General features: G+C 39.2%; 1 protein-coding gene across 3 annotated transcripts; it reads right to left on the bottom strand.

Annotated features, from left to right (window-relative positions):
• Positions 1-3,430: 3,430 nt before the first annotated feature.
• Positions 3,431-56,412, bottom strand: arhgef1a (Rho guanine nucleotide exchange factor (GEF) 1a). Of its 3 annotated transcripts, XM_042436224.1 has the most exons (24): positions 56,372-56,412; positions 56,177-56,231; positions 43,323-43,485; positions 35,341-35,408; positions 32,112-32,175; positions 31,670-31,802; positions 28,333-28,442; positions 27,450-27,593; positions 26,826-27,076; positions 25,735-25,860; positions 23,822-23,939; positions 21,913-21,989; positions 17,911-18,082; positions 16,804-16,880; positions 16,440-16,612; positions 13,283-13,350; positions 12,861-13,049; positions 11,543-11,629; positions 10,300-10,349; positions 8,397-8,432; positions 8,163-8,213; positions 6,794-7,117; positions 6,239-6,386; positions 3,431-5,131 (listed from the first exon to the last, which is right to left on the bottom strand). In XM_042436224.1, exons 2-24 carry the CDS (start codon positions 56,195-56,197, stop codon positions 5,103-5,105), a joined length of 2,679 nt encoding a protein of 892 aa, XP_042292158.1. In that variant the 5' UTR covers positions 56,198-56,231; positions 56,372-56,412; the 3' UTR covers positions 3,431-5,102. The 3 variants fall into 3 exon arrangements, with proteins under 3 accessions (XP_042292158.1, XP_042292157.1, XP_042292159.1); XM_042436223.1 differs by having other exon boundaries at positions 56,177-56,403; XM_042436225.1 differs by lacking the exons at positions 43,323-43,485; positions 56,177-56,231; positions 56,372-56,412 and adding an exon at positions 35,701-36,102.
• Positions 56,413-60,948: the final 4,536 nt, after the last annotated feature.

Below are 60,948 nucleotides of genomic sequence, written 5' to 3'. Positions count from 1 at the left end.
TTTGGATCCTGATGTTTCCTGCGAGACGAGAAAGCACAAAAACTCCGGGGAAGACGCCAAGTTAGTAACATGCATTAATGGTACATGAATGCATACAGATGTAGAGGAGGAGGAGGAGAGAGGAGCTCATTGCATCACAGGAAGTCCCCCAGCAGTCTTAGTTATGCCTATAGCAGCATAACTAAGGGCTGATCCAAAGCAAGCCTGGCTTTGATAAGCTTTATCAAAGAGGAAAGTTTTAAGTCTACTCTTAAAAGTAAAGAGGGTGTCTGCCCCCCGGAAAGGGAGCCTAGGGCTGTTTTTATTCTCCTCTATTAATGATAAGTAATAGGCGGCTCTGGCATTACAGAGGGCCTTCCTATATTAGGAAGGCCCTCTGTAGGCCCTCAGGTTAAGCGAGATTCTTCTAGCTCAGTGGAACGCCAGATCCTTTCAAATTTTCGTGATGTTTGCTTTAATTTGCAGGTTTGGGAGTTATACCATGGAGCTAACCTCTTATGTTTTATTATCTTCCTTTTTAAAGGGGTAATGGAGTCGAGTGTTATTCTCAATGAGCCTGCAGCACTATCAACAAGATTATCAATTTGGGAGGAACTAAAATTAGCATAAGAGTCCTCTGTAGTATTGAGACATGGCATTGAATTCAATACTGATGGAATTGCTTCCTTAAATTTAGCTACGGCACTATCAGATAGATATCTAGTGAAGACATTTTTGTCTAATGGTGTGTAATCCTGCAAAGCATGTTTGAGTGAAAACCATTGTGGAGATCCAGAGAAGAAAATCCAGCAATCCCCGTAGATGGCGAGCATCCCAGCCTGATCCTCTGGAACCTGGAATCGACAGTACACAACCCCTGAAACATCTGTCTGAACAGTCTGCCTTATAGTAGGATCATGGTACTGGTACTATAGAAGCTTGATGGGACAAGCATCCTAACAGATCGGACCGTCATCTGAACTAACACAGACCTAACTTGACCCCACTATCATCTGACCTTGACCAGCCTGAACCTGGTCTGATTTGACCATGACCTAACAAAAAGGATTTCACACTGTGAGGAAAATTCAACCGAAAGACAATACAGACTAACTATGATGATCGCCAAACAATCCAAAAATCCTTTGACACCACTAAGGCCAATTTCTCCCAGTTTAAAAGGCCCAGTTGCTTCTTTTCATTATTTTGTTAATGTAACACCAGCTGCATTGTTTTGGCATTCATAGTGCTCTCATTGTGCTGCAGGTGTGTTTAAGGTCGTTGCACTCAATACTTAAATAATCCTGATTCTAGAAAAAAGTGTACATATCCACGAGTGTCCTAAAATACACAGAAAATACACAATACATTTTGTATTACAATTTTTTAATGTAGTAATACATTTCACATGAATGACAAAAATGTATGCAAAAGCAAGTACAATCCTTGTTTCAGGTCAGGCCTTAAAGTGACAAATACAGTATCTGCTGAATATATAATACCTTATACTACTTACAGTATCTTATACATCTCATTATTACGTTGGCATCAAAGATTTTACTAATCTGATGACAGCTTTAGTAAAAGATATCAGAGATAAAAAATGAAATACATTCATATCAGTAAAATAAATGAACAGGTGGAGCAGTTTGTATGTGAAAATTTGTATTACAGAATATGCAAATCTACATCGAATACGCAATCATAGATAGATAGATAGACAGACAGATAGATAGATAGATAGATAGATAGAGAGAGAGAGACAGAGAGAGAGAGAGAGAGAGAGAGAGAGAGAGAGTTGTTCAGGATAAAAACACAATAAAGCTAAAAGCTTATTTCTATTGCAGTCGTTAATAAAGGGAAAGGATGGGTTGCCAGATATAGAAGTCAGGTAAAACAGGTTTAAAAACATGCAAGACAACCAAGCCAAACACATTTCAGATTGACTATTTGATAATAATTTCCTCACCAAACAGTATTGCTTCAGAGATCCCAGAATTTTGTTCCAAAGTACTGCAACACTGCATTAGAATGTATTTCTTCCCATGGAACTCCCATGAGAAGAGGGAATTTCAACTAAACACTGACTGTAACTTTAGAAGATACAACTTGATTTGCTCGCTGAGGTTGCTGAAGCACCATATTGACATCAGCTGAACTTTGGAATGCATATTTTCACAGAACCAGGGCTATAGATTTTGGCCCCCATTTCTTTCAGTGTAGTCCTGTCCTGAGAGAATACCTTCAGGTTCAATATGGAGAGTAAGAATTGTTACAGTGACTAAGACCCATTTCCACATACTAAATGGCACATCACTATCATATAAAGACAGATAAACTCTGAACCTATCCTTTAAGATGAGCACAGAGAAATATTCCTCGTTCAGCAGATGAATGTGGATTTTTTTCACCTGCTATTTGACTCGGCCTAAGTAACGGCCTAAATACACCAAGCACGGATGTGGCATCACACATGTGCTGCAACAGAATGCGTCTATTATAATCAACTGAAGCTGCTATACTGACCATCACACAGTTGATCTATTTTTTTTTCTCTGGGCGTGGCTATGCGGCCCTCCAACAGGTAAAAACTACAAAGGCTAGAACTGTGTAAAAAATTAGTACAATCTGTTTTAAAATGACTAAAATAAATACCTTATTGTAAAAGAGAGGGGATGCGACGCAGCAGTGGAAGAGTATTTTTTTGCACATTAAAATAAATCAAATCAATGTGTATATGTGGCTGTGACAGAGAGCGGATGCTTCGGATTAAACGTATTGAAACACAGAGATTCAACATATCTGTACGATGCACAATGCCAACATTTTATTCTGGCGACTAGGCTGTCTGTTTTTATGCCCCCAAACTGTGGGACACACCGACTCTGGATATTAGAGTGGCAATGGCAATATCGCTGTATGTTTAAGTTTTAAGTTTTATTGTTGTATTCTTTAGTCTTGCAAAGTTTTATTTATTGTCATCTATTTTGCTTTATTTATTTATTTATTCATTTATTTTTTGCATCGTTTTAATCCTGCTATTTGAAGCACTCTGGACTGCATGCTATGAAAGGTGCTGTAAATAAAGTTGAGTTGAGTTGAGAGTATCCATTAGGGATGTGCAGAGAGTCCAGTATTTGTATTTGTATCTGTATTTGTTGAGGCAGCAAAATTATTTGTATTTGTATTTGTATTCGAATAAAAGTGGAAAGAGGTTTACAAATCCTGTTTTTGCTTTTATTACACTTTTAATTTTAGAAAATTAAAGTGTTACAATAAGTGTTCATGAATAAACTACCTTACGAAGGAGGTCCCCAAACTGGGTCTCGAACTGAAGTCTCCCAGATCATAGACGACTGCGCTGACTACTGAGCTAAAACTTTACTCTTCACCTCATTGCAGACAGACCTCTAACTAACAAATATTTTTAAAAATATTTGTGTGTAACAAATATTCGTAAAAAACCCACTATTTGTGCTTTGCTGAATAATGTATTTGTATTCGGGCACACCCCTAGTGTCCATGATCCTGTAGTTGAAACAATCTTGTAAATGAATTCAGTACCAGTCAATATAGCCTACACTTCCAAACCCTGCATAACCAACTGCATTATCACTTGGCAAAACTCAATACACATGCAGTGAAGCTGACACAGTTGGTGTAGCAGGTGAAAAAAACCCACTCCGCCCTTCCTATGTGATGCTTGTGTCCATGCCTGGTGTATTTCAGCTGTTAAGGGAGAAGGTTGTCCTCAGTAGAATAACAAGCATTTGTCATTTCAATTCCCAAAAAGGACCTCTAGTGGCTGCATGAATTATGACTCTGTCAGGAACAAAAGAGGGAGCAGTGTGACTTTGGTACCCAATATCCACACTTAGAGTTTTGAGCACATAAGTACGTGTTAATGTGTCGACAGGTAGCAGGCAAGTGAGCCCCATTTCAGAATTATGCCAGCACTCAGTCCACTTAATCTGCACTTGATGCACATCTCTCTTGATACCACTTTGAAGTGCTATTCAGAGCCAAGCATATCCCACAATTCACCACTAAAAACATTCCAGCTGTTGGTGGTAATGCGCCTGTAAACTTGTTTTACTTGTTTGAAGAAGATGAAGAAGTTGCAGTTTGCATTCTGCACAGGTGAATATTATCATTCATGTCCAAATTCTAAGTTAGGGCAGAACCTCCACAGATGATTATCACTTAATATAAAAAAATCTATTCTTCTGGATGAGACTGATAAGAATAATATTGCATTTTTGACAATATTAGCTCCATTGTGACATGTACTATAAGCATCATAAAAAGCAGGATTTATTGCATGGCAGTTGTATTAGATTTCTTTAGATTGTGCTGGTTAACTATTTTTCTGGTATTTCAGTACAGGTTGCTGTATATGTGATCTTTCTGGTAATTCATATAAACACATACTTTTTTTCTCCTGATGTGGTTTGTTTGTAGGGCACATCATTTTTAGCTTTTAAAAATTCTCAAAGATAAATACACACATTTCAAAAGGAGCAGCACAATTTAAACCAAACTCACATCAAGGTTGTTGTTTGTCATACAGCAGGAAGACACTGTCCATCAACTCAGTTCACAGTAAAGCACTAGAGTCTGTTAAACGCCATTAAAACCTGTATATAAGCTACAAAGGTGCAAATTGTATTTTTAAAATCCAGTTTTCACCCAGCTTTTTTTGTATTGTTGATATTCTTCAATATATAAACTAAACACTGATACATTCCTTGATTTTTGTGGGGGATACAAATGCATATGTTGAAAAGAGTAGCAGCCCTAACCATCAGTCCTAATGGTCATTTAGTCAAATCTAAAGATTTAACAGAGTTACATATTTGCAATGTCCATCGGTTTTCCACAACCCTTTGGTCAAGTGACGGAAGTAAATCATAGAAATCCAAACAATCCAAAGCATAACTGAAAAATAAAACAACTAACCGTCACAAGCCATGTACTCAAAAGCAAAGCAGCTAAATAATATTCAGACTTGCAGAAAAGTTAGACATGCGCATTGTTGTGCTTTCTGGTATAGTGGTCTACTGTTGGAGTCAGTCAATTTGTATCATAATCAATTTGTATCATAATCAAAAACATGCCAAGGATCAGAACTCCTCTGGAATATCTTGAAGATCTGAAAAAGAGAGAACAAATCAAAAATCAGTCATCTCCTGAACCGTTCCCCTAAAACTACAAGAAAATGGCATTTCAGTAGCGTGATGTGAATATGTGTTGAGTAAGTACTGATATTTTCCAGCAATGTGTAAAACATCTCTTTCAGAAAATATCTCTCTGAAGTTTACTGTAAATTCTCAAAGGCCAGGGCCATAAAGTAAAATATTTCATATTATTTTATAAGTATATATTTTATAAATAAGCCTCCCTGCTTAACATCTCAACACACAATTTCCATGTTTAAATGTTGTCTTGATAAATTCTGTATTCTCTCTCTCTCTCTAAGTGTCTGTAAAAACGATTTATTATAATTATTAAGTTACTGTCATTGAAACCAACATCCTGTTCTGATGTTTCACATTAATAGCCTTCCAGTTGCATAATTCATCCTGCACCTCTTATCATCCTAATTTTAATGTAACACATCTGCAGGAAGTGTTTAGTCTGACTGATATATACTTTAAAATGGCACAGGACACGTAATTGGGGTTGAATTGTAAATAAAAACATTATTTGTGTTGATAAAAGAAGATGGATGTGGCAGTGGTGGCCAGTGTGACATGACTCTGTTGTTGTACTGATGAAATAACTGCTATGGAAATGTACTTTACCATGTTAGCTGTTAGAATACAGATTATTCCAGCACCCCTCCATGATTTTATCCAACCTTTATTTATTTGTCTTACACACATTTTTATTTGAGCCAATATTTGAATACTGGCTTTACATCACTTAGACCACTGGAGGTCAGCAAGAACAAGACTATCAGCTGCTGCTCAATGAATACAGTACCCAGAAGCACCACCAAATCCCCCAATCTCTTCCCAGCTTCACTGGATGATGAGGTATACTGAGATTAAAAAGTTTAAAAGTAAGTTGGACCAAAAAAAAAAAGAGATTTGGAGGCTGTTAGCATAATGTGACATAAAACACTGGACAAAGAACGCCTGTTTGCATCCAGTGTATTCTCCAATTAACTGCAAAGGAACCATTACCTCAGATACAGTATGATACCAAAATCATGCATGTTATATTCAGTCAGTGTGTGTTATGTCTGTTATCTGACCTTTGCCTGAGCTTTCAGATGCCGTCCCATCATCATCTGACATAATGTCTACTTCCAAATCACTGCTGTCCTGGAGGCCATCTGTTTGGTGGACAGGTTCCTGGCTGTCCCACTGGGCGTCATCTCCAGCTGAGACCTCTCTTCCTGACTGCAGCAATGCAGTAAAAACAAAAGAAGACACTGAGGAAACCCAGTGAACACTCCCACATGGGGCACCATATAGTATACTGTACACCTGCTGATTACTGATATATTTATCCTTCCATGGAAAAAACCTTATGTAAAAGGAGCACTCAGCGTATTTTACACATCAAAGTCAGTTTACTCGTCATGGTTGTATAATGTCTTGTTCTGGAGGAGTTTGTCTGACAGAATAACCCTGGTGAAGAGATGCTGCTGAGTTGCATTTTGTAGGATGTGTAGGATCCAGTATTTTTGGAACTTGACTGATAGTAGACTAGGATCCCTCAGCCTTGACCATTTGATTTTGACGATTTTTAAAAATCTGTCATTTAAGCTCCCTAACTATATGGAATTGCAGTGCATTGTTCTTACTTGAGATTCCTGCTCTCCCAGCTGCTGGGAGGCAGGTGAAGCCCCGCTGCAGACCTTCATGTGTCGGACCTGCCTCTCTAGCTTGGCCCGGGCCTTCTCGCTGTCCTTGAACCGACTCTCAGCATCCCGCAGCCTCAGCAGCTCCTCCTGCAGCAGGCTGTGTTGTCTCTGCAAAAGAGCTAACTCCCCAATGGTTGACCCCACACTGGCCTCCCGACTTCCATCTCGCCAGAGAGGACGCCTTACACCTCCTGTAGCTGGTGCTGAAGCATCCTGTGGTTGCAGCAGCAGCTCCAAGATGGAGTCTTGTTTGATGACAGCACCCTGCAGGAGATGATGGAGAATCCAGCTTCACTGTTCATGTTGTTAGTTATGTTCATTTACTGCTTTTCCTGAACAGTTCTGTGTCTGATCACTGTCAATTTGTAGTTAGTCATCTTTTTACTTCATGGCCTTGTACCTGTCACCATTATCATTTTGGCGGGTTGGTCTTAATTTTTTTAAGCCTTACTAAATAAAATCCTTGTGTGTCCAGCTGATGAGATTATTGACATTGCAACTGTTCAGCTAACATTGCATCTCTCTAACCTTCTGTTTGTATGTTGTGCACAAGCACATAAGAGTGAAAGCTGTGTCTCCCCCCCCCGTCTCTCTCTGGTTTTGATTTTACAGGTTGAAAACAGTGTGCTTATTCTGTCAAGAGTTACTTTAAATTATATGGTTCAGCAGACAGTTTTTTGGAGGAACTGGAGACCATCCAATGCCAAGAAGAGCATGCACTGAAGAGTTAAGATTTTCCAGTTGACTGGATGGTGAGCCAAGCTACAGAACCTGAAAGGGGGATTGATTATTTTATAATTGTGACAGCTAACAAAATCAGCATAAATACAGGTTAATGACTACAGCTGTGTAATCGACTATTTCGACATTCAAAATAAGTGATCGCATAGAAGTTGTCTTCTTAACTTTAAATCATGCTTAATATTTCCCGGACTTGTAGAACTATGTTGATCATGTTCTAATAGATCTTTGACAGACTGGTGTATGATTACAGATTATGTGTATGAGGACTGTTTATGAATACTTATCCACTGCGGTGGAAAAGTGGGACACTTTTAAGTTCTACCACTCTACTGGTATTACTGCAAGATCTTTTTCCTCTGTTGCATTACACCCCATCTTTGTAACAGTCACCTGCAATATTATTCTTTAAAATTTAATGATCGCGAGCAGTGTGAGCTTTCCTAGTAGTTGTTCTGTGATGGTTGTCTGTGAAGATTCTCAGTCATCTATGTCATGGTATATCTGCTATTTGCTGTTGTATATGAGAGTATATAAGAGTGTTAAAGATCAACATAAACCTACTCACCTGGAGTGCGTGGAGATAAACACTGAGATTCATCAGCCGCTGACAGATCTCCTGTCAAACACATGCAGCATATTCATTACTAGTGTCTTTTACACACAGACACACACATACACATGCATGCAGCACGCTATGTGGGTTGATATATGGGAGGGTCCTGTCACCCCCCCATACGCACGCACACATGCACACACAAACATACACTGATATCTGAGAAACCTTCATCGCCTTACTTACTGCAGATGGTGGCTTGTCTTCACTCCTCGAGCAATCCTTTAGAAGGTAAAAAAAAATCCACAAACACAGGAGAGTACTATTATTTTGGGAAGAGAATGATGATGCATTTGAACATACAGTAATACTGTAATACAGTCATTAGATATGGCAGTACATTAGTAAATCAGTTAAAATTCACATTCCTAAGAGGACATGATATGATTGTGAATGGTTAGAGCTGGTGATATTTGCTCCTTTCATCCCCTTTAAAAACTGTTTTGTAATAAAGTGGAGAGTTGGGACCAGGTTTTACTAAATAAAACTGGGAATTGAGATCCCAGTTATTTCTGGGAATTCTACGTTTTCCCCTGGAAAACCTGCAGGAACCTGGGATTTTTAGCATTTTTGTGCTTGGGTCTCTGTGGGACTTTGTTCTTTGGGGCGGCTGTGGCTCAGAGGTAGAGCAGGTTTGCCTACCTATATTAACTATATCCACACATTCAACACAGCTCTTCAGATATTTACTTCTGTCTGTAACATCATCAGCGATCAAGTCAAGTCACGTCAATTTTATTTATATAGCACCAAATCACAACAAGAGTTATCTCAGGGCACTTTGCACATAGAGCAGGTCTAGACTGTACTCTTTTATTTACATCCTTAATTAACATTCCCCTCATTATCAGCTAACAGTATGCTAGTCAACAACAACCAGCTAACGCCATGTAAAGCTAACTTGCATGTTGCTATCACCAGCAGCATGCTGCTCAATCCACCAAGCAATAGCCACACAAACATCCTCAGCTACCTCATCAGCAGGCAGCAAAACAAACTGTAGCAGAAGAAGGGAGAAAAAAAAGTTCAGAATAGCCCTTTACAACCTTGGAAAGTTGGTTAGAAGGAAGGTGGTGTTTTTTTTATTTTTTTATTTAACCTTTATTTTACCAGGCAAGATAGTAAGAACAGTTTCTTATTCACAATGACGGCCTGACATAGAAGTTCCTGATGTCCGAACAATGCGTAGGCACAAAAAACATACATCACTTCCCGCACATGAACTGGTATTTATTAACACAGAATATGCAGTGAGAATGTGTGCACCTCATGCGTTTTTCAGACCAGACATACACATGTGTCTCTAAAGTGATCGAAGGGTGATGTGATGAGGTGAAGATGAAATGTAAGCTGAGAGATGCAATCTTTTAGTAAAATATTGTTTGTTTAGGTTGATAACCAGCTGCACTGATTGTGTGATTTTTCTTTTTCTTTGTTGTATTTACATAGAGATTTGTAAAATGCCAATCTAAGGTACATTTATTAAGGTATCATTGATTAATTACTTTGTGGGATTAATTTTATCATTCTTTTAATTAACATAGGAGTCAACATTTAATGTTGTTGTTAATTGTTAATAGTTTATGGTAATATGATTTAATACTTACATAACCCTAAACTACAATAATGAAAGTTTTGGAATTAAATATTGACACAGGGCCATTTACAGTTTAAGCTAATAATACAGGACCTGCTTTTTTGATATTGTATTTCAGTTAGAACTTGCGAACATATTTGCAATTAATCAGATTACCAAAATCAATTGGCATGCAGTGAAACTGAAACTGAAACATGCTGGTGTTCTAAAAACAGTGAAAGGGTTTGTTATTGTAACAGTTGTAGCAGCAGGTTGGAAACTTTTAATGGTGCTAATTTGCCAAAATAAGTATGCTCTAAGATTACAGTCCCCAAAACTTAGAGGGTAGGTAAATACTTCTGGTCCCATGTAACCCATAGGATGTATTAAGGCAGGTAAGGAGATGCTGATAATTTATTCATTCTGGAAGAATGAGAAAGCATTCGACCTGAGACCCAGAGCCACCCCCAATAAACCCCAGCTACCACACTTCCACCTTAGCCATCAACTCACCTTTGCTGCAGGGGAATCATGTGCTCCATTGACTAAAAGATCCTGATCACCTGAGCAGAAACAAACACAGCAGTTACTCAGTGCTAGTCCTAAAAAAACAAAATAGTATTCATAATGGATAAAATATCTGACTGTTATTACAGCAAAAAAGAGGAGAAGGGGAGTTGTGGTTTAGGCTTCATTAAACTTGAATTTGAACTTGATGTTCAATGAAGTGTGAAATCACATTAGGCTGGTAACTGCACTCTTTGGGTCAGATACAGTCCAGGCAGCAAGTATTTGGACAGTTACACATTTTTTGTTCTTCAGGCTCTGTGTTTCAGCATTCAAATTGAAATAAAATAATAGATAGGTAAGCATATTGTCTCATTTCCGGTTACCAGTGTTTCTGTGTTACTGTGTTTAGTGTTTTTGCTGCTCTATCTCAACCCAGTTAATGTTGCTTAGAGTGCTTTGCTCCAGAGGAAAACATCAGGGAAACATCCGGACCTTAATACGATATTGAACAACTTCAACACTGCACTGTGGATCTTTCTATTAAATGCTGTCTGGACCACAAGCTTTCCTTGACCAGAGAGATTTTATCTGTGTGGTCATTTTTTCCCAAGTAATTGGGAAATCAAGGGGGTTTTGGTTGTTGTAAATTGTTTCTTCTAATGTTTGTTCCTCTTTTATAACACATTGATCTGAATTAATTCAAATGTGCTCTCCAGATAATTTGATGGTGTTGTATGACACACTGGATGTTGGTCTGTTTTATGCATCTTGTATGTTCTTCTAAATTAGCCTTTCTAAACGGAGCAGGTACCACTCCCCAGGGGGCAACAGAGAACATCGGGGGGCACTGGAAACAATATTTTTGGAAGGGGGGCATTGAGGTGTTCTTGGGAGACATTTTTGATTGTCTGTCTTTAATGCCAATTTAATCTTACATTCAAATGCACATTTTCACAATTTTATCAATTTTCCTATGTTTTCTCACAGCACTGTCAAGTCTATTTTCCTTTGTTTTTAATGATCAACATTAATACTCAGGGAAGACAATTAGCCTACATTTTAATTGATGGGGGACGGTAAGGGACCTGAAAAATGGATAGGGGGGCACTGACCCGAAAAAAGGTTGAGAACCACTGTTCTTAATGGTTGTTGATTGTTGATGGATTACTTTTGTGTTGCAATGATGCGCTCAGTAAAATCTAATCTTGTCTTGTCGTATGAGAGATTTGAGTCTTCAGTGACTTACTGGTTTCTACAGCCTCCATGTGGTTGTGATGGCAAGGAAGAGGGATTTCCACACTGCAGCCCAGAAGGAGCTCACTCAACCTGTCCACTGTGGAAACACACAACAGACACAACCTCACACACCTGTATAACTCACAAATTTAATCGTCTCTTTTGAATCAAATTTTAGTATAAATTAAGATATTATATTTATTCTTATTCATTGTTTTAAAGCTGGAGTGCAGGACTTTTGTCTCCCCCGTCTGGCAGTGAGAGTAAAGGGGGGCGCTAAGTCATTACCTGACACAGGCATGCAGCACGCTGTCATACACACCCCAAATGACAGGCACAGAGAGAGGGCCATTAAAAATGGATATATCTTGATATATTTTGATGGTCCACCGGCCCACTGGGATTTTTCCCAGTATGCTCGTACACCAGTGGCCATAACCTACTGATATATATCTATATATCTATATATCTATATCTCTATATCTCTATCTCTCTCTCTCTCTCTCTCTATATATATATATATATATATATATAGTGTCATTTACAGCCTTCACTCCATTCTGCCCTTGGGTTTATTTAAAGTGATAGTAACAATTCTCACAACTACATTTCAACCCTGTCTGCTATAAAAATACATTTATATACTACTAAAATGGCATATGCCATTTCCCGCACATAAAGACACTTTAGACAAATGTACATGCCTGTATTTCTAGAGCAACATTGCCAGATGTATAATAATTATCGTATTTATATGATTATTTTGCCCTCTGTATGATGTCTGATCAATAATGCTAAAAGTCCCATATAATACAATAATCTGATCATTTTGTGACACTTAGTACAGGGCAACCTGTACGTGCTACGGCTCACAAGTAGCATCAATTGCTGCCTTCCAGTGTTGTGGGAAATTAAAAACATCTACCGCACAGAGGAAGGACACAACAAACTGGACGGTAGCCTAGAGCAACATCTGTACATAAAACTGCCTAAACAGCTCCCAACAGGCATGTTATTTTCTCCAATATGCCTCCTTTGATAAGATAGACTTTATATATATCCATGAACGCAGCAGGTGTTGCAGCCAGCACAGGCAGCAGTAGCAGATTGTGTCTTCTGAAACACATTTAAGCTTATTTGTTCTCTTGGTTATCACTCGCGTATAATAATTTTCCTCAAAATACGATAATTTTAAGCCTCTGGTACAATACTCCAACACTTCCCATCTGGCAAAGCTGTTTTAGAGCCAGTTGTAGGTGATATGATGAGGTGGAGTCAAAAAAATAAAATGACAGTCAGAATATAAATAATAAAACAGTGTTATTTACCCTCAGCTGTGGCATCCAGTAGGAATTTCTCTGCACGGGGAGCTTGAGGTGTGTCTGCCCTGAACAAGTAACGAGTGATGGGAGGCTGTAGGCCCTCTTCACAACTTGTCACCTCTGCCAGCTCACAGAATAGAGTCACCCTCTCCTGCAGAAGCTCCAGCATTTCCCTGTCCTTCTGCTGGAGGTCAGCTGTATGTGAGAAATAACACAAATCACATGACAACAAAACCTGCCCACTCTTAATGTACTATCACATCTAATGAACACCCCACACCTATATACTGCCACCTCACATAGATACTGATTTGTTTAGTAATTAAAATAGGTTTGGTGTTGTGCTCACTAGCAGCTGTTTCCAGTTGGAAAAACAGAATCCAATAAAATGTTTGTTTGATTGTGTCATTAATGTATTGTCATCTGACCTTTGAGTCTTCTCAGGTGGGCCTTGTGTTCAGTCTCTATGAGGGGGAACTCCTCTCTTGATGGGCACCTGAACATACAAAAGCACAGAACACACAAATGCTGTTATCAGTGACATGAGGGACAAGGATGTTTGTGTGTGTGTGTGTGTATGTATTTTTTTAATAAAAAGATTTAAATTATTATTTTTTTTTTTAAAGTTTTTTACTTTATTTTATTTTCTAATCATTTGGGGTATAAAGATTTGCTGACACATATCGGACACTGATACGAGAGGCAGAGATACAGCAACACTGCTACACAGTCACATATGATGTCAGAGAGAATATAAAGCTATGCTTGCATCAATAATAAAATTAGACAGTTTAAGACCCCCATCCCCTTCTTGCTTCTACTTATCTCACCCTGACAAAAAGATGAAAAAAGATGAATCAGTTGTTAATGACAGTGCCCCAAAAGAAAATATCAATGTTGCAGTATCTCTGCCTCTGGTATCAAGTGACATTTTGTTAACTAGCTAACCAGCAAGAGCAGGGCAGGGAGCAGCACCTGGGGTTTCCACTGCTTTCTAAGGCCCAAAATACCCTCTGGTTACTGGTCTGGTGCGCTGGAGGAGAATACTGAGAATGGTGCGGAAAATTACTGGATTGATGTGGGTGAAAGGGAATCAGTGGACATTGCAAAAATTGTTGAAGAGCAATAGTAGTTTTGGAAATTTAAATTATTTGGTGCAATCAAATTTAGAAATACTGGGTGAAACTCAATGGAATTAATTGTCCAAATTGTAGGAAATCCTACAGGAGGAATCGGTCAAAAAAGGAAACTGAAAACAATTATGGAATATGAAATATTCCAGACAAAAGGCAAAAGGCAATCAGTTGTGCTTGTCCATCAATCTCGCACATCTCCTCGATCCAAGACTGAATGCCTTTCAGGCACTCAGGAGGGGGTCCAAAATTCATAGAATTGTGGGAATGATGCCTCAAACTGTCACATTTGCAACCCAGACAACCCAGTTGGTGATATTTGTCTAAATTCATATCAGGGGAGCCAAGGTGAGGGAGAACTTGAATGAATGCTATGGCATTAAGAATCCGGACAGTTTTTTTGGCTGTCTTTGTTTGCATCACATGTGTGGTGGAAAACTGCCTTTCCATGAATAGGCCAGTAATTGTGCAAAGATAACATTTTCCCAAGGGAACTGGGAAGGGGATGATCAGTGAGGTCACATTTTAATTTTCTGTGTGTGATGAGCGAAGGCCGCTAGGCCATGTGTATTGGGAGAAATGCGGAAGATACCAAGTACAACTGATACATGTTAGAGAAGTGTGAGACACCATTGTTTTCTGAGATGAGTCATGTTTGGATTATTACCAAAGTGTTAAGATCAAACAGGGTGGTGTTCAGCGAATAAGCCCCAGATTAAGAGAGGTTATGAGAGGTATATAATTTAATGTTTTATGATTTTTCATTAGGTTCTTTATCCCGGGATCAAGGCCTTGGTTTGCTTTGTATTGCTCTTTCTGCAGAGTAAACCTATTCACATTGAACTCTACCAGTTTCCAGTCTCCATTTCTTTGAGTCTTTCTCTTATAAGTTTTGAGTTTAATACTAAGTTGTGGGTGACCTGAAGATTTATTGGCAGGGGTTTATTTATTTTTTAAAAGAGCTATACTGGAAGGTTTGAATGATCTCTGTGCACAGGTAGTCTGTAAAGGTGGTACAATGTACCTTCGTACTTACTGTAACAACTCATATTCACCATAGAGAGGATGTGATACATCACTGAGGATTGCCTGTGCTTTCCTCACCATTCGGGACTCACCAAGAAGTGTCATACTGCGGTGATGCAATTTTACTAGACATATCAACTTGTTGATTACAGACAGTGACAAAATACCACAAATGAACAATAAAAGAGAATCAGTGTTTGTCTGTCCACTCCAAACTTTCCAAGATTACGCATAAAGTGCAATCCTTGTAATCTTGTCCCCTAAATCAGTGGTTCTCAAAGTGGGGTCTGCCCCTAGATAAATCTGACTGTACACCAAACTAAGCTGTTCCCTATATTTCTTCAGTATCCTGCCTGTTAATTTATCAGGCTAAGGTTAAACAGAGTTATGGTAGTAACTGAGGACTGTCTAAAAAGGCAGGATAAGACACTTGGTAACCAGTGAACTCTCTTGTGCACCATGTAATGCCTGAAAGTAAGCCTATTATGTCATCACCAGTTTCTGACCCTGCTCCATCTCCAAGCCAAAAGACCGAGGCTGATTGGCTTTATCGCATGATAGCTGTGCAAGAACAATGGCCACAACAGACTGGATTGTTTAGCAGGAGTGATGTGCATACTTGACAGGGCCAGAAGACTAAAGTCAGACCCCTCTGTGCCCTGAGACCTTTATAAAGATTTTGAACACACTACTTATACTACTTATAGTACTATATACTATTACTGCTGAACCCGCAGCTCAGCAGGAGGGAAACTAGTTGGCGTGTATGTGTTTGGGGCAATTGTTAGACCCGGGTGTGATCCCCCAGAGACTGAAGACGATCATGATTTTTATTTTTTTACATATATATATATATATATATATATATATATATATATATATATATATATATATATATATATATATATATATATATATATGTATACATACATATATATATGTATACATACACACACATATATATATATAGCTGCATGTATCACAGTGACATCTGATGCTGCACATTCCATTATGGAAATTCAGATAAGCTATTGTCATCTAAAAGTGGGAACAGGACAATTTTAATATATCAATAATTTCATTACATTTATAATGATGATTTATAGATTACAGTCTTAGCTATTCATTTATACTTAGTAAATAAATTGTGTCTTATTATTGATTTCATACTTTTAAATGTTGTATGTTGTAGGCCCAATCATTAAAAATAACTGTTCTTCTAACATATTGTTTACATTGAATAAATACTAACTATATCATTTTTTTAAGACCGTGGGACGTTTATGATTTGTGTGTATGCATGGTCTAAGGCAGTTCTAAATTTGTTCACAGTCAGTACTAATGCATTTACATGCTAGCAGGATTGAACATTTTCATTTCCAAAAGAAAAACAGTGTGTTTTGTATGTGTTGGTGCATTTTCCCACTTGCTGACGGCGTGCTGGATGTGGCGTATCCAGATGTTCTTGTCCTCCTTGGAGGCAGCGTGGAACTCATACATCTCAGGAGGGGTGGAGTCTCTGATGAGGAACATGCCTCGCTCCTGATTGGCTATATCCCTCACCATTAAGTTCTCAAGGGACAGCACTGGAGGTTTGTCCTGGATTGCACAACAGAGATGTTTGTAGAAAGAAATACAGAGAGAGAGGAAAGATGCTATGACAATAATATTGCAATGAAAGATGACAGCATGAAGAATTGTCTTTCTGGTCATCTGTGCAACAAATGATGCATTGGCAAAGTCAATTTTAGTGTCCTTTTGTAAGTGTGTGTGTGAGTACATTTTCTTACCAGACAAGGAAAGATGTACCTCTGGTCTTTCTCCTGCAGAAATACCAGGATGTCTGTCATCAGTAACACCTGTACATCTACACACACACACACACACATGCACACACACACACACACACACACACACACACAAAGATAGAAAATGTACAACCACACACCAAAGTCAAGTTGTTTTCCATCAAGTAAGTCAGTGAAAGGCTTATCAGTTCAAAATTTTCATATAAAAATCAATAACAGAAAATTGAAATTTGTCATTCATCAATATATAATTAACATTTTGGAATTGTTTTTTCATAATTTTATATCTGTATCTTATAACTGTTGGACTGAAACATGAAATTCACTTTGCCCATCTGTGTGGTGTTTTGGTGCCCAACGCAGAGCCTACAGTTCAAATGAAGTAATACAAAGCCAGTTATTGATGGAAACTGGGTCTTAGGGCCCTATTTTAATGGGTTTTCTTATTTATTTCATTTTTTATTCATCACAATTATTACACTTACATGGGATTTTCCCATAAATGTTAGGTTGTAGTGGAGATGCATTTCATCATGGGTTGGTTAAGCAGCGTCGCTAAAGTGGACCAACCTGGGCTAATGGAAAAACCCTATTACATATTGTAATCCTCTTTCTTCCAGTTGATTTTGGGAAGGTGAAACACAGTCTCCAGGATGACAATGTTCATAAGAGCTGCAAATTCATTTGTTGTTGTAACACACCTGGGATCACTCACATCCATGGATACATCTCGATTTTCCATGTTTTGCATCAACAGGTCCAACTCTTTGCAGCAAAAGCTTTCCTCCTTACTCAGGAGAGCAGTGACTGCAGGAACACCTGTTTCCCAAAGGTACACTGTACTTAACTGGTTCAGTTCTCTTTCTGCCTCTGCCTCCAGGTTGAATACATCAGGTTTAAGTAAACGGGAAGCATCCTTTAAGTTAACACGTTACCTATTGCAGTCTTTGCAGTAGCCAATTTGATTGTCAACTTAAAGCACTTTACTAAATGTGACGCACCAGATTGAGCCAACAATTCTGTGCAACACTATATACAGTAAGTTTGCTTACCTTACACACAGACTAATGTTTTCATAGTGTCATGTACCTTTGAGCCGGGATCCTGGTGTTTTCCAGAACAGGGTCCCTTCATGGACAAGGCTCCGGCGGAGCAATTCTCCTTGCCTGAAAAGTCTACCATCTCTTACTCTGGCCTCAGCCCGTGGATCCAACCTGGCCTGGATCTCCTGCAGCCGCTGCGTCTTCTCCAGTTCCTCCATCTGCCCACAGTATAAAAGTTATCTTCCATTTGGAGTCCAAACGAGGGTATTAATGAACATGAATTTATCTAACTGTGTAATTTAATTTGATTTTAATTGAATATAGTAGGAGACCTAACAAATAAACTGGCATGGAGTTGATCATTTTAAACCTAAAACTGCATGGAAATCATAATTGTAAGTTTAATATGACGGGATGACTTTTTACAATGATGACCTGATCCAATTCATTAAATTAGTACTGAGCTTAATAAAATGATTTGGTGTGGATCTGTCACATCTGGCCTCTAATTAGATACTGTTTTTTTTTTTTAAGTTTTTTTGGAGGACGTGTTTTGACCTTTGATCAGGCCACTTTGACTGTGTGTTTTAGGCAGAATGGAAACATGGGAAGAGATGGGAATGCACAGATTTTCCCAGCTGGAATTCAAGCAGGGATTGTGCAGTCATATGGTATGTGTCTCAGAGTACTAGGTTACCAGGACAACCTTAATTGCTGTTGCTTAGTCACTGTTGTTACATTACATTGCATTCATTTGTCAGATACTTTTGTTTCCAAAGTGGCTTAGTGTATTCAGTCTCTACAGGAACAAGAGGAGATGTCATCAAAGTGGAAGTGCATCACTCCCAAACTGTGTGTTCAGTGCTTTAGTACATGTGCTGAGAGGTTCACTTATTTATTTCATAAAATGTATTATGAATCATGAATTCTGTTTTAGGGACAGCAAGTCATATTCAGTGAAGTGAAATGTAAACAACCCTGTAATCATAGAGTGAGTATTTTTGCTATTAGCTAGATAATGAAGAAATCATTCTGAATATGTCACATAAATAAAAAACTTAAAGTCATGCCAGAGTGCTACTGAAGCAAAGAGTGGAAAAGTATTAAATGACTGATGAGGTCTATCTGACCCAAATGTTACATTTATAATCATGGAGCCAATTAACAGTGTGTGGATTATGTCTCTAATAAAAGACAATCTATTTTCTTATTTCCAGTTGTCACAGTTGTCTCATGTTATTCTGAGCTGAAGTGATGGAATCAGAGTGTAAAATCATCCACACTGTCAGCTGTCACTCTGGGGATAAAACCAACTTTGTACAATTAAAATGCAGCTAAAATCATAATTATTTGTTTAGTGTCATAAACAGCTCTGTAGCAGGTTAGCTCTTCAGCATAAGTTACCATGGCGATGTAAGAAGTGAACCACCGTCGTAACCCAGTGAATACCCAGAGTTACGCCTGATGTTACCTCGCTAACCCCAAATCCTGCCTCTGTTCTGAGCATGTGGATTACCTTTACAAAAAAACACAACAAAGACCGTTTTTATTGTGCAAACCGAGGAGTTTTGAGTTGTATCATACTGGTGTTCTGGTTTGAATACCTGACAAAAACAAGGCCAAACTCTCCAGATTAGTCAAATTTGGCAGTGCAATATCAGGCTGATTTCACACCTGGGTGTGAGTAGAGCATAGCATGGTGGGAACTAGAGTCCCTTTTGGACTCCTTTTGTTCAGCAGTGCTGTTTCTTTGTTGTCAGGTTGTAAAAGTCCCTACAGGTTTTCAGTCAGGCTTTATGACTATGTGCAGGCTTGCCTTTGATTCGTGCAGTGTACATGGACCCAAATTTTCCATTTTTTTCATGACTCTCTGCATGACTTTCAATCTAATGTATTTCAAATTTTGTCTATTTTTATTCTTCTGCGTTGGGTTTTTTAGGAGCCAACACCAAGACACATTTGTTGTATGCTTGCATTGGCTAATAAAACAGATTCTGATTGAATAGTGTGATGACCCTGGCTGCCGGGGTGTGCTGTCAGTTACCGTGTATCTTTGTCTGTTTTGAGGTGCTGCAGGAGCTGGATGCAGGAGGCTATCAACCAGCTTGGGAGCATCTGGGCCCAGTGCTCCGACAAGTCTCTAAAGACTGGGAATGAGAATGGGTTGGTCTTTTCAGCCCTAACCCCAACCCTAACCCTAAGCCTAAACCAAGCACTTCAAGCCTTCCTCCAAGCCTATAGTAATACCCTACATTGTCAGCAGTATTATAATCTCTGAAGGTGACTCATTTTTGTCACTATTTCCACCAAAAAAGAAAAACAAATAAACAAATTAACAGACAAAAAGCTTTGTTTTATATATTGGTCCTTCAAAGTGCTCTCTGACACTAGACCTGGGATGGCTTGTGTTCATGATATGAGAATATTAAAACTTTTTCATAGAGCTAAACCAAATACATCATTGGAAAGGTCTCAACCCAGAGAGTAACATATGTCAGTATGAAGATTCTACATGACTACTGCTTTGAAATACTGGCCTTTGAACCTTGACCTCATTGTATGTTTGAAGGCTTATAATTCAGCAACAAAAGGGACTGCAGACATGGGACCAACTGTTATAGAGAGCTCTTGACCTCAGCTATCATATGAGTACAGTCAACAACTGTTAGAAATGGGTAAAATATGGTTAAAATTAATTTTCACCCATTTAAAAATGAGATATTTAGAATGTGATTACACAAATGTGTTTACCATCCCCTTAGACCCCTCAGTGTACTCTCAATTCAGTATTTACAACTTCCTATTGTTAGGCTCCTCAGACTCCTCAACTCTGTCAGCCCTTCAGGCTGGAGCATCGGCTTCTGACTTATAATACTCAACATTATTAGACTGCTTTCTTTCTCCTATACTCCTATGAGAAATAATATCCATGCCTCCACCCAGTTACAGTACAATCCAGCACTCTTGCAAAGCAGCCACCTGACACTAAACTCCTATAACAACCTACATGAGTCTTGTTCTATCCTGTTTTAGTGTAAGACTGTTTTAATGCCTTTGTTCATCATCTGTGAAACTAGAGTCAGAGAATTAAATAGTATGCTAGGATTTTATAATTTAACTTATTAGTTCAACCACAGAGCGTCTCTCCTGCCCAGCTGAGTCAATCACATTGGACAGTAGAGGAGGTTGTACCAGCGTCTGGTTCAAAAGTAGTTTAGCCAACTTTGCTGCATTCAACACCAGAGCTGAGAGCGTCAGAGACAGAGCAGCAAACAGAGTCACTCTGCTCTGTGGTGTGCTGTCCTCTCTCTCTCTGTTTCCATAACTGCTATGTATTTAGGTAATATTGAGACAAGACTCTGTAAAAGTTTACAGCCTGTGATGATGTCACCTTGCATTACTTTATGTACAATTATGCAGCAAAAAAAAGGCTGTGATTCAACTGACAAAATGCACGTTGACTCACGAGCTTCTCAACTGATGATTCAAATCATCGAGGTTGCCCTAGTGGGAACAACCAAAGCCAGCAGCAACAACCCCTCCCACTATCCCCATAATCACACACACACATACATAAGCACATCCGGTCCTATTCATCCAGGGAGAGTAAGATTTAACATCCCAACCTTCAACCTCTCCACTCTCCAGAGTTATGACACCATTGTGACTGTTTTATGTGGGCAACAACACCAGTAGACCAGTATTTGGCTTGATGTTGCACATTGTAACAATAACAACAGTAACAATAAACCTGTACCATGCCCCAGATATATATACATATTATCTGTATTACTGTTGCTGCTGTAACACTTGAACTTCACCTTGGGGATCAAGTCTTATCTTAAAAAAACATTGACAAAATCATCTGTCAAGTAGCAAAGAATAATGCGGATCATATGGTGTGTGTTGTGTGTGGGGTGTGTTGTTGCATACAGTCAGACAGACAGTCAGGTAATCTTATAAAAACTTCACTAGAATCTTTTTGCATCTTATAATCACAGCCGTCTTTATAATTAAGGCTAAAAAAGAACTTAAAATAGGTTTGTACCTGTTGGTCTATTGAACTAAGAAGTTTTCTGACCATCAGAAGAGCCTGGGCCAATAAAGAGGCTTCTTCTTCATCATCTGAAAGGGAGAGAAAATAACATTATGGTTGATTATGTGGAAGTATGTATGAGATTAGATTTCCATGATAACTCATAACCTTAAAACTAAAACATGAAAAGTATTGAAGCTGTAAACTATGGCTTTAAACCTAAAAAACATGATTTAAATATTTGTGTGAAAAGGTTGCTCCTCTCTCTTTTCACTAAACCCTGATTCCCAACATTGCTAGTGTTTTTGTGTCAAATCACTAATTTCAGTCTAATGGTTATGTTAATTTATCAGTCATGTTGCACAAATGTAGTTCAGGTTTAAGTTGAGTATTTTGTGTTTTACAATGTTATATTTTGTTGAATCGCTTTATGATGAAAGTTTTATGATGGTAAAGCAGAACGTCTTTTTAATCAGTAATATTGAGAGGTATGCATCGTTAGCTGCACTAAGTAGTGAGTCACTTGGCATTGTCAATTTGCAGTAGGAAGCATAAAACTGTGCTGTAGTAAATTACATTCTGTATAATTTGGTGCACTCATAGCTGTGTGTGTAACCATAGGCAATTGTGATTGTCAGCAGTAACAGAAATCCTACATCAATGTTCTGTATGTTTTGATGGCTTGGTATCATTCTAGCTCACCCTATGGTAACCTGAGCAGATGGTACGTTACAGTTACGTGAGGCTGAGAAGGTAAAAGGCCAGTCACTGGTCAACTGAGATGAAGTAGGGAAGAGAGTAGGTGGCAGCTTGCTGTGATGCTGCAGATTTTAGTTGTTTGTTTGCTTTGGCTTAAGTTATTTCTATTGAATTTCCCAGGGTTCATTTATGTCTCTGTTATTTTTGTTAATGAAGATCACCTTTTGTGGGTGTACTCCGGCCTGCCGACCTGCTTTTTGGTAATATCCCTGTAAAAGTTTCCAAAGCCAAATACCATCTTCTGCCTTTATATGTGGTGGTGGCACTACAATTTCAAAATAATATAAAATAATAAATGATGATGAAATAATTGATTTACTGTTACTATGTTGAAAGTGTACTATTTTCAATATTACAAATCTGTGTCTTCCAAGTTTTGAAACTTGTTTTACAGACATTCAGTACCAGTAGTAGGTGTAGAAATATGTGCCAGTCACCTGTGGCAATCATCCAGACACAAGGTGAATAGCAATAAAGACCAGACCAGATTTGATTCTGGAAAGAGAGTGTTGAACCTCTGAAAAAAGTGATCTGCACCTCTGGAAGAAGTGTACTGAATGTCTGCAAAGCAAATTTCAAAGCTTTGAAGAGGCAGATTTGTTGCTCATATATAAACAGTCACCAAACCAAAAACTGCATTAAAATGTATAGTTAAATGAGTTTGTAAAGTGTTTATGATTACAGTTCTCCTTTGACACTTAATTTTGAGCTTCAGTGACTGGAACATCTGGCTCCATTTGAATGGACAAATCTCAATGACCATTCATAGGCCTAACAGCACAGTAAAAAAGGTTTGGATAGGGAAATAGTATATAAAGGTATAATGATCATTGTCATCTTGGCCAGTCATATCAGATATTACAAAAATTGTGCAAATCACAGTCCTGCAGGAGGAAAATGGCTTCTCCATATAGGAAAATGGAATAGTTGTCTGGATGGTGCAAAGTGCCAAGATTTGAATACTCCACAAATATGCTGCCAAAAGCTGTTGAATGCAAAATTGTGCATATACTGAATATCCTGTTATGTTTTCTGTACACAGGCCAATTGTTTCCTTGTTTTACTTTTTATTGTATTAGAAGAGAACTGTAAGAATGATCTGCATTTGCTTTTGTAAACAAAATTAGATTCATAATAAAGCTTTTTGACTTGGGTGATTCACCGGTGGTGTTGTCCAGAATGCGCTGAATAAGGACAGGATACTTGGAGATTCGCTGAGTCACCAACAAGATGCACTCCTGAACACCATGGCACCGTAGCCAGGGTCCTCGACTCACCTTCTGCCCAAAAAAAGAGAGAAACACACTGACAAAATGCTTTCATTGTGTTTGAAAGGCACCTTTGAGAGACTTTTTAAACCAGGTGAGGGCTAAAGGAGCGCAATTCCAGTGCCATATAATACATATAAAAATAAAAAATTAATCATAAAGAATACACTGAAAAATAATACGGTTCAAACTGTTCTCACTCATATAGTGAGAATGACAAATGACCTGGAAAAACCAGAAGCAAAGTAACAATACTGAGAGACACACATGTTGTAGGCTTGCCTATTCTGCTTCTATTCAAAATGTTACTTTGTGGGGTTTTGCGCATGGTGTCATGGATACTACTAGTTCTTAATATTACTTGCATACATTTTCCAGTTGTCATTTTTCAGGCCACTAATTTGTTCCTGTCCTGCAACATCCCTTGCAACGAACGGTAAGCTGGAGCTTCCCCTAACCTTTTCAGAACCAAACATGTCTTTGTTCTAGGTTCTGCCTAATGTTCCACTATGTTTTACAAACCAGAATGTCCTGGTGTTGCCTTTTCAGTGAAATATATCCAAAACAATCATTATCATTTTTATGTGCTGTGGCGAGTGCAGGTCACTGGTGTGTCAGACAACAATGGAACAAATGGTACTAAAATAGATTTCTTTTATGTTTACATGTGATGACATTATTGTTTAAAACAGTATTGTTAAATTATCATCCATTGACAAAATGGAACAGAGACAGAGCACAAGATTGGCACCTGAACAGTTCCCACCAACCCCACTGACCAGCTCTCCAGCTGCTGGTAGCATGTTGGATATTCTGAGTCAGAATATCACCAGTATTTAAAATACCATTAAAAAGTCTGGACACACTTTCTCATTCAAGGGAATGGTAAGGTGTGTCCAAACTTTTCACTGGTTCCATAGATGGGTTTATGAGTGATGTCTTCAGTGACATGCACGCACCCACAGGGGCAAGAAAACAAACCAGAATGACTGAGAGTTTATGAGAAGATCGATGTGTGAAGTTGTTTTTGTGCCTCAAACTCCACGAATCGCGGACGTAATGGGATAATGTTCATTATCCCAAGAAGGAAACCTCCCCTTTAATTGAGAGTGCAGAAGTAGCTGTTAACAAAGTAGCATTAACAATCCTAGATTTCATGGAGGTGGTGGATGATTTTATGCTGAAGCTGCACTGAACGCTTGTTTTAAGGCTGTGTGTTCATGGCAGTTTAATGAAGAGTGCAAACATTTGTCAGACTAAAGCTTTTATCAATGCTTTAGAGATCAGATTGTCAGGCTGTGATCAGTGCCTTGGTGATCAGTTTGACAGGTGTTAAGAGTTTGAGTGTGTGATTCGTTGACAGCTGTGTAGACTGATGGCTTTGGATGGAAAAATTCTTTTTCTGAGAAAAAAAAAATCTAGGTTTGCAGTCTCCTTTCATGATCCTGTGCGGTTGATCAATGAAACTAATTCTCTATTGACATAGTTTCCTATGTATGAATTTTCATACATTATTGAATTTATTAACCAGAATGAAGCGTCTGTGCTTTTAAGGTGTGCAACAGCCAGCCTGAATTTCATGCTAATGTTACCACTGCTACTAGCTGTTTCTCACTGGAATGTGTGTCATGTTAGCGAGCCAGAGCTGACACATGTCTATCAAAGGGGGCGTGAGGTATAGTAAATAAAAGCTAAAGGTGCAGTGTGTAGAATTTAGTGGCATCTAGCGGGGAAGTGATTTGGCAGAAATGGGGAGGGGGAGGGGAAGTGTATTCAATTGGTTGTATTTTAATTGCATCTGTCTCACCCGTATGAAGCACTGGAACCTCTTGTCTCTGGCCAGCAGTTCCTTGTACAATTTGACAGCCTTCAAGTGGCGGCTACAGAACTCAGCGTAGGTCTTTCGCATGTCATCTGCACACTGACCTGAGAACTGGCAGAACACATAAACACACAGATTATTTGGTCTGTGTGTGAAATGTGAGTGAAAAAGAACTCAGGATTTAATGTAAGGGAAAGCCTTTGTCATCAGAAAAAGAGGCACTGTTCAGACCTGGTATCTGTTATCTAAATGTGGGTTGTCACAATATCTAATATTTGCTATATGATTATTGAATGAATAACAATTTCACAAAAATAATCATAACAATTCAGATGCTAAAATCATTATTTTATTTTTAAATCATTTTTATGGTTATTTTAGCATTTAATTGCAATTATAAAATGGCGATATAAAACAATTATGATAAAATGATATAAATAAATCCAAACTTTTGACACTGATGTTTTCTGAACATGATTTTAATCCATGTTGGACTAGTATTGGAGACAGCTGGCACAGGTTAACCTCTGGATGTCACTGTTAGACTCTAGTCTCCAGTGTAGTTTTACACTTCTGCTGAGTCATAGAATTACATAAATAAAGTTACATTTACAGCTCTACATGGTCCTATCTGTTTGGCAGCACCTGGAAGTTGCTCAACATCCTCCTGATCAGATTCTTAATATATATTATCAATCCATCTATAATGTTGTCATCCAGTTTTCTATGCTGTATTTCTGTAATTTTGCTATCTGGTCTATTCTGTACACACATCTATTGCATTTCTGCCTGTACTGGAAGAGGGATCCCTCTTCTGTTGCTCTTCTATATTTCCTTGTTAAGGGGTGGGAAGGAGGCATTTTTCCTTACCTGAATTGGGGATGTTGTATTGCTGTACAGATTTTAAAGCCCCTTGAAGCAAATTTGTGATTTGGACTATACAAATAAAATCACCTTGACTTAATATTTTAGTTCCAGTTCTGTGCCACTGTGCCAGTCTAAATGGGGTAACTCTTGGTGGTGTGGTATGGTATGTGTTTTCTGTATGTCTGTATGTGAGAATGCATGGCAGTCACCTGCTCGAGTAGTATGTCCCCCAGATGGTGAATGGTGAAGTTGCAACTAGATTCAGACTGTAGGCTGTTGTTGCGGCGCAGGAGAAGTTGTGTCAGGAAATGGGAATGTATGCTGGTCAGCTGGTCCAGGCAGGGTAACATGGTATGCACAATGCTGGGGTCCAGCTGAAGCTCCTCCAGCATGCCCTGCTGGAATATCCGTTCCATGATGCGCAGGGTTCGCATGTGGTGCACCTCTGTCTGAATCAGCTCTGAGAGGGACACATAACCACATCACACACACACACACACACACACACACACACACACACACACACACACACACACACACACACACACACACACACACACATCATAATCACAGAATAGACAGCAGCTGTCATACTGTACATGCAAGAAAGGAATTGCCTAAACTGGACATCTGACATGTTTTGTTAAAAAAAATTGTAATGATAGTATGTCCAGCTTCAGTAAATAGTATCTATGTAGTATTTTAATATATTGTATATTTTAATGGATTTACTGTTCTGATGTAATGCTCAGCAATACATCAAGTGTCTGTACTATGGGAGAAAAGTAAAGGTCAATAAGCTACTGCTAAAAAATGAATGATGTTCTTGTCACCATAGATGACATCCTGCCTCTTGATTATGTTTTTGCTCTGTGACTGCAAGTAATTGCTGTCCACGGCCATGCTCCATGAGTCAGCCTTAAAGTCCTGGCCCTCGAGCTCCATCTCCTCCAGCACTGAAGTGTAGTAAATATCTCCTAAACAAGAGAAAACCATCAGCATACAAAACCTACAAAGGTGTGAGTATTTATCTCATGCATTTGTTAAGATAGCTGGTTGTAAAAATAATTAGAGCCAACTGAAATCACAATTTAGTATGCAGCCAAAATCATGTTAAAGTGAATATTCATATTTTTTTTTTATTAAAAAAGTAAAAATGTCTTTGGAGATACATCAAAAGTGCTCCTTTAGTCTCCAGGACAGGGAGACTTATGGTGGTAACTGTAGTTTATAAGCCAGGAACAAGCACCACTTTATTAGCAGTTGAATTTAAGAATAAGGACCACAGCATTTAGCATCTGAACCTACTAATGTTGACATTTGCATGTACATTTGAAAGCTATTTAGTGTGCTACAGTTGACTGGCTAATCAGATATCTAACCTGCAAACTGATGTTTGCAGCACAGTTTCCCCTGGTGGAAGCGCGTTCCATCATCTCCTTAACCCCTACACTATCATGCTGCTGCACTATACACCTTACCAACTATTCACCCCCCTCTCACCTTACTATCTACCCATTACACATATTACTACATATCTAATCCACATACCATGGTTGATGGTCGAGCCTGACCAACTTTTGCACCACACATTAAACATAAGGCAACACGGTGTGCTGTTCCCTAACCCTAATACATTTCCTCAATTCTGGGCAAATCAACCACCATGTTATTAAAGCCATTTTAGTGTGAAGTGTGGTTTGAATGTTCATATACCGTCATCATTGAGAGACTCCATTGACATAGCTCTGTTCCTGAAGCTGAGGGAGTCTGTGGACTGAGACAGGATCCTGCGCAACCCCAGGGGAGAGTCGTCATTAAGGGTTCTACAACACACACATACAGATATACTGAGTACATATAGTACATATGCAAATACAATGACACATTACTCTGACAAATTAGGAATTACATTTCTGGCATCAAGTCACAGAGACAATACCTAAATTGCTCTGATGCAATGCAAATTCCAGAAATGCAATGCAGGAAGTCAGGAGTGTCTTTAAGCAAAGGTAAGCTAGGCAGTCACCTACAACACCAGCAGTTGGATGGATTAATTTCAGGACCCCAATTTACACTTAGTCTGTCACCTTTCACTGTTAAAAAAAAGCCTCTGCTCACACTGCACTAAACACCCAATGCTGACTCTGAGTCTGCAGGCTGACTGTATAATGGAGCATTCTTTTGGGGGGCAATACTTGATGCTGGACTGAAATTTAAAACACTGGGAGGATGACCAGAAGTCAAGGCAGATGGGCAGAGCTGCTCTGGAGGGTGGCCAAGTCTAGATGCCAGGCTACATGAGTGGAGATGCTTGGAAGGGCGGCCCAGATTCTGGCCATGTAGGCGGGACCACTCTGGAGGTCAATCATGCAGACAGGACCATTCGGGAAGTCAGATTGGATGCCCGCAAAGCCGATCATGAGGTTGGGCATGATGCTGAAAGTTGGGCCAGGGTACTTGACAGACAACCTGCACTGATGACCTCAGTGGATGTCTGCAGATGCCTGATGATCTGGCAGGGTGTCAGCGGGGACGGCTGACAGCTGATGATCTGGCTGGAGGTCAGCGGGGAGGGTCTGACTGGCAGTCACATGTGGCTCTGGGCAGTGGAGAGGCCAAGGAGCTGGGCAGCAGAGACAACCTATGGCTTTGTGAGCCATGGACCCCTGGAAAGCGGCAAGGTGAGATCCAATGAATGATGACTGCTGGACACTGGCAAATGACATGGCTCCTCAACTGGTCCCCTGGTGGTTCATTGGGTTCAAGAGATACAGGACCAGTGGATCCAGGCAAGGGGCTTGGAGGAAAGGGGAAACAGGAAACAGCCTCCCAGAGCAAGGGTATGTAACTTGTGTTGCCAATAATATTCTCTCTGTAGCAACAGTTCAATCAAGTCTCCTTCCCTGCGTGGTGTATTTACACGTTCTATCCCTATGTATTTCAGAGATGACACACAATGACCTGTTTGATTAAACTGAACTGCCACTGGGCTTGTCTGTCTGAATGCTGCTTCTGTGTTCACATCGTACACTTTCTGCCCACACTGAATCTGTTAAATAAACACTTCTGTTACGTCATGAAACAAACCACGTACTGTGCTGTGGAGACATAACCACTCAAGTAATAGATGGGTGAGTACTTGCTATCCTAGGTTTGTACTTTTTAAACAGAAAACACACATTCTATATTGTCATATTTAGTTGTTTCTATACTGGAAATGACATACATAATAGCCAACAGCAACTTAACCAGAAACTTACAGTTTCCTGGTAATCTCTCTCCAGCCAGCTGCTGCCTTATTTAGGTTTTTGTAGTGAAATGTGGAGGTATCATAGAGATAACTCCTCATTTCAACTAAATGACTCAGCTGTTCCTCGTCCATGTCACATGATGGTGTCCATGACATAACAAAATTCTCCAGGTGTACGCCATGAAACGAAAGTGTCAAGTGATACTTTTTTTGGTCGAAAATATGTCATTTCTGTCAAGCGACACTTATCAAAGGTGTTGAGTGACCTACCATTAATCAACCTTGACTGAGGATGGTTGAAAGAGTGACACTTGTGAAGGCTGATTTAGGTTAGGTCGCTTGACACTTTTGATAAGTGTCGCTCAACAGAAATTAAAGAGTTGCACAACGTTTTCAATTTATTCTTCAGTGAAAGGTTTCAGTCGTCTCCATGGTAGCCAGATGCTATCCTCCTACCGGCTTAGTATATCATTCCGACTGGCACTAATTAAACAAGGACATTAAATGACCTATAGTTATGTATCTATGTAGACACATATATGTATGTGTACATATATGAATGTGTCTACAGTGGTTACATATAATAGTAATAATATATAAACATATTATATATCCTAATGCTCGGCTACTCCTGTTGCCAATGATAATGTTACAGTCTCGGGGCTAGAAGTTTCCTACTACCAATCTCAGTAAAATCATCTCATTTTAAATGTCTTTGTAGCTGATCTCACAGCACTGCTGCTGTCATTAAACTGTATATTTGTTCATTTTGTCAGATCATAAAATAATGATTTTGTCTGCAGCAAAAGCCTGATAATGATTGCTGGCTAAGGTAGTATCTATGAGCAGTGATCAAATTTCACACTACTTCTGACATCTGACAACAGAAACAGAAAAAATATGTAAATGAGAAGCACTATATTGTGAATTCAGTTGCTTTAAAAGTATATGTGATTACAGAGAACAGAAGGGGACTGAATGGAGGTTAGGAATAGATCGTCTCCCTCCCTCCTAATCTTGGCCTATCAGTAACAATTAAAACGCATAATCATAAATCAATTTTAAGTCAACTGTCAATAAATACCACCATTTATTTATATTCACATGAGAATTTCAGGCTTCAGAGATGCAAGCTAGTTCACCAAAAATAGACCCTGCATAAAAATAGCAGAGTAAGGAAAAGAGCTAGGCTGTCTCACAGATCCAGTAGACACACACTGGCTAGAATGGCAGTGGATCGTCTCCAGCAGCCGTGATGGAGCCATGCTCTTGGTCCAGTCACACGTAAATCCTGGAGCAGTTAGTTTGTGGTGGGAGCGTGATTTAACCTTAATCTGACCCAATTACAACATACTCTGCAAGGCTGAGCTAAATGGCTCCTGTAGACAGGTGCGCTTTGCCTGCTGGGTTGCAGATTTGAGAAATCAGTTGCTAGCAGCTTGCCATATAATTAATTGAGGTCTGATCTGGACTAGCAATGATTTACATTGCCTTTTTTATTTTTGGGCTGATGGGACCATCTTCCTGTGTTTAACATTCCCAGTCCCGCCCCAGGCACATAAACTAACGAGAGGAGAGAACGTTCTCATGTGACATTTAACGATGCATTTTGGTTTGCTTGAACTTGTTTCTGTGTGAAAAGAAACCGAACCGAGACGAAAACGCAACAACTTTACCAATTCATCCACTGATTTGAAGCAGAGCAAACAAACAATAGATTTGAAAACACCCATAGGTTTAGTCTTAGGACGTGTGCCTTACATTGTATTGCAGCTGCTGACCAATGAAAGTGAGGCTCACCCTGCAATGTTGTTGGTGGAGACACTCTTGGACAGGGAAAGGTTGGACCGACCACGGCGGGATCCTAGCAGAGACTGTCGGAGGCTGTCGGAAGGGTAGATGGCTGAACTCGGACGCTCGCGCATTCCTACACCTATGGAAGAAATAGGTCCATAGTTAAAGGTGGGAGAACAAGACAAGGAGAGACAGTGACAAGAGAAAGATGTAGAAGGATGAAGAAGAATATAATGGCAGTAGGAACAGCATGTTTAGGAAGAAGTTAAAACAAGCGAGGAGGGAGAGGAGGAGTTTTATAATGAAGGAGAACAACATTTAGAGGAAGAGGAAAATAACCAGCAGAGAGGGGGACAGAAAAAATAGGAATGGCAAAAGGAGAAATAGTTAAGGTAGGAGGGGGAGACAGATTATATTCAATCATTTTATTTGTAAGAAAAGTTCTCACTTTTTGTGCGAAGTGTGACACTCTGCAGGGCTGAGTTATTCCGCATTAGGGCTGTCTTCTGCTGCTGTGTTAATAAATGACAGAAATCAGTATGTACCATGTACAATAGCATTCTACTTTAAAAGGCTTCGCAGTTTAAGTCATGCATTGATTTGACAGCTCATTCACTGAAATAATTTCCATATTTTCCATGGTGGTTGAAATTACACATTTTATTAAGTAAACTGACACAAAATTTGACACACCATCTCATTACAATGTGATTTTGAAATTGGATATTAAATGACAGCACTATTTATGACAGCAATCATGTTTATGTCTTATTTGATCTATCTCTTTAGAAATTAAACTTAACATTGACTTTTAGTATTGTTCGCACCACAGGGTCTGGAAAACACTATAGCGTTTTGTCAACCATGCATTCACAGCTGCAGCTTGTTTTATGTTTGCTCTAAGGAGTAATGCGTGAGACTGACAACTGAGAAAACACGACACGACTGAAATGCTTTCAGTGTAGACACGGTGTAACTCAGATCAACTCTCATGTTCAAAATGTTTCCTGTTCAGTGTGAAATTTAAAACAGAGTTGATTGGCCCTGAGGCAAGTCTTATGACCAATCCAACTTTTCTTCTGGTCATGTCATACATTGACAGCTAAGTTACCACAGCTTCCATAAAACAAAACTCTAGGCTACTAGCTGAGCTGATAACTTTAGTCATTTTAAAAGTTGGCTCACTCATGAGACATGTCAGGTTAAACTAGGAAATTAACTCTGAATCTAAATTATTTAGATGTGTCACACACATCACCGTAAGGTCAGTGTCACGTGTCAGTGATAGTGGGAGACGGTGGATGAACAATCACCTGTCAGAAATTGCCTCACCAGTTTGCACTTTATTTACAATGGAAAAAAGTTGCCATTGTTCTGTCCTCCTCACACACTGTAGTCTAATTTGATAGGCAGCTACATGCCTTCCCAATCAACAACCCATGGTTATAAAAATTATGTGGTTTATTGATAGAAAGGGACAAGCTAGACAGAGAAAATAGAAAAACTCACATTACATGAGTTACACGAATCCACATAGACCATAGTTAGGCCTACTAGTTCTTTTAAAATAATAAAAGTTTACTCAGTCATTTTGAGTAGTTAGCCATTTTCAACTCTCATTTGTGACACTGCCATTGCATTATGGGTTTTGAGGATTTTCCATCATGTAGGCCTTGTAACAATGGTAGTAGGTATCTGATGATGCTCATTTTTGTTTCAGAGTGGCTGGAATATTCATGTGCAGATTATATGGTAAATCAAATCCAAACCCTTCTTTCCTTTTCCAATTTTCTAAGCAATGTGTAGTCCTCACATACAAGAAAAAAAATGCATGGAAACAGTTTATTTAGAAGTACATTTTTAAAAGTTATTGATGGAGAAGAATCTTGGATCAACCTCGATGGTTAACAGTCCAGCCAACACCCCTGGCCTACTGCATTCCATGCCTGGAGGATCCACTCACAGAGGAGATGAACTGCAGGCTTCTGAATTTTTTCCACTTGATGTGAGTGCCAGCCGGTACTTAGTTTATCTATTGTGCAAGTTATCCTTGAATGGTTTATTGACAACAATATCAAGCACCCGGGATGTCATGCCCCCAAGCATGATGACCGGGTCACCATCATAGATATATAGTATATAAAGATGGATGTAGCATGGTGTGACGTCACCCATTGGTTTCCACTTGAGCTGTTTGAAGCCCAGAGTTGCAGCTTAAGGTTATGGTCGACACCATCTTTTCCGTTTGGAACCAGGACCTTCTAAATAAGGAGTGCAGGGTGTTGCCTTTCATGCTCTGGAAACTACCTTGGACCGAAGCTAACGCTAGCTTACTGGGAACACCAAGCGCTGTACACTTGGGATACTTTAGCTAAATTGGGCTAACAGGGCAGGTATTGTAATGAAGAAACATTAAACTTAGATATATTATGACAATAGTGTCCTGGAGCTGGGGAGAGCAGCAGGTGAAAAAAAAGATTGATTTAGTATTTCTGGAGAGAATGCTTGATGCTTTTTGAATAGGAGACTTTTTTGGAGGCAGCATCTAGCAGCTGTTGGTGGGATTGCAGTTTAAGGTACTTCTGCACTGGCCTTAGCCTCAAGCCGTCGTAGTTATTGTTTGGCCACTATTCATGTCCTGCATCTGATTTTTGATGGCCTCAGTCAGGTGTCCACAGAATGTATCAAATACAAGCATGTTCCTTCTCCTCCTTGAGCCACCACTCTGCCTGCCCCACACAACCTTAAGCCAGTCCAGTACAAGTTCTGTCTCCATCCAACCCTTATCCTTGTCACAGACAATGATGCGGGTTGACATATCATCCTTTGGCACAGTCTTGCATTTCAGAATCACATATGGTGGGAGCTTGATTCCGTCTGCTAGACATGCTAACGTGATTGTTTTTTCCTTAAGTTTATCACATACCACTGGAAAGCTCAGTAGCTTTTTGCTGAAGTCTGAGGGCAAACGCAGGGCCAGAGTTCTTCTGCGTCGAGGGGACAGTCCATTTCAGTGCATCATTCTCTTCCATGATGATATTCCAGTGATTTTTATATATTTTTTAAATATTAAAATGTATAATGGCAGTCAATGGGAGGAACGATCCAACTGAGTTGGAACCTTTGTAACTTTGAAACTCAACTGCTCTGACGAACGTACAGTACGTTGGTCTCCAGATTCCATTCAAACTTTAAAACGTTGAGCAAACTTTCAACATTCAAAGTTGTGTTCTGTGCTGTGATACCTTTTGTACTTCTGGAACAATTTAAGTCCAAAGTGAGTGTTTTTACAGCAGATTTGCGTGATGTCATCAGTCAGAGGCTGAACCTGACATTTTTTTAAACCAGAAAAAAATTCTAAACACTTCTCACTCCCTCAGTTTTAACTCTTCAAGCACATATCTTACCTCAAAATGTTGCTGTAATAAATACAATAAAGACAACACAATAAATATACTGCCACACACTTCTAATGGGTCTTAAGTGATGATTGAGAGGGATTTCTTTTGTATGAATCTATACATTGCTTTTTAGGAAAATCCTGCATAGCATACCTTTAATTTCATTCACCTTCTTTAGATAATTGTAAAACAAAATAATACAATAGAAGAAATCTTGAACATATTAAGAACATGTTTGAATAATTATAGTTGTGGCAATTTGTGGTGTAGTCTTACCCTCTGTTTCATTTTGGCACAGTTCGGTAAAGTGTCTCGACAGCGGTTGTGGATGGTGACATTACATGCTGGAAAAAATAAAGATATGACAAAAGCAAAACATAATAAAAACAAACATATAATATCTCTTCTCTTTTTCATATATTTCAGCATTGCAGCAACCTACTATACTGAGAGATCAGGTGAAGGAACTGTGAGTGTGTGAGTGTGTGTGTGTCTATGTGCACTCTCAAAATGGCTTTGGCTGGAAGACATACATCACACCTGCAGTGTTACAGATAATGATTCCTTATAGAGCCAATGGAGGTCAAATGTTTTGACAATTTGAAAGACAAGATTTAAAAAAAAAGCTACCTCTACCTTGAATTTCAAGGAAACGGTGGACACATCAGAATATGAGCTGCAAAAGAAAATCCTGGACAGCATAGTGAGTAACAGATTTGACCTGAGCAAGTGTTGGGGGCAGGGTTACGACAGCGCGGCTAATATGAGTGGGGTCTATTCAGGTGTGCAGGCCAGGATCATCTAGATGGAACTGCTTACCACATATTGTACTTCACATAACCTAAATCTGACAATGAATGACTCTGAGGCTCAAGTCCAAATCCTGACTCTGCTGTTCCCTATTGAGAGCATAGCCAACCCACTGAGCCTTTGTCCAATGCTGCTCCTTAAATAAGACTTTATCAACTTGAACTTGGAGAATGAGCGCTCTGCGGTTGCAACAGTGACAGGTATGGTGAGGTATAACAGCAATGCTGTGCAAACCTCACTAAATGTTGCTGCCATTCAGCTGTGATCCACAATGAGCATCTTGGCCAGATCTTTCACAGTTGGCTATTTCAGACTTAAAACAGGCTCTGAACGCAAGGAGTTGGTCAGGGAAAGTCAGGGATAAATCCCTGCTGTAGTGGTCCACGAGGCACTGTGCGTCCTGGTAAAGTGCATCATCCTGCGCACTGTTTAGTGTGCCAGGGTGGATAGCCTGGAACATTTCAGTAATCCACAGACAGAAGGGAAATGATAGAGAAGTGAAGGGATGAACAACGAGAGAGAGAGAGAGAGAGAAGGAGAAAGAGAGAGAGCTGCAAGCCGCAAACAGCGGTTTCTATTCCTCCCCCTGCTGATTTTGACAAAGAATTGTTCATCAATTCAAAAAATATTTAACGCACTGCTAGTGCTATGTTCTTAGCCTTATTTGTTGTTTTCTTTCTGAGGCTACTGTATGGTTAAATCAATTAATTTTATTTTATGAAAAAAATTAAATACCAGTGGAAGCACTGTATTCTGGCAAGTGGTTCAATGCTTTTTGCTGTCTAAATATTTGGCATATGATTAGTGTAAGCCTCACAGCTAAGCAAGTGGGTGTTTGTACAGTGAAATGGCAAAATGATTATGGCTAATCAAAACTTGTAAGTCCCATCGTTGTGGGCATGATTTGTGCATGTGTAGCATGCATGTCAGATGCAATTATTCTAATAATATAGCCTAGATGTGTTACACATTGCTTTGCATGTGATGACAGTTTTGTTTGGTTTTAACAGCTAGCACCTAGGCCGTGTCCAAAGTGCTCCAGGCACTGTAGATTTTTTGATGCCTACTATGACTTTTTCTCTCCCCCTGACCTGCTGGAACAGTATCCTCTCTGTGTTCCAGAACCGTCTGATTTACAAATTAAGCACTGGTTTTGTCGGTTATATGGGCATATTTTGCCACAATTGAGGCAAAGTCTTATTTTGAAAGGCTAATTGTGGACTTCCTGTTGGATGTAGGTCAGGGGTGTCAGCGTATGATTTGTAGGTCTTGATGAGATGAATAATTGAGTTTTGGTTTGATCTCTCTACGACATTCCTACAGGCCGTGGCGGCCATTTTAGTTACATAGGTGGCGCTAGAGAGCATATTTTGGCACTTTAGGGGTTAATTTTTACATTTTATCAAATTTTTCACCAGACCTGATGTGTGTGCCAAATTTGGTGAGTTTAGGTGTGATATCCCGTAACAATAAAGAAAGAAAAAAAGAAAGAAAGAAAGAAAGAAAGAAAGAAAGAAACAAAATAACACACAAAAAACACAGTAGTCCTTTTTGCCTTTTCCCTAAATATAAAATATTGATCCTTATTTGCATTCGAAAGGACTTATTTGAATTTTGTGATTTTGGGAAAACATTGGATTTGAAAGAATGCTTCACTGCTCTTCATAATTTTATCAAACGTTCCTGCAATCAGCAAAAATTCTGTTCAAAATGTGCCAAAGTGATTTTAAGAATATGTGTTTAATGTTTTGAAAATGTTTTGAAAACATAGAAAAAAGAGGCTGCAGAACTTGCCTGAGAATCGTCACATTTTAAAGGTTTCTTCCGTATGAAAGTAAACCAGTGATAGCTGTCTGGACATCCATGGCTACATTACACACAGGACTTGCTAAAAGCTAATTCAGCAGACTTTTAATGCAGACTGTTTGTCAAAATGTAAACAAACATTAAAATATTTGGTGGTAACACACCAAGTAATGCAAAAATGTGTGAGCAAAGATAAAGAAGAAGAAGACTGCAGCTAGTGAACATGGATGTAAGTAATGTAACATGTTTGTTAGTGGCTGTTAGTTACTAAATGTTATCAATGTGTTGTGGTGAGAAACTGAACACTGAATGCAAACAGAAGCTTTGTTTGTTTACAAAAAAAATTCCACATGGAACCTTTAATTCATTTAGTCAGACATCATTTTTATGTGAGCTGGTTTCTGATTGGTGGCAGCGTGGGGTGGGAGGGATCAGTTGACTTTTTTTTACAAGTTTTGTTGTGTTAATAACATTTCAGTGACTATTATTCACAGTGTAATTAGCACCAAATTCATTTCTCTCTGCAACCACAGGCAGTCATGGGGGTCTAAATGAAATCTACACACTACACTATTCATGCTAAACAGTTTCTTTAGGCTGACACTAATCTTTCTGACATACATGCAGTTAGGGGTGAAACTCGTATCACGGATTTGAGTCACAGATCGGATCATTTTATGGATCAGCCAAAAAAACAAAAAAAAAGGGTGAGGGACAAATAAAACTTTGTTTTCCATATATTCTGTCAAACACTTGAGCCCATGGTCTTACATGAAAACAGCATTCAAGATGTCGAATGTTTAAATAAAATCTTAAAATATATAAAATACTCAATGCTCAATTGTTAAATTAAATTGCAATATGAGGCCTGATACCTTCCTCTTTTAAACATGGTAGTGAAACAACATTCTGTGTCCACAAGCATGAACACACGTCGTGTCCTGCAGCTTGTTGAACGAGCCACTAAACAAACATTCACTGGGGAAACGTGCGCTGCTAACATCAGTTAGCAGCTGCTCAGCTGCAACACATTAAACAGCAGGTAAACATACCAGATGTCACTATGGACCCGTTAGATGCTGGTTTGGTTGTTGCTCTTCAAAATCCCTGTTAGCGACACGCTGTTTGTCCATGACTTTTACTTACAGCAGTTTGTTTACGTTGTCTTAAATGAGACATTACATTTTGCAATTAATCCGCGGTTCACGGGGGGGCGATCCGTACGGATCATGGATCAATTACGATGCGTTACACCTCTACATGCAATGCAAATATTGCAGTAAATATTGTCAAGCTGATGTGACAATGAGGCCTCGAACAGAAATTGTTGCACTCATTTTTGCATTATGATGACCACTGACTGAGTTTTTTTTGTTTTTAATATCCCTCCAACACTGACAGCAGCCTTTAACTAGGTCAATTATTCAGGGGTCTGTATCACAAAGCAAGTTCAACTTAAAGGTGTTTGATAAATCAGCTTCCAGAACAAAGTAGAAATCAGCTGGTTTAGTGATCATTAGTCAGTCATTTAAATAATGTCAACATCAATGTAACTTTGCTCCAAAGATTTCAATCTTTTTAAATCTGATATCTGTTTTTAACATGATATCTTTTATTTTTTAATCCAACTTTTATTTTTTAATCTGATATCTGCTGTCAGGTCACATGACCTCCTCCAAGGTTTAGCTCATGATGTCATCAGTTCCGGATGTCATCAGACATGTGACCTTTGTTAATCTGTCACACATCAAAGGCAAACGGCTTTATGATGCAAGTCTGGAAGTTTATTAATAAGGCTGAGACCATCTCATCTCATCTCATCTCATCTCACATTTACACACAAGTATCGTGTTCCAGAGTGACATTCTGTCGAAGAACTATCGTCTACCACTACAGTCTACGACAGACATCTTACTTTTTACTACCTCTGGACATTGTTTTTGTTAAAACGATGAACAGAGGAAATAACCGAAGACGCCAGGGCAGATTTGCTGACGCTGCACCACATCAGCGTCAAGATCAGCGCCAAGATCAGCGTCCGAACCAACTGAGACCACTGGCTGGTCACTGCCGCGACTGTGGATACCTGCAAAGTTGCCTCAACACTGCCTACGGGCAGATTGCTGAATGGCACGACTGGTCTCAAAAAGCAAACCACAGGTTTCACGACAGTGATGAAGCCATAATAAGGCTGGAGGAGCGTCTGGAGTCCAAGGAGAGGCAACTCACAGAGATGTCCTCTCTACTCCAGAAGAGCAGAGAGGACATCTCTGAGAGAGATTCTGTCATCTCCTCCCTCAGAGAGAGTCTCCAAAATAAGACCATGCAGGCTGAAACCATCAAACGCTTCTGGAAGGAGGAGTGTATGAAGATCACAGCCAGATGTGAGGCAGAAAAAGCTGCACTGTTAGCTTCTGCCCAGCGGAGAGAGGAGGCACTTCTGCACAGCCAGAAGACGGAACAGAAAGAACATGAAAACGAGGGGAAGAAAGAAGAGAAACAGGAAGAAAATGAGGGGAACACAGATGAGAGACCACAAGAAAATGAGGGGAAGACAGAAGAGAAACAAGAAGAAAATGAGGGGAACACAGATGAGAGACCACAAGAAAATGAGGAGAAGAAAGAAGAGAGACAAGAAGAAAATGAGGGCAAGAAACAAAAGAAAGCAAGACAAAAACGGGAGAAGGAGGAAAATAAACAAAGAGCAAAAGAAGAGAAGAAGAAACAAAAAGAGGAGAAAATGGAAAAAAAGAAACAAGAAAAAGAGGAGAAGATGGCACAGAAACAGAGAGAAAACAAGGAGAAGAAAACAGGTTTTTGGAGCTGGTTACGCAGGAAAAAAAGCGACAGCGACAAAAAGGTGGAGGAACCCCTTCTCCTCTCCACCCTTCCTCCCTCTCTCCATCCTCCCTCCTCTCCTCCATCTTTCTCACCCCCATCCTCCTTAACCCCTGACTCCTCTTCCTACTCCGTTCTAGCTTTCCGCCCTCTCCGCCAACCTCTCTCCTCACCCCTACCCTCTCTCCTGTCCCCCTCTACCTCTCTTCCCTCTCCCCCACCCCTCCTCCACCTTTCCTAACCTCCTTCCTTCCCTCTCCAGGGCGGCACGCGGGCTCAGTGTTCAGCACTGCAGCCTCACAGAAACACCTCCACCTGCCTGTTTCTGCTTGTTTCTGTGTGGAGTTTGCATGTTCTCCTCGTGTCTGCGTGGGTTTTCTCCCGGCTCTCGGGTTTCCTCCCACAACACAAAGACATGCAGGTCAGGCTGATTGGAAACTACTAAATTACACCTCACAAATACCTGATGAAAATACAAATAAAAAAAAACCAAAAAACAAAAAACAACAACTGTATGACTTTATACTGTGAATGTTAGAAAGTAGAAGCTCTGCTGTCAAATATGATGTTATGATTTAAACAAGAGTAAAGTTCCATTCAGACAGGATGAACATCACAGGAGGAGGTGGGGAATCAAATATTCTCTGTGCTCCTCTGTAAGTCAACTCATGGTTCCTGATGCCATTTTAACCATGAAGAAAAGACAGGATGTGGTCTGTAATAGACATGAATATCCAGCTGGACAAAGCCTAAGCATGAATATCAACACATGTTTCAGACATAAACACTTGATTGTTATTATTCAGTGTGACTTTTTCTGCCCTCACTATGTGTGTAGGTGCACAACTCTGCAGTCAGTTAAACACACTTCCAATAAATTACTGGAAGCAAATGTGAAACTGTGCAAAAAGTTCAATAATGGTGATTACAAATAAAAGAAACCACAATCATTCAGACTCACATTGTAGTATAAGTATAAGCTGGCTGTCAAATGACTTCTGTTATTCATGCTGGGAAGAAACACAGTGTTATATGTGGAGATCAACATTAAGTCCTCATAGGAAGCAGCTACATGTAAACATACATACAACAAACAGGGACTGCTAATAGAGAACTCAGCATACATTTAATGGTGTAAATTAGCCAAAATGTAAACTAATATTGGCTGAAAACTGGGAGTAAAGACAATACCAGTCCAGACCAATACCAGCCCATTTCATGAGCTTTTATTTGGTCTTTCTCTCATGATGGTTTTATGTTTTTCTGTCCACATTGGTTCCCAAGCAGGCTAATACAGTATGTTGGTGTTAGCATTTTCCATGTCATTGTTCCAACAGATTTAAAAGACATGTTTCTGATCTTTCACCCACATTACAAGTCACTTAGAAAAATCTGCCACTGGTGGTGAACTTATATTCAAGTTTCAACAACAACACTGAATTATTATTATTATTATTATTATTATTATTATTATTATTATTATTATTAGCATATTTTATTTCACAATGTTTGAGATAATGACAGACCAAGACATCAGATTCTTTAATCTCATTTGCATAAATTGGTTGTTTGAATCTCATTTTTGGTTTTTATAATTTACTTTTATCACTTTACTTCTGTGTCTTATCACTGTAGGATACAAGTACCACAGTACTTGTAACAGCTGATTGACTTCCTATAGGATTTAGGTCAGGGGTGTCAGCGTATGATTTGTAGGTCTTGATGAGACAAATAATTGAGTTTTGGTTTGATCTCTCCATGACATTCCTACGGACCATGGCGGCCATTTTAGTTACATGGGTGGCGCTAGAGAGCACATTTTGGCAATTTAGGGGTTAATTTTTACATTTTATCAAATTTTTCACCAGACCTGATGTGTGTGCCAAATTTGGTGAGTTTTTGAGCATGTTTAGAGGGTCAAATTTAGGGTTTAAGTGGCGTAATAATAAAGAAAGAAAGAAACAAACGCACGAAAAACAATAGGGTCCTCGCCCTTAGACTGTTTTACATTAGTCCTCTACCTTTTGGGCTCTGTTCCTAATTACAGAGTAGCGCAGTGTGGGAGGTGAGTGTGCAGGAGAGACAGGCAGAGAGATGCTGTGAAGCTGTGCTCAGCACCACCAGGTGTGCTGTCTGAGCAGTCAGGTTAGCAAGAAGTACTGCAGTGAATGTTCAGTTTGAGCTACAGTTTATCAGATAATAAATGCCACAGCTCTTCAAAAAGATTGCCCTGGATCTGTAAATCAGTCTCCCTTGTGCTTCCTGACCACAGTCTGGAGGCTGGGAGAGGATGTGTCAGATGCACCAGTCTGTTACATATTCAAATCTATAATACTACTTATTTTGGTAGCCACAAGATATGTTAAACAGAGCCATATTTTACTTTGAATATTTTGTTTTAGCAAACAAATACCTAAGTCTTCTTAACTACTGAATATGGTAAATAAATATTACTTCCATAATCCATAATTTTCTGTTTATTTTTTTTTTTAGCACAAATGATAAATATATCTATCATTATTATATTATCTATATATTAGCCACTACTCAAGTTGTTTCGTCAACTTTCTGAAGCAAGAACTGGATGTAGAATATCAACAGATTGACTTTCCTGCTCAAAATATGATCCTGCTCAGTGTGAAATTTTAAAATGAGAGCTGATTGGTCACACTTTCACCAATCTGTACACAGCTGTTCTTGTACACACAAACACTGTGATTATGTGCACGCTGATTCACGTGATATGTCTGACAAAGTAAGATACACTCATTGCACTCAAGTATAGTAGTAACTGTGTTACTTACTAGGGCAGCTGAGTGCCTCCTTGGCAGTAATGCTCTTGCAGCATGCTGAACAGAGCGTGGTTCCTGACACCGTCAGTGAGGTGAAGAGGTGACCATTGCTGTAACGTGCCTCCCTCTCCCTTGCTGCCTTCTCTCGCTCCCTCATGCGCTCTCTCTCTTTATTCTGGAAAAGAAACAGAAACAAAATGTGAAAATGACTTCCTGTATATTTGTGAATGTCACAAACCACATCAGATGAAGCTGAAGTTTTCTAAGAGAAAGCATCATACTGCTCAAAAATATTTCTTCTTTAGGAGTTCATTTAGGAGCACTAATAACCAGCATTTCTTCTGAAAGACCATACAAGGACAACAGTGACTTAAAGTTTTCTGTTAAAGTTTCAGACTAAAAAGTATGCTTACTGAGGACAATAAGTCTATTGTACAGTATTACAGTCTGGCATAAAATGGTAAAAAGTGTCTTTTCCACTAATTTCACGATAGAAGATAACAACACTTGTAACTATGGTAATTGTACATATATCAAAGATGGTGACAACTATTTGAATCTTGCAAGTGCAATGACAACTGTAGTAGTAGGTCTTGGCTGCACAGACTGGGTGTCTCCAGGTCCATGCATGTTTAGCAGCAAGTGCTAAAGAGCTGGGTGAAGTGGAATATAGATCTAGAGATGTGGTGAATGATAAATACACTTTTAGCCAGTCACATCACTGGTCTCATAACTCTGAAACAGCTGAGTCAATCACAGTGAAGCATGACAACAATAGCTCAACAAATAGATAGACACTTCTTCAGGAGATCATATTTCAGTCTTCAAGATGCAGAGTGCCATGATGTGAACACACATCACCACAGATTTGTATTTATTCATCAATTAATACAATGATGATATGAATAAACAATTAAAATGTTGGTGAATATGATGTCCACATTATATTGTATCTGATGAGACACAACAGCATTTGCACCATAATGCATTTAAGGAATAAAACATGAGACGCCACCAAAGATGAAGGACAAACGAGGCAATGATGCATAGGAGTACTGAGGCCCACTAATCTGAAATTTCCCACATAAACACAGTAGGGCTTGGGTATATTTTTTGACCTGTGGCACTGACTGCACACAACAGATGGTGCTGTTTTCTGCCCCTACAGTGACTAACGAGTCACAAACAGTGACCCACATGTGTCTTTAGTGGTATGTAGGCAATCTGGTACTCATCGAGTGGAATCATTGCTGGAGTTGAGCAAGAGAAAAAAAAGATCCCTTTTAAAGGGCTTAGACACCCACAGTACTTAATCCAAAAGGCACTATGCAGCAAAACAAAAAAGAAAAATTAGTAAGTACAAGCCTGTACCCACACTCATAAGACACTCAACACAACACATTTTGCTGTTGTAGGACATTCAAGTCAATTTCATTTATATAGTGCCAAATCACAACAGAAGTTATCTCAGAGCACTTTTCACATAGAGCAGGTCTAGACCGTACCCTTTAATTTACAGAGACCAACATTCCCCCATGAGCAAGCACTTGGTGACAGCAGCAAAGAAAAAGTCCCCTTTAACAGGAAGGAACTTCAAGCAGAACTGGGCTGTAGGTGGGCAGCCATCTACCTTGACCGGTTGGGTTAAGAGAGAAAGAAGGAGGGAGAGAGGGGAGAGCGAGAGACACAGAGAAGCACAACAATAATAACAATAACAACATATAGCAACATAACTAGGGGCTGGTTCATGGCAAGCCTGGGCTGGCCCTAACTATAAGCTTTATCAAAAAGGAAAGTTTTAAGCCTACTCTTAAACATAAAGAGGGTGTCTGCCTCCTGGACAGAAACTGGAAGATGGTTCCACAGGAGAGGAGCCTGATAGCTGAAGGCTCCATATCCTATTCTACTTTTGGAGACTCTGGGAACCACAAGTAAGACTGCATTCTGGGAGTGCAGTGTTCTAATGGGGTAATAAGTTGCCATGAGCTCTTTAAGACATGATGGTACCTGACCATTAAGGACTTTGTAGGTGAGGAGAAGGAAAAATGTATTCTAGATTTCACAGGGAGCCAATACAAAGAAGCTAAAATGGGAGCAATATAGTTTTTGTCAGTACACGTGCAGCTAATTCTTGACCGGGTGGAGAGTCTTTACAGACTTGTTAGAGCAGCCTGATAATAAGGAATTGCAATAATCCAGTCTAGAAGAACAAATGTGTGGACTAGTTTTTCTGCATCTTTTTGAGACAAGATGTGTCTGATTTTTGTAATATTACGTAAGTGAAAAAAGGCAGTCCTTGAAATTTGTTTTATGTGCAAGTTAAAGACCATATCCTGATCAAAGATAACTCCTGGATTCCTTACAGTGGACCTGGAGGCCAGGGTAATGCCATCTAGAGCAGCTGTATCATTAGATAATGTGTTTCTAAGGTGTTTAGAGCCAAGCATAAGAACTTCAGTTTTGTCTGAATTTGGTAGCAGAAAATTGCAGGTCATCCAGGTCTTTATATCCTTAAAGTATGCTTGGAGTTTAGTTAACTGATTGGTTTCATATGGCTTCACTGATAAATATATTTGGGTATCATCTGCATAACAATGAAAATTTATGGAGTGTTTCCTAATAATATTTCCTAAAGGAAGCATATACAAGGTGAATAGTATTGGTCCAAGAATAGAACCATGTGGAGCTCTGTGTCTAACTTTTGCGTGCATGGAAGATTCATTGTTAATGTGTACAAACTTAAAATCGATCTGATAAACAGGACATAAAGCAGCTTAATGCTGTTCCTTTAATGCCAATTAAATGTTTCAGTCTCTGTAATAGCATGTAATGTTCAGTGGTGTAAAATGCAGCACCAAGATTGAACAAGAAGTACAGAGAGAAGTCCTTTGTCCGATGCAGTTAGGAGGTCATTTGTAACTTTCATCAGTGCTGTCTTTGTCCTCCAATAAAATATTGTTACGTAGAAAGTGACACAACTGATTGGTAACTTCGACTGGAGAAAAACAGTCTAAACAGGTTTTACAGCTGTTTCTAAAGTTTCTGTGTTTGTGGATATATCGGTGCCTGTTGAGGGCAGGTGGAAATGAATTTTGTCTCTAATAGTTTATTAGGAACATTTTAAATTAAAAAAAACAAACAAAAACAAAAACTAGAACACCCTGACTGCATAACTCTGCACACCCTACCCAAATAATACTTTGTGGAAGCACTTTTTGCATTTATTACAGCAGCAAGTCTTTGTGAATAAGTCTCTCTTAACTTTGCACATCTAGACTTCGGAATTTTATCCCATTTTTCTTTTCAAAAAAGTTCAAGTTCCTTAAAATTGTGAGGGGATACCTTGTGAACAGCTCTCTTTAGGTTAGCAGAGGCCAGCAGGTTTTCTGCTAAAATATCTTGATATTTGGAGCTGTTCATTATCCTTTCTATCTTGACAAGAGCCCCTTACCCAGCTGAAGACAAGCAGCCCCAAAGCATAACACTATCACCACCATGCTTCACAGTCGTTATGGTGTTCCTTGGATGATAAGCTGTATCGGCTTTGCGCCAAACATATCTTTTAGAATTAAGGCTGAAAAGTTCGAGCTTTGTCTCATCAGACCATAACACATTTTCCCACATGGTTTGGGGTGACTGAATGCATCTTTTGGCATAATTCAGACGGGCTTGGATATTTTTTATAAGAAAGGGTTTCCGTCTTGCTTCGATACCCCATAGCCCAGACATGTGCAGAATATGGTAGATGGTGGTCACATGTAAGGAGTGACCAGCACCTGCCAGAAATTCCTGTTGTTCCCTCCATGTTGCTGTTGGCCTCTTGGTAGCTGTAATGGATATTTCAAGCAATGGTCAGCACCTCAGTGGAGAAAAGGGCACACGAGTCTTTGATGTCTTAATGCTGAAAATGTTTATTGAAGCACTTGATCAAGGAGAATTTGAAACAGCAAACATCGAAGTGTTCTGCTCCGATGCTGTCTCTTTCCGTTCTGCCCCCTGAAGGTCTGACTCTTAGTGTTTAACCTCAACAGATCAGCCCACAATATGAAAAATTAGTCTAATTGGTTCACTAGTTTCTAAACAAGGAACTGCATTTTACCTGTGTTCAGTTCAGGTCACGTTGCATGGAACTTCAGGTCACCGTCAGCACATTCTGGTTTGAACGTCTGATTATGTCATAGTGTCTAATAGAATCTATGCATTCACCTATCTGTGTTGTCTGAGAAGGCCCCCTCTGACCTTTGTAACCATGCCAATGCTGATTTACCCTTTATCAGAGAGGCCTCTGCTTTCCCCAAACATCACAGAGGGTTCTCGAGTCTCAAGGAGAAGAGAGAATGTCTCCTTTCTACTTAAGAATTACAGTGTGACCTCAAGGCCCAGGCTTGACCCAATGTAACCCAATTTGTAACCCCTAAAGATGGAAAATTCCATAACAGTAGCCTCCCTGATCACTTTTTTCCTCCTCCTCTCATCAATTTTGGAGGGTTGTAATGATCTTTGCAATGTCTCTGTGGTACCACATATTCTCCACTTGTTGATCATGATTTTAACAGTGCTCCATGGTATATCCGATACCTTCTTTTATATCCCTCTCCAACAATTCAACAGTAAACAATTACATCTCGTACTTTCTTTGGTAACTATTTACAGACCATGGCTCTCGCAGTAGGATGCAACTCCAAACATTCAAGCAAATCCTGTAGCACCAGCTGACTTTAACCTGGTTTTAATCAGAATCACTTTCATTGATGGCAAGTGTATGTTCTTTACCCACAGGCATGATTTTAAATGTGACTGGTTAACTTTGAACACAGCTAGAGCCCCTGTTATGAAAAGGTGTGCAGACTGAGACCCACACTAATGCGTATATTGTGCAAAATGGACATTTTCCTCTACGTTTTTGGCCTCTCTGTGGCTGTTTGTTATCTTGTTTGTTGTTGCTGGTTAACTAGTATGATATCAGACTAGTTAGACTAGACTAGAAGAAGTAGTAACTTCTCCAAGATGCAGGAACAACCTAACAGCCAAGTATGTGGAAAAACTATGTGCAGGTGTACTAAGGAGAACTGCTGCTGTTTTTTAAAGGTAAAGCATGCTCACACCAATGTTGATGTCATTTAGGTTTCCTAAACTTTGTATGGAGTCGATTGTTACGACCCTGGGGTTGCCCTTTGTTTTGGTCTGTGTGTCTGTTACCTATGTTGGCTTATGTTCCAGGGTGCTTGGAGGTGGAGTGAAGGGCAGGGTCGTCAGAGGAGATGTGGTACACCTGTACAGCCTGGCTTACCTGTATTTAAGATGGCTGCTGGAGCTGCTCTGGCTCTCTCTCTATCCCCATGCCACAACCTGGGGACCCTCCAACGCGCCACTTTTTTCCTTATTTTTTTTAGATTTCTACTTTTACACACACCATATGATACGCACAACTGATAACTGATTTCCATGTTTGCTTGATTAAGTTAATCTATAGTTTGGCTGAATAAAACCCCCCTAGGTGATGTTTGTGTGAGTTTCCTCCTTTTGTTGCAAGCAGGAGCCAACTTGTAACAAAAACTTTCATGGGATTATTTTTGAAAGCATCCTTACTTTACTTTTAGTGTCTAAAAACCTTTGCACAGTATCATGTATACATACAGCATCAGTCAAACGTTTGGACACGCCTTCCCATTCACTTGAATGACAACTGAAATTCAAAGATAACATCAGCTGATGTTAGTTCAGTCCAGTGAACATATATTTAATTCTGCGACATTTTTGAAACATTTAAACTATAAATACAAACTGCTTCAGATTCATCACCGTTCATCACCTATTCCACTGCTACTGTCAGCTGCAGCTAGTCAACAATCCATAATAGGTTCCAGCTTGAATTTGGGGTTTGTCAGATCATCAAGTCGAGTATCCCGCTCTTTCACTCTTTATCATAATAACCCACTTTTCACACAAACCAGGCAACTTTGCACAGCTCTTATCTGATCCATTATGAGTAGTTGGCAAGATCTGTAAAAATATTGGTAGGCAATTCAGCAACACCTTGACATTGGTAGATACATTGCCCTTCTGTCCATTCCCAAATCTACACCCATGGTTTGGGAAGTTGATATAGAATGACAAATGTAACTGGAGGTATGAATATCATTTTCAAGGTAAGGTCTTCAAATGATTCAAAAACCCTTACTGACAGAGCACTCCAGTAGCTGAATGGTTACTGTGCATGCCGCATAATCACAACATCACTTGTGACCTTTTGTTGCATGTTATACTCATCTCTCTCTCCTTGTTTCCTGTCTGCCTCTTTGCTGCCCACTGTCTAATAAAAGCAGAAATACCAACAAAAAAACCCAAAAAAAACCCCCTGAATAACTTTTGCTTGCATTACAAAGGAAATACTGATAGTGGAACACCACTCCCTTTCCAAACATGGGTACATAGAAGAACCTTTAATTTGATGGTGCTATTTCTAAAACAGTGAAGCCATTTTGATCTAACCATGCTTCTGTCATAAAATCATAAAATCAAGAATGTGGTTTGTAATTAAGTCACTGACAATAAAAAGAGAAATGGAAGGATGATCTGAAGTAAGTGTAGAAATATTCGATCTGATATTCATAATTCTGTTATGGAAGGAAGATGCTAATCTGAGTTCATCATGTTTCTAAAATGCCACTGTCTAACTTGTCTGATCCCTGAATTGTAGCTACACAGTTGTGCTTTGTAGCTGTCAAGATCCTCCTTTTTCGCCACTTTTGTTCAGCCCTCTGACTTTATTTATTTATTTATTTAATTTTTGTCCTTATCAAGACATTATTTTGCCAGGGAGTTTTGTATTTACCAGACACTACTTTAATTTTTATTGGAGATATGTTCTTAAGTGTTGTTTCCAAAACTTGGTTAAAATTTTTAACCATGTCATCACAGGATCATGTGTCTGGCACATGACTAATGCAGAATAGTTGGCATTAAACATATGCAGAGTTTACAGGAAGAAAGTGTCTCCTGACTGTTCTGACAGAGCTTGTTTTTTTTTTTTGTTTTTTTTCTGAACGTGACCATTCTAATCACTAAAGTAAATGAATGCAAGTAACAGTCATACTGGTGGAACATTTTAATTGTACTGTAGTAACTGTAGTTGCAAGGGTATCTGCTATGTCTTAACTTAAAAAAAACAAACATTTTAGATTAGATTTACATTTACATTAGTCTCCTTTGTTTGTGTGTGTGTGTGTGTGTGTGACCCAGTTTTCAGTTTTGCAAAAGTAAAATAGTAAATGAAAAGGTATATTTGGATCCAGCAGTGGGTCGCTGTAATAAAGGAGAGTGTCTTTGCAACACTAAAAGGGCTGAAAAAGATAGAAATAAATAGAATAAACTAAAGAACGGATTAGCATTTTGATCTGGATTATGTACCTGATCCTGATTGACTCAGGTCAGCTCTCCGATCTCATACAGTCTGATTCCAATAATCCCGGTACTTTTTTACTGTAACAAACTCCTGAAACCCCCAACACTTCCCAAAATGTCACAGCTAACAAGTCCATCCTGTCATTTTTCTAAATAAATCCGGCCATTCCCACCTCTTCTTCCCCTCAATTAACACACAGAGCCACAGAGTAGAAATTATGATCACATGTTGTAGTTCTGACAGTTGCACTAATTTTACTAATTTCACTGCATGAAATTATATTATCATCTGCAGCCAACCGCATCTTTTTACAGTCCCTATAGCATTGCTGCAACTAGCACGGGCACACGCAGCAAGTATGTTGAAAACCTATTGGCTGAGGCATACCTCGCCATGAAGAGCATTCAATCGTCTCTTCCACTGTCCAGTCTCACTTTTAACTGCACCCCTAGTTAACTTATCCATTCTTATGTGCCCTACATGTGGGCTAATTCTCTTTTTATTCCTGTAATGTCGTCCAGTTTTGAGAAATGCATCCTTACGAATATGACCATCTCTCAAATATTATAGCCACACTATTTGAAAAAACAAACAAAATTAAAGACCTTTATGACATTTCACCTTTTAGTTAAGTTGAGATATGGTTCCTGATATCCAGCCAGGGACCATGATTGTGTTCAAATAAGCTTTAGTCTGCTCTTATTGGGGGCCATCATCATGTGCAGTAAGCACAATCAAAGTTCTTTCTATGACTGCCAAAGTGGCTGGTTCTGGCAGAATCATCACTGTTGCATCACTCTGATTACTCTTAGGACTAATTTCCTACTCTGGGATGCTTGATAAATGCAGACCCTGCTTTTGTCCACCAGCCACTCAAACTTGCTACTATCCTTTAGAAACTGGGCTTCAACCCAGACATTTTTGATAACTTCTGATATCTCTAATCTTTCCTTTCTGTCAAAAATACTGCAATGGTTTCAACGATTTATTTGAATGATTTCAATCTAGATTTCAAAATAAACAGCAGAGAAACACAACATAGCACAGAACAGATAGCTCCTCTGTGCTCCCCTTCCCTTACACCTACAACCTTAAACGTGTTGGAGCTATTGTCTCATCACATCAAGACTTCTGCAATAGGCTTCCATAAACTTCTGTGTATCTGGAAATCTCAATCCTGCGCGTGAGACCACATCACTACTGTCCTAAAAACATTCTATGGCTTTCTGTCTTGTAGCCTCTGTTCTACTGACACCCTCCAGAACCAAGCACCAAGCCTGGTGTGATAGGGTCTTCTTCATTTCTCTCTCTCTCTCTCTGGAATTCTCTTCTAGGACTCTCTCTCCATATCCCCCAAAACTTACCTTTTATTGAAAGTGTCACTGATTTTATACCCAGGCCCTCTAATATTTATTGTTCTAAATGTAGTGGGGTTTTTTTTTTTAATGTGTCATGTGTCACATGTTAGGTGTTCCACTTTGAGGACAGCTGTAAGCTGCTATGAGGATTGAAGTGGTCCAGTAACCCAGATTGATTCCTAAGGGGCTTGGGTAGTTTAAGTTTAGCCTCCCTGACCAACATATTACTGACAATGCCACACATATACAGTAGCACTGACATTGAGAAGAAATGAATACAGAATAAGCAAACACATAGAGGAAATATGAGAAATATGTCATGAAAATCAGCTGTAGGTAAATGAATAACTGGATAACCAGTATGGGTGGTTGGGAGGGAGGTGGGATGCGACCATACTGTCTCATAGACACACTAGCAAAAAAGAACAAAATTGTTCACATGGATGTTTCCCTGATGAAGACCTTGCAAGGGAAACATTGCATTAATAAAAACTTGGGAGCTTGCAAATTTCAGTGTGTTCTTTTCCATCTTAGACAAACTAGGCAGTTACCTACAGTGTCCCCCCACGCACAAAGCTTTTTCATCTTATTTATTTTATTTCACATTGCTACAGTTGCTATACTGTCAGAGAATGAATTGGTGGAGGCACAGGGACTCATACATGACTGACAGCATAAACTCTACAGGCTATCTAAAAAAACAAAACAAAAACACTGTATATAACTCAATAATTTACACTGTCAATATGAGTGCTGGTGGTGAAGAGACGTCAGATGAGGTGATGAAGGCAGATGGCACAGTACTGTACTCACTGAAGCAATTTTGCACAACAACTTTAAAAACTAATTAAAATCGTACTTGGTAAAATATGCGCAGTATTATGAGATTTTATTAAAAATCTTCCAGCGCTCTGGTCACCAATTCCATAGAGATATTTAATCTGGGATTTCTATGATGCTGACTAAAAGAAATCTGAATATTCATGGTTAATATGAAAAAACACAAGCCAGACTTTCCAGAATCCTGGCACCTAACACATCCTGGCATTATCCTTGGCATTTCAACAGTGCAGTGCTGTACTCCACAACTGATCGTGACAGATTGTGAACACCACCGACCCTCTCCACTGCACTCTAAGGGTTAGGAATGTGACGGTGAGCCAGCGCCGTACGCTTAACATTTAAATTGTAGTAATAAATCACAGATGTAAAATGGGGCATCTTCCGCACATTTCCAGGTCAATACTTTTATTCTGAAGGTCTACAATGTCGACAATGCAAAGAACCTCTGCAACAAAGATTATGGAACAGACGGCTGTTTACGGACCTGCGCAATGAGCTGATGTCATCTCGTCAGGAGAGGTTTTTAAAAAATATTGCAAATGAAGCATTCAGAGCACACTGAAACCTGGGCTTTTGTCATACAAGGAGCATTTTTACATACGTTCACCTGATTTTTTTTTTTTTTTGTAACTTTGACCATGTTTAACATGACCATCCATCATAATAACAGTATGTAAATGACAGAAAATCACAAAAAGCACAATATGTCTCCTTTTTAATATTTGGTTGGCTTGTATCTTTTGGGAAAAGAGTAACACTTGCACACTTACTTCAAAAAGCCACAATTTTTCTTGAAGTACACAATGTTTTGATCCAAGCCAAAATATATGAGAGGGACCGTCATAAAATCTGTCTTCTATTCACTACCTTGCCATCAGTGTTGCCAATTTCCTCTGTCTCCAAAATGTGCCTGGGTCAGTGTTTCCGTACTGGTGCACACATTCTCCTGTCAAGTTTGTTTTTATAAATCCCAACTTTTTTGTGGAAAGTGGTGTATATCTTTCAAGCCCTATTTAGTGCGTACACAACGGTTATTAATGAGGCCCTGGGGCAGTCAAGGGAAAGGACTTTTTCTTTCACAATCTGCTCCTTGGTCCCTCTCTGCAGCCGCACTCTCTCATCTCCAGCTCTCTGCTTTACTTCTTACCGTCATTCTCCTCCAGTCCACCAAAGACCCTCAGCCTTTTCTCCTTGTTATGTGAAGACTGGACTGTGTTGGAGAAGGCTGATTGGAGTTGTATTTTTAAATGACTATCTGGTATTATATTATTTTGTTGCCTAAGTTGCCTTTTATTAGTCTGTCTTTGATTCAGTCTGGTCTGTACTCACACAGCTTATACTGGGTCTCAGTTATTAAGAGGGGTTTTGGTTTTCTGTTTGCTTCAGGTAAGAGGTTGCAGGTTATAGTGTTGTGTACTTAAGTTAATATTCATGTATATTCTTAGATGGAATGTATGTGAGGGTTGTGTTTTCTGGGTTTTTGGGTTTTCTCGTGTTTTTTCTTCCTGTGTTCCTTTTGACTTTCCCTCCTTTGCTCATTGACCCACCTGCCCTTCATCAGCCTCGTCAGCCCTGCCCTGCTCCCTGTGTTTTTCCCCCCCAACCAATCAACGCTTCTCCACCCATCTCCCCACATGTACCTCATCTCCTCGTCAGTTCAGTTAGTCCCGTGTGTCACTTCCAGCCTTTTGGATCCTTTGCTCTGTTTTGTGCTGTTCTGCTTTTCCTGCAATAATCTGGATTAAAGAATTATACTTAAGTATCTGCTGTGTCCTGCATTTGGGTCCATCTCGTGCTGCTCTTCATGACAGTTTCACGCTACATTAGCTGCAACTGACATTTAATTTTTTAAATTGTTATTATAGTAACTAACTGATGAAAACTTTTCCATCTGTCTGGGGCTGCAGATTTGTGGTGATGTGTGTTCATGCTGTAGTGTTCTGAACCACCCAAACGTTTCCTGAAGAAGTACTTTCTGTTTGTTGAACAGTTAACATACTTGAACTCTGATTGGCACAGTTGTTTCAGAGCTATGATACCTATGATTTGATTGGCTGAGAATAGAATAGAGAATAGAGTATTTATATATCACCCCATCCACTGATCTATATTCGACCTCACCCAGCCCTTTTGCACTTTGCGCTGGTGCATGTTCATAAACCACAAATGCAGGTGTGCATGAAGACGCCCACACTGTCTGTGCACCCAAGAATTACCATGCTGCACTTGGTGTTGCACTTGGCGTTGCACTTGTGCAGTTAAAATAGGGCCCGATATCTGCTTCTACTGCATCAGTTTTGATACTTTTTTTTTTAAACTGTCCATCGTGACTCCAACGGTGCTACAGGAGGGCGATGCTAAATCTGTGGATTTTTCTTTTTATGAAATAGGAGTCAGTGAAACAGTCATGAGAAATAAAAAAAGATAAGGAGTGGATAGAGAAAGAAAGACAGAGGGAAGGATCAGGTCCAGTGGAAGAGTCCAGCAGGTGAAGGGTGGAGATTGTGCGCAGATGATCACTCATTAGAACTGCAAATTGCATAATCTCAGTAAATCCAGCAGATGACATTATCAACCTGTCTTACTGTGTCTCCTCCTATTTTTGTGTGACCTTGCAAATGAGAATGTTTCACATCTTGGCCTTTAAAAGTGATGCAAAAGTACATGCAAATCTTGCCCTGAGTCCTTTTTATATTGTATATTTGTTATTACACATTTATGAGGCCTTCAACATTTTCAAAGACAGCAGTAATATCACACACACACCCACTGCCATTTCTATGGCAACAGTTGCTATAGTCAAATATCCAGTGAGCAAGCACACTGTGTACAAGCAAACATACATACACACCACCACCTACACTCTCAACTACACACAGACTTATCCCCTATATCTGGATTAGAAGTGATGTACAACCAGTGCAGCTATATTAGGGCCTATGGCCTAAGAGGCCTGTGTTCCTGTCATAAAGAGCAGGCCATGTGTCACAATCAGGAAATGTTTTTGTGGCTGAGAGTGCAAAAAGGGAGTGACAGAGTAAGAAGAGGGAAGTGACAAAAAATACAGACAACACATAGCACAATTTAGTAGTAATCAAGTCACACCATTTTACACAAAAAGGGTGGTTATGTTACCTGTCCTATTAAAGCCCTATGTGGTAGGCAGTACCTGAAGTCAGATGCCGTTGCATATTATTCTATGTTATTCTTTCTCATTGTCTATAATGTTACACTCGATGACGAACATAATGCCAACTCACCCGCAGGTTGATCTCCCTCATCCTCTCTTGCCGCAGTTTCGACAGATTGGCAACTCTAGACATTGTGACAGTTTTCACAATGACAGATTCAAAAGGAAGTCAGAAAATAAAAGATCCACTATTAACGTTTGTATGCTTCTCTGTGGACCACTCGGATCCCTACCAAAGAGAAAATAAGTGAAAATCTTTCCGTACTGGCCAACTGTAATGTGCTTCTGCTTCTGGTGAAGTGGCTGTTCCTGTGAGAAATCTGACTTCTGAATCATCACCGCCCCCTCACACACACACACACACACACACACACACACACACGGGCATGCACGCACGCACACACACACACACACACAGTGTTCAGCTGTCCGTGAATGCCTGGTAGACTATTATTTGCTCTTTCCCACATCCCAATATGAAACCAGGTTCAAAATGCTGAAATTTTCCAGTGCCTATCCGCATTGAGGCAAGAAAAAAGGTTTGTATCATGTTGTAAATTTATCAAAACTGTCATAGCGCACATATTACGTTTATGTTTGAGAACATGGTGTGTTTGATGTGCAATAACCATGACAGAGACTCAAATTGCAACACAAGCATCTGAAAGTATTCAGTTCCTATAATTGGTAGGTGAGCAATTAATTTTTTGAATATTTTATTTAAACCTTTTCAGTCATATCACAAACCAAGAAAAACATTAAAACACAACAAACCCTATGTCCTGACATCCATACTCAGAGGAAAAAAAAGCAATGAAATTAACAAAAGCAGGAAAAATAAAAGGTTACTGGAGCAGTCTCAGATGATATGTGATCAAATTACAAATTATTCCATACATTTGATTGTTTAATTTCACACATTGTAATATTTAGGAGCTATCAGCAGAGTACACTGTATAACATAATTCTAATAAGTCAGTGGATACCACTGGCACAGTGTTACATAGAAAGGTAGAAGCTGGGCTCAGAGAGCAATGTATGTTATGAAACATGTAATATACACCTGCACACATACAAATTTTATTGCAAAGCAGTATTTTCAGTTCTTCTCAAAAATTAAACACAACTAACCAATATTAAACAGTCAGGTCTCCTGAGGTGTCCCCAGGCTGTCCAGTCAAATAGGTGAGAAATGGATTCCATATATCTAAAAATCAGCATATGGAAAATATAATTTTTTCCATATGCTATATAATAGTACTTAGTCGTCAACCAGGATTTAAACTGTAGAATAGCTTCTTGTTCAAAAGCAAAAGCAATACAATGACTACTACCATTCCATATTGAATCGCTGCAATCTTTGAAAAATTAAAGTCAGGTGGGCAATGCATGACTATGGGAGATATGAGTAAAACATTTGTTTTTGGGTAGGCAGATGTTGTTTTTTTTTTTATTTTATACCACATTTTTAGAGAACTTCTAATCAAAGTTATCTTATTAGCAAGAGAGAGATTCTTTCCTACAAACAGTAATACAGGACTGGAAGAAGCAGGCATATCTTGCTCAATAGCCACACATGCAGGGGTGGGGATGGACACCCCTTCAGGGTAAGCATTTTGCCAATAAACCAGAGTTCTTGCATTAGCTGCCCAAAAGTAATGTTGAAAATTTGGCAGAGCCAAGCGTTTTGTAATACAGTGTACTTTGTATCCCCAGATAAATTGCAAGATAATGGAGTTGAGGGTTTGAGAAAAGTTTTAAGTTAAAAAAATGGAAGATTTATATACAAAAAATGACAAATTACATAACCTACTAATGATGAAGGGGGTGCTCTCCAAGACTTACCTTTGAACCTATCAAACAAGACCTTGTAATTCCACTCATAAAGCAACTTATAATTTTTAGAAAATGTGATACTGAGATCATTTATCCTGTCTAGGATGTTGAAAAGCATATTTTGAAAAAATCATTTATCCACATTATTAGATAATGACACGAATTGACTCTCTTGCCAGTGTTAGTGTTTAGCTTGATAGATGGTGGTACTGTATACCAATAAATGTTCACGGGAGCATTATGTAGTGTGTAGACTCTATTTTTCCATTTTTTCACATGTTCTTCTGTCCAGCAACTAGTATTTATCATTTTGATATGCATGCTTTTGTAAACTTTAAGCCTGATAGCTTACCAAAGTTTTCAATAGGATCTAACAAAAGGAGCAATGCAGTGTGCTTATGACAAAAAGAGAATTACATCATCTGCGTATGGCAAGACATTGTGATCCACTTCACCCAGCTGTCTTATTCTTACCCCTGGGACACACTGGATGCGTGAGCAGCGCGTGTGCGTCGCGGAACCTCTTGCTCTTCATTTCAGCGCCCATGTTAACAGGTTAGAGCGGCCACACTGACACGTGTGTGTCATGCGCGTCTCAAGCGAGGCTGCTGCGTCGCTTCATCTAGAGATTCGAGGTCTCGCCTATCTTCGCTGCGTGACGCGCGCGGTTCTCAGCAGAAATAGACAGGGAACATGATAGAAAGATAGGGCTGCCAGTGACAAAAACGCCGCCGCAGACATGCTTCCAGTGTGGACGCTACAAGCGTGAGAGACGTAGCAGTTCAGCAACACACATGCACTGCTGAGGTTCACGCATCCAGTGTGTCCCAGGCATTAGGGTTCTTTTGTTTTGCGATTGCAAAAGGGTGAAAAGAGATGATCTATCACCATTTGTCAGGACTTAGGAAGTGGGGCATAGGTGTAGCATCTCCACCCGTGAAACACAGTCCTAACCAAGGTCAAATCCCTTTTATAACTGATAAAATATACTGCCATTACACTTAGTTGATAGCCTTGTTAGCACTGACAGAAAATACTGAGCTTGTTTAGTTTTTATTCTGTATAATATATAATTTTTTTTTCAAAGACCTGCGCACACTACAAAATTAAAATCTACCAGATATGAAACCTATCTACCTACCTTGATGTATTATAGATGAAATACATGTAGTCTCCAAAATCAACTGGCAAAGCAACTCGACAGTGGTAAGATAAGATGGACAGTGGACAGATATAAGAATGCTATGATGGTAGAGGTAATTTGTAAAGATGGACCCTGACAGATAAGAGGATTTTATCTGTCTGTCATATTGTCATTAGCATTATGGGTAGTGATTAATATAATTCTACAATCCCATTTGGATTATTGGTTTTATCGTTTCAACTGATACTGACATTTTCTCTCATACACCCGCTGAAATAATTTCCACACAATATACTGAAAATCACACACCTCAATAAAATAGTTCTCATATATATACAAATAAACTTGCACATACAATTAAAGTACAATCAGTCGCTCGAGGAAATTACAATTTTGCAAATGCAATAATTAACGCAAATTCAAGAAATCTCCTTAATATTTGTGAGAGCTTGCAATTTTGCTAAACTACCACAATTTTTCCGCATGAAATGGCCAAATCAAAAGACTTCTTGTGATTTGAACCAATTTCTGCATTTCATGTCGTGGTAACTTAGCTCATTGCAGCACACAGTGCACATTCAGCAAGGATCGGATTCAGGTACATTCAGGTGAAAGATGGACAAATCTCATCTGCCAATAAAAATGACCGGGCAAAACAATTCCCAAATAGTCCCAAATAGTCAGAAGAATACAAATAAATGAGTTGTTCAGACAGCAAAGATGGACATAATCTACCTCAAACATAAAAATGGGCACTTTGGAATATTTTTATGTTAATATATTTATTTTAATGGCATTATTGGCTTTTTATTTGGTGCAAATGTTGAGGTGAAAGTTTATTTAGTTTCTATTTATAAGCCTTTATTTAAGTACATTTTTTTCTTTTATATAACTTTGAGCCCATGGTCCTCATGTTCAGAAGATACATTTTTAAAAAATAGTACTGAAATATAGTTGTCTATGCTATGCAATATGCTTTTTATTGATGGAAGTGATTACATATGACTTTTCATTGGTTAAAAAAAATCACATTATTTTCCTTTGCCTGCAATGTTTCCCCAATTCCCACAATTTTACTGCAATAAGAGCACATAAAACATCAAAAATTGCACCACAATTTCTGAGAAAAGCTGCTGCAAAATCAAACATTTTTGGCCACAATAAGCACAAAAAACAGAAGTTAGACACCTTACCCATGCGTCTGTGCGCGTGTGCATTTGTGTATGTGAGGGAGGAAGTATAACAGGAAATGATTGGACACAGTGCCAATTGTAGTTATGACACACTGTGTATTGGACACATAAACAACAAAGCAAGTAAGTTCTTTTGATGCACTGCAGGGCATAATGCTCACAGTTAACTGTCAATGTGCCTTTTTAAATTCATTCAAGTTAAATGCCACAGGAACACAAATAACTTAGTATTTTCAACTCAAGAGCATTTTGAGAAAATAAGACTTAATAAAGATTTGATAATGCCCTTAATGGTTCTTTTGTTTTGTGACAAGTTTTGCTGGACTGTCTCTACTCTGCCATATTAGCGAATTGTTTGATTTCATATAGCTTCTTCAAAAGAATCATAACCTAAAACCCTGAAATACACTCAAAAGGGGAAAAAACTGAACCTAACATTGGTCGTCCAGATAACCAGTTCTATGAAGCTGACTTTCAACCAGCTCAGTCAACTCATTTTCCAGCTACAAGTGCGTTCATATGAAAGAGGCAGGGTTGTTTATTACGAGCTTCATCATTACGAGCAGGGTACCTGCAGAAAACCTACCTGTGTTTTATGGACAGCAAAGTCATATTCAACAAAGTGAAATGTAAATGATAGCTTGTAATCATACAACAGAATAAAATGTA

The sequence above is a fragment of the Thunnus maccoyii genome, chromosome 15, assembly GCF_910596095.1.
Source record: "Thunnus maccoyii chromosome 15, fThuMac1.1, whole genome shotgun sequence".
Classification (NCBI taxonomy): domain Eukaryota; kingdom Metazoa; phylum Chordata; class Actinopteri; order Scombriformes; family Scombridae; genus Thunnus; species Thunnus maccoyii.
The sequence above is the reverse complement of the archived record's forward strand: the minus strand, read 5'-3'. Positions and strand labels throughout refer to the sequence as shown.

Coding starts and splice junctions, on each gene's coding strand:
- arhgef1a (XM_042436223.1), bottom strand. CDS start 56,239: ATGTCTAGAGTTGCCAATCTGTCGAAACTGCGGCAAGAGAGGATGAGG. Junction 31,803..32,111: donor TGTCACACTTCGCACAAAAA/GTGAGAACTTTT, acceptor TTTCTTCCATAG/GTGTAGGAATGCGCGAGCGT. Junction 10,350..11,542: donor CATGGAGGCTGTAGAAACCA/GTAAGTCACTGA, acceptor GTTTCTGCTCAG/GTGATCAGGATCTTTTAGTC.